The following is a 72,089-nucleotide window of genomic DNA, read 5'->3' as shown; positions in this document are numbered from 1 at the left end:
CATCCATCCTTTTATTCAAAATACTCTCCACTCTGTCAATTCTTTGATTGATTTGAGCGTTGGTGGTTTCTTGGTTTCCAACAAAATCTCCCACTACCTTGCTGAGATTAGTCATTGCTTGTTTAAGACTTGAAGATTGTTGAGATGGTGGATCCGGCTGTTGGTATTGAGTTGCTCTGGCCTTCCATGAGAAATTTGGATGATTCCTCCAACTTGAGTTGTAGGTATTTCCATAAGGCGCATTGTTATTGGGCTTGAATTGTCCAACAACATTTGCTTGATCTCTAAACATTTCCCTTTCAGCTGAAATTGCAGGGCATTCCTCCACCAAATGTTCATATGATTGACAATTAGGACACAACTTCACTTGCACTGGTGCTTCAGCAACAGCTTGCACTTCATGAATTCTTTTCAGCTCCAACTCCTCCAATCTTCTTGTCATAGCTGCCAACTTTGCTTTCATATCATCATCTTCTTTCAAGGTATACATCCCAGCCTTTACATTGAAAGCATTCAGTTGAGATTTCATCTTACCCACTTCTCCTTTGGTTGGTTCATCCCATCCCCTTGAAACTTCAGCCACATAGCTCAAGAAATCCATAGCTTCCTCTGGATTTTTGCTCATGAAATCTCCTCCACACATTGTCTCGAGGAGTTGCTTTATTGAGGAGGACATACCATCATAAAAATAGCTCACCAATAGCCAAGTATCAAAGCCATGGTGAGGGCAAGCATTTATAGCTTCCATATATCTTTCCCAACACTCATAAAATTTTTCATTCTCTTTAGCTGAAAAGTTTGAAATTTGCCTTTTCAAGCCATTTGTTCTATGAGTGGGAAAAATTTCTTGAGGAATTCAGCTTGTAAGTCAGTCCAAGAACGGATACTCCTTGGCCTTAAAGAATTAAGCCAAATTTTGGCCTTATCCTTTAAAGTAAAAGGAAATAACTTAAGCCTCATCAGATCAATTGAAGCTCCTCCATCTTGGAATGTATTACAAACATCTTCAAATTCCTTGATGTGTGCATACGGATTCTCACTTTCCATCCCATGGAAAGTTGGTAGAAGTGGAACAAGATACGGTCTGATCACTAGCTGCTCTGTAGGGGGCACTATACATGATGGTGCACTCATATGAGGTGGATGCATGCGGTCCCTCATTGATCTAAATTCATTAAGGTTGTCTTGACGACCTTGGTGACTATGCTGATCTTCAGGTGTAGCTTCCATGATATTGAAGCTTAATTCGAATTCTTTGTTCTGAGGTGTATCACACTTAACAAGCCTTCATCCACTGTCTCGTATCCACTTTGGCATACACAACTAGTATCTATCTGCAACTTAAATGAAAATAAAGGACAACAACAGAAACAGGGCTACAACAACAAAATTAAACTAGGCTAAATTTTAAAAGATAAACTTGGATTATGAATAAATAAAGAAAGAATGAGAATTAGTAAAGTGAAAGAAACGTTACCAACTTGTGATGAAAATCATAAGTGCTCAAAAATGGTATCACTATAAACTTGACACCTTCCCTGGCAACGGCGCCATTTGATTCATGCCTAATTGGTGTCTCAGTTGATTCGTGTCCAGCTGGTGCTCCTTGATTGAGGGAGTAATCAACAAAATTTATAACCTATAACACCATATACTAGGGTAGCAAAGAAAAAGCTACTATAGTATAGTGGCTCTAGGATCGTTCACTGGGAAGGATTAACAAGCTATCAATGATACCAATTCAAAGTGAATTGGTCTTGTTTCATTTCAAGGTTAGCTTAAGAAGTAAAACACAAACTTTGATTGGTAAAGATTTAGACTTAAACTAACTAACACAACAAGTAATGGGAATAACTTAGGAAGAAAAACATTCCTTGGAGAGTTAGGTTCACTGGGGTGGTTCCTCATGCAAAAGACATAACTCCGATCAGATGGTTCATTTCCTCGCGTTAGAGATTCAACATATAGTCAATTCTCTAACCAGTTTTGTACAGATACATCCTTTAATTAGATTTCAACTTTAATTCTCTCACTGATGCAACTTGCAATGGTTCAAGCCTCTCACTAAGCCTTAACCATTCAAGGTGATCTTTAACCTTGGACTTCCCTTCTCAAGCTCGCAAGAGATAACTAATGGATGTCTCCTTGGAGTCCAAAAGCTTACAAAGTGTTGACAATTCCAGAAAATCCTACCTTAAAGTCACCTCCTAGAGGCTCGCAAGGGGTAAACTAGTGCATTTCCATGGTTGGAAATCACTTGCCTTACCAAGTGTTGGCCCAGGTGACTCTAAGGTGTTTTAAGTTAACTAAAAACATAGAAATCACTAAAGGATTTCACTTCCTCTTCATTACTGGCTGAAACCACAAAGCTTTGCATTCTTGCACTTGGAATCTTCCCCGGCAACCTTAGCTCCAAGGAACTAGAGGTTTAGTTACTCATTCTCTGGGGAAAATTCCTCAGGGAGTGCATAACTTAGTAAGAAATAAATAATACAAAGTGAGAAGGTAAGGCAAAACAAAGAACTGAACTTTACTTGCTTACCCAAAACTTTTACAAAAGGATCTCCTCTCTGAGAACAGGCTCCCGAGAGGTACTTATATGAACATAATATAAAACTAATGATTACATAGATATTTTCTCTTTTTACTAACTTAAAAGCTAAGGAATCTTGTAATTGGTGGCTTACAAGGAGTATTTTGGGATTTAGACAACAAAAATCTAATAGAAAATATCTCCAAATGTCGGTAGCAAATATCGGGATGCTCCAGGAACCATTTCGCAATAGAAAATGGTGTCTGCGAGATTTCGCAGACACTCAAGAAGGACTGCGAAATCACTTCGCAACAAAAAGCTATTCTCGCAGGGCTGCGAAGTTGGCTTCCATCTTGAGGTTCTCAGCTCCCAGCTTGCGGCATATATCGGGCAAATTCAGAAGGAAATACACCCTACTATACAAAAAGGCTGCGAAATCACTTCGCAACAAAAGGGTGATTTCGCAACACTTTGTAAAATGCTTCCTTCAGCTTGGAGTGATTGGCTTGCAATGGTTGCAACTTCTTCGTTTCAACTCCGAATTGCATACTGTTTGATGCATTGGATTGTTGACTTCCTGAGCTTTGAAATGGTATATAGTATGCATCAATTGGACTTCTGAAAGTGCTCCAAAAGTGGCTGCCACGACTGTCATCAAGAATATGCTTCATGGCAGATTCTCTTTACTTTTTCTCCTTGCATTCCGGATTTACTCTTGGCAAATGACTTCCAAGCTTTGTCCTAGATTCCACATAACTCTCCTCAGTCTTGACTTGTTTTGATGATCAAATTACTAACAAAAACACCAAAACTTACACAAAGTGATTAAAATTGCTTTCAAGGGTCCTTAACATGCCAATTGAGTTAAAAGGCCAAAACTACTACTCAAAAGTGTTTAAAAGGATTAATTATAAGCTATCAAATAGCACTTTTTGAGTAGTAATCACTGGATTTGCCCCTATTCCCATTATGGCAACCATAGACCCTAGAAATTTCCTTACACTTACATTGAACACACTTTCTAATGGATTTAGCTTCATACATGCTTTCGAAGAAGAACAAAAGCTTTCTCCAAATCTTGTAAATGGTTTGTTTGGACGAAGCTCTTAATAAGCATATCATCAATATAAACCTCGATTGTCTTTCCTAATATTGGTTAGAAAATCTTAATCACTATTCATTGATATGTTGCTTTAACACTTTTAAGTCCAAACGACATTACATTGTAATAGTACAAGCCTTGAGGAATTATTATCGCGATCTTATCTAAATCTGGCAAATACATAGAGATTTGGTTATAGTAAAAAAATGCCTTCATGAATGACAATATACCATGTCCAAGGGTGGCATATATTATGTAGTAAATCCTTAGTAGCGAAAAGCTATCTTTTGGACAAGCTTTGTTTAGATCAATGAAGATAATGCAAACCTTCCACTTTTCTTCTTTCTTAGGCACCACAATAACATTTGCTAACCAATTAAGGTAGTGCACTTCATGAATGCACTTACTTCCAACAAATTAGCTACCTCATCTTGAATAATCCTTTATCTATCTGGGTGAAAATGTCGAACCTTTTGCTTGAGTGGTCATATTGTTGAGTCAATATTTGGCTTATGAGATGCCACCTTGTAATTGATGCTTGTCATATCCAAATACCTCTAGGTGAACACATCATTATTTATTTTCAAAACTAGTGTTAGCCAATCATGCTCTTCATCAGACAATAACACACTAACATACACTATTTTCTTGCTACTATCTTCAAAAAATCAACTCCCACCAATGTGTCTACAATTGGATATTCACGCTCCTTAGCCTTATTCTTTTCCTCAAATAGTAATTGCTATTTGGAATGATTGCTTAAGGACTAGGCACATTAGGCTACTTCTCTTACTCAGTTTGTGTTTATTTGATAGCATTTTCAAGACACTAGTTAACTCTTGTGCAAATCTACCTATCTCTATTTGGTGAGGAAACTGACCATTTGATGATAGGTAAATAGTATGACTTTCATTTTATGGATCCATGCGTGCCCCCATTATGGCAATATATGGTGATAGATTCCTTATAACTAAGTAATTCGCATTTAGTTGAATAGTCACAAATTCCACTAGAAGTATTACATCATCATTGACATTGTTGTAGCTCCATTAAATTTGATTAGGATATGTCCTAGGCTTTCTAGGGTTATGAGTGAGTGACCTATCTACTTATATGTTGTCATTTGCAAGAAATCAACGGAACTACCTAGATCAACCAGTATCTTATGTAGATTAAACCCATTAATATTCGAAGTTAAAACGAGGGCATCTTTATCCTACTTGGATAGGTGAAAAGGTTATGGGCCTATCAATTGACTGTGTGCTACCCAACATGAAGGAATATTGAACAACATTCACTCATTTCACCATGATAATGACTCTAATCACCGATCTTTTATGCCTTTGGGATTTGTACTAATTATCAACTGACCATTCATGAATGTAATGGATGATTAGACATTGTTCAAAAAGTAGAGTATGTGCCCCTATTCCTCTTAGTCAGTGAAGCTTCATTGTTACTCCTAGGTTTGCTAATATATTGGTGAAGGTATTGACTTTTATTAACTTTCCTATTAAAAAGTAGAAATGATGGCATTCCTCTATGGTATGACCATGTTCTCTATGATAAGATCAGTGTTGTCATTGGTCTCTCTTTGTCGAGTTTGTTCTCATAGGGTTCGATCTCCTAGACCTAGGAAGATCGTGAACCAACACGATAAGTCATTTATAAGAGATAGTTAGATGAGTTCATTGCAATGGCTTATTCTTGCTTTGATGGTGTTGAACAGGCTTTTAGTTGTTTTATCTTAATATGCTCCTTGAAGACTTGAGTTTCCTACTTTATTTTCTTGGGTACACCGCATTGCAACCAAAAATTTTTGTAAAGCTGCTTGGATATCGTCCTCCAACATTGCATACTTATCATCCCACTAAAATAAATTTTCCCTTGACACCAATGGCTTCTTAGTGATGGATTCAAAAAAGATAATACTTGGATATCATACCCTATGTCTAAAGTTATCTCCTATCTATAATGTAGAATATGATTGAATGAATCACTTGTCCCATCGTACATAGTAAACTTCAGGACCATGAATTCTCTCGAAGATTCATAGTTCATTATATGAGCGATGATGTGAATACCATGTTATCTAGGCGTCTACTGACAGAACCTACAAATGTTGTAAGTCCGATTTCTTTAGAGATCTACTTGGATTGGTTGTTTTGCTCGGGGTTTTGAGTTTCTTTATTGTATGGGATGTTCAACCACATTCTGAGTGTAATAGCAGTGTTGGGGCCTTAAGTTAAGCCTCAATGGCACCTTTTCGTAGTCATGCTAATGGCTTCATAAGAGAAATTCTCCCTAGTATGTTTTTTTTTTCTTTTTTTTTTGAAACTTTTGAAGTGTAGGCAAGATAGGTGGGTCACTTGTGGATAGTTCATAATCTGCTTGGAATGAATGTTGTCTACTTAAAGGTGATACTTTCGTCATTTTACTCCGAGATTATTATAGGAGGCTCTAATTGGTTGAGTAATGACTTTTCCTACTAAAGCATTATTTTCCAAACATAAGCACTTATAATTCTTCATTTTCTTGCCTCAATTGATTTATGTGTTGAAGAAGGGACTATATACATTGCTCATATTCTTTCTACCTTTTTTCCATATTTCACCTAAAATGTGTTGAATCTTTTATCAAAACTGAAAGGTTGTGTAGCAGATTAAGTGTTGGCACCAATTCTAGATGGAGTGGTCATCATTTTCAATCTTTTTTATAGTAGGTTTTGTTTCAGATTCCCATAAACGACGCTAATTGTTGGTTTTGGATTGTGATCACCCTCTGGGTAACTTCTTAAGTGTCTCCTGTATTCAATGATCCTACGAAAAGGTAAGCCTAGGTATGCTCTAGGTAGACCTCTCTAATGCTTAAGTCACCTTTGAGAATTAAGAAGTGAATTTCTGGGGGAGAATTCTATGTCTTTTCAACTCTTGTCCCTCTATCATTTATATAAGATGAATTTTATAACTTTTTTTTTTTTACAATTATGACCTTTCTTTATATTTGCATTTAATCTCATAATGTTGCCTCGCTGATGACACGTAATGGCCATCTATTTATAACTACTTACTACCTGGATGGTATTTGGTCAAATGAGACCATTCAGGTTAACATTACTTGAGACAGGTTGCCAACTCAGCTACCTCACTACCTGGGTGCCCACACCAATCTCATTATCCAAGTTTTAGGGTCATTTATGATTAATTATTTCATCGATATACTAAAAAAGAAAAAGAAAAAGAAAAAGATATCTATGTTGGTGCATGTGAAGCTTCTTGTCCACAGTCACTTGTTTAGGTTATTTGAAACTTGTTTGGGGAAAAATTATAGTTTCTTAGTTTGCCAACCATAGGCATCTAATGGTAGGTATGTACCTACACTTGCTTCACCATCTATAGCTACTTTAATCAACAATAAATCTACATTCCAAAATTCTTGTTTAACTAATTATTGCCATGTAAATTGGCTAAACATCATAACAAGCCTTATTCTTTAATTGTTATCAATAATTCCAATGTGGTCTTCAATGCATGATCAAACAACTTTTTCTCATTGAAAGTAAATGGCCAACTAAGATTGATGATCATGATAATATAATTGATAAAGATGTTTAAATGGTTGATAAAGTTCATTAACTAAAATTTTCCCTACATGCATTAGGTGGGTCTTTTAATCCGCAAACCCTTTGTGTGCATCTTTAAAGAAAACTTCATTTCTATTTTGCTTGACTTAAGAAGTACAAACAATTTTATAGATTGGTGAATGGTTAAGCAAATTCATGGATTATCTCCTTCAAAATATTATTATTAATTTCATGGTTGTTGATGATGGTGTTGTTTGGGTTTTGGGGTACATGCATTTAAGATCCTAAGCATAACAAAACCAATAAAAAATATATCTTTGCCCTCACAAGGTGTGTTAGAAATCATACCTAGGGTTTGAATGTTCCCAAACTCAAATTTTTTCATAATAGAGATTTTGAAACCTCATGTTCTTCTACTTGATGGCTCTTTCTTAGACCTTGACAAGTGAGGATTGTGGAATCCTTTCCATAAGGATGGAGGGTAAAGTTCTTTCTTTCTAGAAAATAAAATGGTTGAAGTTTCAAGCCCTAAACCCTAAAGGGGGTTTATATAGGTTTGTCAATGGGCTTAAGTTACTTGAGCTCATCTTAGGCTTAAGTCACTTAGTTTAATCTACCAACTTCTAATTAATTAACTAGCCTTATTAGACTCTAATTAATTAATTAGCTCAATCCAAAAATACAAATCATAAGCTCCTATATAACTTTACATTTTTACCAAAACACCCTTATACACACTTTGAATATAAAAAAAATTCATTTATCCCTCAAATGATGTACCACCAAAGAATGTGAGCTTGAGCCAAAACAATTGAGACTCATAGGAAAATATCAGCTTCCTTATAATCCAATTTTGAAGTTGACTAAAAATTCCACTAAAGATTCAACTGGAGTCCAGTATCTCATGTCATTACATCAAAATAAAAAATTAATTAAATCCAATTTAACCAATTCCTTCAGTCCATGACCTATTTATGTAATTATTAATCTAAACACTCCCCTTTTTCATCGCCTATCCTATTAATGCATAAACTTGATGGATCTTGTTTTGTATGTTAATTACTAAGCTTTGAACATGATTATTGACAATAACCAGAAAATTTACAAAGTGTTCTATAATAAATTCATTTGGTGATACATAAATGTTTATGTACAAATTGTACAAAAAAACTTGAATATTAGGAAATTATATTATAAGAAATATCACATTAACTTATTTAAATTAAATGTAATAAATAATGAATTAAAATCACAGCAAATCCCTTGACTTAAAGAACCAAAATGAGATTAAATTAAATTAAATGAAATCTCTTGACTTGAGGAACCAGAATAAGAGTCTTTAACATGAATTTGTTGGGATTGAGCATTAGAAAGCATGACATGATGTAATAAATATAGATTTATTTATATTTCTTGGTTTCTCATTTATTATCTCTTTTGCATTAATTAGTTATTTGAGCACATACATCCTATATCACTTGCATTGTACATGACTTAAGGTGCATTAAGACTTGCACAAAAGATCCAAGTCATGAGTTGTTGGTAGAGTGATGACTACCACAATCTGTTCATGGATTTAGACAATCCATATGAGAGTGTAGTGCACTGTCTCCCAATTTGAGGAAGAACTTACCTTAGTCGTCTAGATGACTTTCCCATAGTAAGTGCACTAGTGTATGTGATGCACATTGGATAAGACCTACGGTGAATCATGACATAAGGTTATTGGTTGTCATGATTCACCAAGCTATTATACTACATAGACTCTCAATCTTAAGAAAATATTGAGCTTATGCCAAAGTGAACATGAGGCTTTGTTTTATGGGCAAGACCCTAAGATGGTTATATATCCCTATGGATTGGGTCATTGTTGATGGATTGAGATAATGTGTCCCCTTAGGTGATCGAAAAAAATATGTGATCTAAAAAACTATGACCATAACATTTCCTTTATTAAAAATTTAACATATGCTCTTTGGAACTAGAGTATGTTAACTGATCACATAATAAGTGAGATTTGTAACTCAATGATTGAAGATGTAATCTTGATAGGTTAACACTACCTTGCTAGATTACAGACACTAGTTCATGACAAGTTTGCATATAATGGATAGTAGGTCACAAACACGAGGTTCGTCTTATTATTATTTACATGGGGTATTGGAATGCAATTGATTCTCTTTAGTGGAATATTGAAACAACTTTAGAATTGGATTATGAGGTAGTCAATACTCTTATGGATCCTAATGGTCTCCGTCTTTAACTTATATACCATGATGACATAGTTTATGATAATTGAATTAGTTCTAGGTTCACTTTTATGCATAAAGGTATTTTGATAATTACGTAGGATTGCTTAGGGGATAGTGAACAAGGTTTTTGGATTGTACTAATTGATTAAATAGATAGCTTTGTGATTAATTAATCAATTAGTACCCATTTTGGATTAAATTAAGTGATCCAAACCTTAGTGGGCTTGATTTAAGCTTGATAGGGGAACCTTATAAATACCCCTTAGGAGTTAGGGTTTCCAAAGCTTTTAACCGTCGTCTTCCATCTTCAAAGAAATATAGGGAGAGTAAAAGCATTTATCCTTCCAAATCCCATATTTTAGAGTGTCAAAATTATGGTTTGAATCATTGGGCGATATATTTTAGGTGTACGACCCTCCAAACTCTTCAGGCTTCTTCTTCACCATAAGAGGTTGATTTGGGAATGTCAAAATCAAAAGAAAAATTTTCTAATGCTTTTAATCTAGATCCTAGAATAAGAAAAATATTATTTTTCACTTCTATTGCATAGGTTCTAAAAGCTTAGTGTAGATTGCAAATACCTATTTGATATAAGGTTTGGGAGCGGAAAGATCCAAGGTTCCCATCTGCCTTGACAAGATGATATTCTCATTAAAGATATTGATCTTAGTGCATAAAAATTGGAAAGAGAATAGAGAGGCTTTGTAAAAGAATCTATCAGTTGGTGTTAGGAAGAGATACACAACATGCCAATGGAGTTATGAGTAGCATCATCTTAGATAAAATGATAGTCAATTAATATATGCTTCAAGTTTACTAATTGATAAGTAGCATTAATGTTGTCATAATGGATGATAGGTTTTTGAGTAAGAGACACATAAAATTCACTAAGGAGATTGCAATGCTAGTGAACTTCAATGACACATAAGGTGAGTGCTTGATATTCTACTTCTATAGAAGATTGAGCAATTGATTTTTGCTTCATTGAACACCATGAATGGCATTGCCATTAAGGTAACAATTCATGTAATTGTGGAGGTGCAATCATGATTTCTTTTGAGAAACAAGTTGCAGTGGATAATATGTTCCAAATATCATAGAAGATGTTTTATTATAGCCTAGAGAGATTTAGTCGGTGAGTACATGAAATAAGCAAGTTTATTTATTATATTGGAGATGTGAGGGCATGTCATAGTAGGGAATCCAAACATGTGTTGGACAGGTGGAATTCAAAAAATTATGACGTTACTCCATAAAACTTCTTTTGACAAAGTACCATGTAGAAAAGCATTATTGATGTTTAATTGATGAATAGGCTAACCGTTAGATGTGTTGTTGTTGATTTAATAGTTAAACTAAATGTGTCATGATTAAGGGTGACAATTTGGAGTCCATACTTCCCCTAATAGAATGAGTTTAAGGTAAAGATAAATGAATTGGAGATGAATTTGAGATTTTTTTTTCCTCTCAAAACTTGGGTTAGGTTCAATCATTCAAGGTAGGTTTTGCCTTGCCTTGACCCACCTCACCCACCTTATATATAATTAAATACCTTTTTTTTTTTTTCCTTTTAAGCACATATAAAATAAAAGTTATTTCTCATAAAATAAATTGTAAAATTTATTATTTATAAAGTATATTCATTTTAAATGTAATTTATTTATTTTTTATATGAAAACAATAAAAAAAATATAATAAGATGGGGCGAGTATGAAAATTTCTCATACATGCCTTGCCTTACCTTGCTCCACTTTACACTGTTTATTTATTTATTTTTGGGACAAGGATGATAATACGCTTGAAAGGTTAGGATAAGGTTGAGATGAGGGTGATCGTTCCTAAATTCACCTCGTTGTCATCCTTAATCATGATTGTCCAAACTTAAACATTGATAAAATAAACAAATTGTTATTAGGTGAGCCTTATATTAGGAAATAAATCCATATTAGGATTTTATTTGATGTTGGAGACCCACTTACAACTAACAACATTCTAAGTGGGACTTGGAACAACCAACTCTCACATGCCATTGTGAAGGGGGCTATTGAGGTTTTCGATCATTGCTTGATGCTAATAAGGAGACTCAAGGGCTTAAGCTATGCAAGTAGGTTTAATGGATTAGACAACCAGGTTTTCTATGGTGATGAGAGCTTTATGTTTGAAGATATCATTTTTGGACCAAGTTACCATCTGGCTTGATGTGGGGGGTGGCAGATAGGTTCTATGGAAAGGTTTGAAGTGGGATGGAGTAGTGCTAGGTATGATAGGTTTAGAGATAGAAGAATGAGTAGCAAAAGTATCACCTTGTTCAATAATCAAAGAGATAGAGGATGACAACACTAGCGATGTCATTGAACATGGAATGAAGCGGACAAGGGTGCACAAGTAGTTGTGAAATATAACCTATGTCGAAGTTGTCTATTTTTTCTTACTCATTTTTTTTGTACAACCATTTGACATGGAAATTATCTTTTAAAAAGAGGATTTTAGTGCAAATTATTTTCATTTAGAAATTTAACTTATATTCAAGTGGAAGATAATTACATTCACACACCGAAGTTGTCTATTCCGCAGATAAATTCATTGTAATTTTTTATTTAAAAATTCAACTTGAATTGAAGTTTTTTCTTCAATGGACAATTTTCTAATGGGGCATTTTTTTTATTTTTTATCTGACACTTAGATTATTTTATTTTATTTTATTATTATTATTATTAAATGCCTTACATGTTAAAAAAAAACCCCACAAAAGGCAGCGGATAGGCTTATATGGATGAAGAATGAAATAGATGAAAACATCGGAACACCAACACCCTCCAAAACCCTCATAGCCGTTGAACAAAACAGAAAGCAAATGAACTCTTCGTTGATGCTTCGACGCTTTTTTACTCTCAATGCAACTTCTTCTTCTTCATCTTCTTGTTCTGCTTCTCTCAAACCCCCCTCCAAGAGGAAGCAACTCGTCTTCCTGGGCTCCCCTCAGGTTTCTCTACAAACATTTGTTTGTTTGTTTTCTACATTTCTTTATTTAGCTAATGTAGTGTGGCTGTCCTGTAGGTTTCTGCAGCCGTGCTTGATGATCTTTTCAATGCCTCCACTGCTCCAGACTCGATGTTTGAGGTACTCTAGGAAATTCATGGGTTTCAGTTTATATTTCTCTTTTCATTTTTACTAGTGTCTGTAGTCGGATTGTTTTTCATTTTATTTCTTTGGTCAGGGTTTTTCTAGTTCATTCTTTTGGGGTGAGGAATTTTAAGGTCTTTGTTCGGTTCCTACTCGTTTTGATATTTTGTAAATGGGATTTGGTCTAAATGCTGCTCCACTGGTAAGGGGATTTGGGTTTCTGATAAAATCATCCTATGTTAGTGCAAAGAAAGGGAAAAACCCACATGATCGATCATTTATGCTAAAAGTGAGCAAATTTGGAAGAGGGAGTAGGCCTTCAAGAGAACCCAGCCGTGTCTCTCAGGTATGAATGAAATCAAGCGTGAGGACTTTCCTTTAGTTTATTGTCACATCATTATGTGCCGCTCTGCCCCCACCAGAAAAGAAAAAAAAAAAGAAAAGAAAAGAAAAGAAATCAGGTAGAAACCAAAGGGTAGTTTTGCATACGGGCTTTTAGAAATTCCATATTTCTATCTGAATGATTTAGTTGAGCGGTGCATGTTACTCCATCAAATTTGAACAGAATTCATGATCAACCTGTGCAGGCTTGCAGGTCAAAATTTTTACTATGAAACTGACTTTTGCTTTATGACATGATGATGTGGCACATATCCTGAAATTTGTGCGATAACGTTGTTGATTAGTAACTACATATGAGAGTCCCTTCTTGATGTTTTCTTAGTTTAATAAAATTTTATCAAGTTCTGGAGATAGGCAGAAATTCTTAGAATATTTTGGGAAAGAATGGTCCAATTGGAGAGTTAAAACTTATCAAATGAAGTGGATCTCTAATAATTGTAATATACTAAAATATGCAGTTAGGTTCATTGATGCTAAAAATGTCCCATTACCATCCTTACCTATGTCCTAGACATGTGCCAGTTGGCTCAAAGCTTTCACCTGAAAAGGCACTGGTGTGGTGCAACCTTAGAATTTTAACAATCAAGTTAGCTGTATTGTGAAACTTGGATTCTGTACCTAGGAAAAATTGTGTATAGAGCTATTTATTTGAGGCAAGGGGACCCTGTCTCCCTATTTATTTGTTATTGTTATGGAGACCCTTAGTTGTCTCCTTAAGAGAGCTAAGGAGGGTGGTTATCTTACCATAGGTGGTGTAAGGGAGGAGGTGTCACATTTGTTGTTTGCAAATAACACTCTTGTTTTGGTTTTTAGGCTTCCCAAAATCAAGTGGTTCATATATATTCATGCGTGGTTTCCTATCAAAAAAAAAAATCAAATGGTTCATCTAAGTTGGTTGCTCATGTGATTTGAAGCTTTATTAGGGCTGAAAATTAAACTGGATAAAAGTAAGCTGATTCCTATTAGTAGACTGGATCATGTTGAGGAGTTGGTGGGAGAATTAGGGTGCAAAGAAGGCAAACTCGTAACTACCTACTTTGGGTGCTCCCTTTAGATCAATGACAGTTTAGGATAGGATGGAAGAGAGGTTTCGTAAAAGACTTTCAATGTGGAAAGGACAATACATTTCTAAAGGAGGGGGACTTATGTTAATCAAGAGTACTTTATCTTGCCTTCCCATTTATTTTTTGTTTTTGTTCGGTATTCAGAGGAAAGTTTGGTTGAGGTTGGAGAAAATTCAAAGAGATTTCCTCTAGGGAGGGAGAACTTTGGAGAAAAAGATTCATCTTGTGAAATGGTCGATAGTGTGTTTAGAGAAGAGAAAAAAGAGGGGGGGAAAGGGGGGGTAGGTATCAAACCCTCTTTCTTTATTGTAAAATGCACTTTTATGCAATTTAAATTAGTTGTTTCCAATAGAAAGAGACGCCTTTTGGAATCATGTCATTAGTGGTAAATATGGGAAGGAAGAGGGTGGTTGGCAATCCTGCGAAGCAAGAGTTGGGTATGGTGTTGGGCTTTGGAAGTCTATTAGGAAGGAGTGGAATAATTTCCATTGTCATTCTTCTTTTTTGCTGGGCAATAAGAGGAGAGTGAAGTTTTGGAAGGATAAATGGTGTGGGGATGAACCATTGAGACGTTCTTTTCCTTGTTTATATGCCTTAGCTGTTTCAAAAGAGACATGGATTGCTGCTTTATGGGTTCATGAAAGGGAAAAAGGCCAATGGAACCCTTATTTCTCTATACCTTTAAATGATTGGGAGGTGGACACCATAGAGGATCTTTTTTCATGGCTATAAGGGGAGACGGTTGTTAGTGAGGAGGAAGATAAGGTGGCGTGGATGAACTTGAGCAATAACAAGTTCTCCATTGATTTTTTATATAAGATGTTGGAATCAGGGGGAATGTTTAACTTCCCAAAGAGTGTGGTTTGGAACTCTTGGATGCCTTCTAAAGTAAGTTTCTTTGTGTGGGAGGCTAGCTTAGGAAAGGTCTTGACTGTTGGTGAGCTTTAGAGAAAAGGGTGGACTATGATAAATAATTGTTTTCTTTGTAAAGAAGAGGAAGAATTCATAAATCATATTCTCCTCTATTGTTCCAAGGCTAGGGTTCTTTGGGAATTGCTGTTTGCTCTTTTTGGAATCCAATGAGTACAACATGCTACAATTAAGGAGACTCCTCTAGGGTGGAGTGGCCCTTTTGTGGGTAAAAGAAGCAAGAAGGTTTGAAGACTTGGTTCATTTGTGTATCTTTTGGATTGTTTGGAAGGAAAGGAATCAAAGATCATTTGATAATGAAGAGCATTTGGACCATTATTTGAAGTCTTCTTTCCTTGGTATTTTGTTTTCTTGGGTGAAGATGCACATAGAGACAGGTTGCATGTCTTTATTCAATTTTGTCGAGTGGTTGGGTCCTTGTTAAAAGAGAGTGTTGGTTTTTGTGGTCTCTTTGGTTCTTTGCGCTTTATGGCATGACTTGTATACTCATATGTACTTTGTTGTGTTGTTTCCTGGGCGCTTTTTAATATTGTTGTTTATCAAAAAAAAAAAAAAAACTGTGAATACTGTTACTCGAGGAGAATATTTGTTGTATCTATAGCCAGCCAAATGCACAAAAAATCCAGCAGATAGTTAGATTAATTCTGCTTTTATGGGATCCCAATTATGGTTAATACCTTGATTTTTGGATAGGAATATTCAGAAAGGGAAAGTGTATTGTTTGAATACACTTCTTTTTTTCTATTTTCAAAAACAAAAAATGATAGTAAACTCTATACAAAATGCAAAAACTCTTTGAAAATTACCTTAAAAGGATAATAGTTTCTAAAAACTAGTTAAAAAAGTGAGGTATGAAAAAAAATTTATGACCTCAAATTTTAAAAATTTTAAAAGTAATTTTTAAGGACACAAGGTCGATCCATACTTTTTATATAAGAGTTTGTAAGCACAAATTTCGCTAATGTCTTGCAACATAATAAAAACAATAGGAAAAATAATGCGAACAAAATATTTTTATTAAAATTTAAAATTGTGGTCTTTGTGGTAATATTCTTTTACAAAAGAATATATTCCTCTGATTCTTTCACCTTGATTACAATTTGGAAGATGATGATGAAAACGTTTTCTTGATTTCAAAGATCAATCAAGGGTCACAAGTGGCTTGTTCCCTAATGAACTTGTTGAATGGCGAAGATCGTGTGTTTAGATGATGAACATGTTTTCTTTGTTTTCAAAGTCAATCGAGGGCCTAGAATGGTTTATTCCCAAATGATTTTGTTGAAATGTGAACATGTGTAGTTCTACAATTTCTTGAACTTGTAGGAAGATTTTATGAAGCCTTTTCTTCTTTGTGAAGCCTCGTTTCCCATGTGGAGTTGTTTTTGTTTTTTTTGTTTTTTTTTTTTTTTGATTGGAAACGACACAAAGATTTATTGATAGATAAAAAAGTACAAAAGAAGGATGAGGAATCCTCCTGCCAAAGAAAGCTAAACTATAGAAAAATACACTGAAAAACAAGCAAACACTTTAAAAAGACCACTCCTTATGGAGTACACACAGCTATCCAATCAAGATGTATCGCATTAAGAGGAGTCCCCTTAAAAACCTTGGAACAATAAGCCCAAAGAGAAGCAAGGAAAACAATAGAGTCCCATAGAGACTCTGAATTCCTTGCTTTATCCTCAAAAATCCTCGCATTTCTTTCCCTCCACACAATCCGAATAAGAGCGATGTTTGCAGCTTGCCACAAGGCTATCCCCCTCTTAGACGAACCAAATCCATTGAATTTGATGTACATCATGTGAAGGATGCTCCTCGGGGGAACCCAATCCATCTTAGCTAACTGAAATAACCTGTGCCATAACCCAATCGTCAAGGAGCAATGAAGTTGTTTTTGTTGTTTTTGTTGAACCCCTTAAGTCCCCGCATTGAAGGAAATCACCCCTATTTATAGGTGAAATTAGGGAATTCCCCAAGATTTGGTTGTTTGATTTTAGCAACTTGTCTTCTTCATTAAGTGTATCCAAACTAGCATTGGACATTCCATTTTTATACTAGTCCTTTTGTTTTTTCCTTCTCTAATGGGAAAACTTATCAAATATCTGGAACTTTTTATCTCAGCAAAGGGGGTTGAGAAGTCTATGGAAGCATACGGAATAACGGTTATTGAGTTTGGGTGTTGGTAATTTGGCATTTCTTAACTGGTAACTGGATTGTCCCTCTCTCCATCCCCCGGCAAGATCAATGAAGTTGGTACCAATGCTTTTTTGGTGACATGACATGTGAACCGACTAATTGCATAATTGGAATTTATTTGGGTCAACTCTAGATTAAAAATTCTTTTTAATTTTTAGGCATTTTGTATAGAAGTTACAATCATGCTTATGTTCTTTTTCTTGTCCTTACTCCTTAGTGATGCTTTTGTAACCTGTTTTTAAGGAATGGCATTTACAGAATGTTAGGAAACTCAGTTATCAAATGTTGTACTGAGTACAGAGAGAGGGCTCTATGGATTGTTGTGGTACTTAGATTGGCTTATGAATTAGATGGTTTAGAGGAGTAAGGAGGTCATGAAGTGGATTGCTAATTTAGTATGATTTTAGGTTGCAGCAATTGTTACTCAGCCACCTTCTGGAAGAAATAGAGGGAGAAAGGTGATGCCTTCCCCAGTTGCACAGCATGCTCTTGACAGAGGCTTCCCCTCTGACCTCATTTTCACACCTGAAAAGGCTGGAGAGGTAAATACTTGTATATGCTTGATCTTATTCCGAAAATGCTTGGTTGTTTTGCTCCATAAACTCAAGCCCAATATGCACTGTTGCATCAACACCGTGAGGCAGCCTTTTTAAAAAAAGAAATGCTTACTGTATAAAATTGTTTCCCTTTACTCTTTATTGACTTGTGGCTTTAGTTATCAAGTTTGTGGTCACTTCTGTAATGGTACCATCTATTTTTTTAAGAAATTATCATAAGATTTTATGCTTTCAATGGTGCCTACTTGTAAGAAAATGCGATCTTTTTTTTTTTTTTTTTTTCCCTGCAGGCTTAAAATGTCAAAGATCTGCCATCTATGTGAAACTAAAACAAGGTCACATGGTTAAAGTCATCTACCCACTGACTGAGCTAAGGCAGCTTTGTTAATAATGTTTTTAACTCATGCATCAATAGCACACATGTGCTACTAATTTCCATTAATTATAAAATTGTAATATAATTAGCTTGCTTGTCATGATTAATTGTTGTATGAAATTTTTCTTGGCTCTCAGTATAATGTAGTAACACACTGTAGATGAATATATTAAAAAACTAAGGGTTTTGGATTTGTATTATTTAATGCTCGATTCCTTTGAATCTAGAACATTAGATGAGAATTTTTTGTTTGTGCTTTCCTAAGACCACCATCGAAATCTGGTATCTGCAGATTGTGGACTAATCAGGCCCCAGGGGAGACTTTGAATAGCAGCTACAATAGCAGCAGGTAGCTTATGAATTTGCTCTGGCAATAGCAGCTTATAACCATTTCCTTCCTTTTTGGCTAGGAAGATGCGACTTTGGCCTGACTTTAGGTTGCTGAAGTAAATATAAGAGGGAATTCATGCAGTACATAATGACATAATAAAATAACCTGTAATGTTTTTTTAATAAAAAGTTCTATATAAAAGATACCAGAAAGGGGGCAAACCCTAGGACATGGGGACTTACAAGGTTCACCTTAGAGGAGAAACAAAAAGAAGAGAAGCAAAATAACTAAACTTGAGGCTGGACTAAATGGCCTTAGGACTACTACAACATGCCCCAAGTTTTTATTTTTGTTTTATTTTATTTTTTTATCACAAACAAACATTTTCATTCAACAATCAATTGATAAATATAAGAAGAATAAGGAATCCTTCAAAGGTGTACAAAATATGGTAGAAAGTAACCCAGATCTAGAACCACAAGAAGTAGCCCCTCCTCATAAAAACCTGTATATGTACAGGAGAACAATCATTGTAAAACACAAAAACCCCCACTTGTATATATTTCCTCAGTGAAATATTACAAGAACAGCCTAGCCTTAGTAGAATAACACTCCTATAGGAAGTCTTGGGCAGCTTAATGTTCTTTGCACAATGGGCTGATAACTATTTATAAGTAACCTAGGAGGTTACTCCATCTTCGCCCATTATGTGCATAGCCCACTACTTTTGCCCACTTCTTAGGCAATTGTGTGGTTAGGTGGGTTCTCTTATGTTCAAAAGAACTAGGCTAAGTATTTCTACCCATGTTGTAGGTAGTTTATTGTCCATGGGCTTTGACATTGCAACATGTCCCAATAGTTGCTCCCATGGCCTCTACTAATGCCGCTTATTAGCTTTGCTCAATTGTACTTCTTAGATAATGGCACTTGTTAGCCTTGTTGCATTTGTGCACACCACCTGCCATGGCACTTCATAGGCTTGCTTGGTTTGTGCCACATGTCTTTCAAGCATCTTCAATAACCACCGCATGCCCCACATCAGATGCCTTACAACTCCTTCATGTTTAGTGTCATTCCCATGATGCTCTAGCAACCCCTTTTGGTCTCTCCCAACGCCAAGGTGGCACAACAACGTGTCTTCCAAGTGTCATGCCTTGCTTGGTCTCCATCAATGTTAGGTGCTAGATTAAGTTAAACCCATTTATGCCAAGCTCTCTTCTTAGCCCACATGTTGTATTCGAACCATCATGTCTCAAAGCATGCCCAAGCCCATACCTTGTGTCACTCAAAACATTTCGGCTCCACGACTTGCTTGTTCTTAACTTGGCACCATGCTTAAACCTTATAAAGGCCTTCGAGGGAGGGTTTCATTCTACTTCTTCACCATCTGACGTCGAAACGACACTAGAGTTCTCCCAACCCTGAGCTCACTGACAGAAAAGCTGAATGATCAAATATCTTCTCACCTCGAAGATGTGTTGGCTTTTTCTTTTCAACCAATCAAGCTAAGATCACAGGTATAGTTATGTTTTCCAAGCCTTGGCTTGTGTAAGTGGGTCCTTGTGCCATGCACCAATGCATAATTGTCACCTAACACTGAACAACATGATGTTATGTTGCACTATACCATGACATTCCATCCATGGCATTACGCCCTTGTTAGGAAGCCATATAGTAGTTCCTAAATTGCCATCTCAAACACAACAATCCCCTTGCCCCTGCCTCTCCAATGAGCATTTTAAGCAATTTTATGTAGGTGCTTGAGCAGATATAATATTTTCCAAAAATCATAAATAATTTTAGAAGAATCCTTTGAAGATGCCATGCCTCAGAAAATTCCTTTGAGTTTGATTCCTTCAAAGGAAAAATTCCAAATCATTGAACCTATACTTTCAATTTTCATCAAGCCAGGCCACCCACCAAGTAGGCACCATGTGCCATTCCACATGCCAAGTCATGTCATGTCGTTTCTTGTGCAGTCCCATGTTGTTGTGATAGCATCTCCCCATTCCTTAGAAGCCATCCAGCTCTAAACCTCCTCCTCTTCCAAATTGATCTAGTCATGGCATTTCATTTTGCATGGCAATAGGCCTCATGGGTGCAAGATGCCACCATATGTGGCTTTGATATGCTCACCTTGGCATGTTTCATGCCTCAGGCAGCATGAGTGCTGATTGAGTTGTGAAGGTGCTAACAAACCACTCTCAATAAACTTGTATGCAACCAGCTCTTGTTGCCTTATGGCCACATTTGAAACTCATGGGATGAGTTTGTTGTGTAGCAAATGCAAACTCCATGACTTTCTTCCTTCCAGTCAAGTGGAGATGGCAAGAACCCACCCACATCTTCCACATAAGTCCACCTTGTCTTTAATGATGCATTGCTATTACTAGATTGCTAGCCATCGCTTAAACTATTGAGGCTGCTATTGTCTTCTGTAAGTGTATTAGTTTTGGAGGTTTGAGGATAAGAAGACTGCACAGTCTCAATCAAGCCTTGCTAGGCAATTGGCTATGGAGATTCTCCGTTGAGCATGAAAGTTTATGGAGGAAGATCATTTGTGGAAAGTTCGGGAAAGTGGAGGGGGGTTGGACTACTAAAGTGTGGAGGGAGTCCTTTGGGATGGGCCTTTGTAAGGACATTAGAAAAGGGTGGGAAGAGTTTAATGCTAAAACTTCTATCCGTATAAGAAATGGTAGTCGTACAAGATTTTGGTGGGACATTTGGGCGGGGAACTTCAAGCTAAAAGATGTTTACCCTACTATTTTTAGGATAACATCCCATAAAAATGCTATAGTTGCAGAATCTTGGAAAAGAGAAGGGGATGAAGGGGGGTGTTGGGAGGTTCATTTTAGAAGACCCTTCCAAGATTGGGAGGAAGAGGAGGTGACTTGCTTTTTGGGTTTTCTTGATCTGTTAAAAGTGCAAGAAGGTGAGGACACTTTATGTTGGAAAGAAGATAGGAGAGGATTTTTTAGTGTCGAGTCTTATTATTGTTCTCTAAGTGAGGAGAATAGTTTTGTTTTTCTCGGGGAAGGAGGCTTGGGGATCCTGTGCTCTTCTCAAAACTTGCTTTTTTGCTTGGGAAGCTGTTTGGGGGAAGATCCTAACTGTAGACACTTTAATGAAGAGGGGATGACAAATGGTTAATAGATGTGATCTTTGTAAAGAGAGTGAAGAATCAATCGATCACATTTTGATTCATTGCGCCAAAACAAGAGAGCTTTGGATTTTTTTATTAGCCCTCTTTGGAGTGACTTGGGTATTTCTAGATTCAGTAAGAAATCTCCTCCTTCAATGGAAAGTTAAGGGCTTTCAAAGGAAGAATAGAGCAGTTTGGGGCTTGGCTCCCATTTGCATATTTTGGTGTGTTTGGAAAGAACGTAATCGAAGAATCTTCAAAGATGAAGAACTCTTCGACCAAGGTTTAAAGGCTCTCTTCTTTTGGACTCTTTTCGAGTAGACTAGGGATTCTTTGGAGCTGGATTCCCCTCTATGTTGATTTTCCCAGATACTCTTTTTTGTGGTTAACTTTGCTTTGTTTTGTTTGTGTGGTCTTTCTTTGTTTGAGGTGTGTTTGGCATGTTTTTGTGTATACAACCTGTGTACGTAGGGCACACCCCCTCCTTTTTTGGCACTTATTAATGCATGTTCTTGTTGTCTATCAAAAAATTTGATTGTGATTGACAATTTCATTGTAAGTTTTGTATAAACTTTAAGTGATTCAAATTTGACTTGAGTCCATGAGAGCATCCTTAAAGAGTAGAGGCTACTACTGATTTCTTGAATATCTAAGCTTTACATAGCAAGATTAGGACACTAAGTCTTGGGAAACTAAGGGGCCTATTTGGTTGCTATTTTCAAGAACTGTTTTTTGTTCTTGAAAACAAAAAACATTACAAACATGTTTGGAGAAGGGGGTGCGTTTTCGTTTTTTGTGTTTCCCGTGTTCTCAAAAACCACTTTTTTGAGAACAATAAAAAAACGTTTTCATTGTTTTTTCACTATTCAAAGAACAAATTGTTTTTCATGTTTTCTCTTCCTTCTTTTTGTGTTTCCACGAAGGTGAACTCCATCCAACCATCACACCCCACCCCCAAGCATTTTCTTCTTCCTTAAATTATTGAAATTAATATACTTACATATGGTTATAAAGTCATCCTTTGTTCAAGAAAATTAATGTAAAAATTTCAAAAGGGAATAATTTTTTTTTTAATTTAAATGAATTGTGCATATAAAAATTATTTATATATTTATAATATCAAGTTAATTGAAGAAAACACTTTATTAATTAAAAAAAAACAACTTTCAAACATATTTTTTGTTTTATTTGTTCTAAAAAACTTTTTTATTAACCCAACCAAACATGATTTTTTTTTTTTTTGTTTTTGAAAACAAAAATTGTTTTCCAAAATTCATTTCCCAAACACTTTTTTTTTTTTTTTTCCTGAAAACACAAAAAACTATTCTAAAAAACTATTTTCTAGAACAGTTTTCAAAAACAACAACCAAACAAGCCCTAATGTTCTCTAGACAATGGCCTAGCTAAATATTTATAAGCAACCTATGATGTTCCTCCAACATTCCACTCTATGCCCATCATCCCACTACTTCTAGCCACTCCCTAAAGGAGTTGTGTGGCTAAGTGGGTTCTCCCATGTTTGGGAGAACTAGCCCCACTATCTCTACTCGTGCCCTAGGTAGTTTATTAGTGCATGGCCTTTGAAATTGCCATGTGTCCCAGCAGTTTCCCCCATAATCTTTGTTGATCCCACCTGTTAGTCTTGCTCAACTGCACTCCTTTAATTGTGCCACTTGTTAGCCTTGTTGCATCTTTGAATGTTACCTGCCATGGCACTTCAGTGGCCTGCTTGGCTTGTGTCACATGTCTTATAAGCTTGCTTAACAACCACAACATGGCCTGCATTAGATGCCTTGCAACTCCTTTGTGCCAGGGATCATTCCTACAATGCACCAAAACCCCTGTTCTTGGTCTCTCCCAATGCCAACTTGCTTTACCAACATGTCTTCCAAGTGTCATGCTCATGTTGTGCCAGCAAGTCTTGCTTGGCCTCCACCAATGCCAAGTGCTACACCAAGTTGATCCCACATATGTCAAGCTCTCTTCTTAGCCCACATGTTTCAGCTACTGATTCCAATCATCATGTGTCAAAGATATTCCCTTGCCCATGCCTTGTGCCATCCAATTTATGCTTAGCTTCATGACTTTCTTGTCTTCACAATGACATTGTGCTCATGGTTATTTGAGTTGTTATCCATGACATTGCACCCCTTGCCAAGGCTTTCCATGTGTTGCCTATGTCCTTGTCACCACATTGATGTAGTACCATGTCAAGCTGCACCATGCCATGCCATTGCACCCATAACATCTAATTTCGATGTAAAAGGCAGCATTGGGCCTCATGTCTGACTGAGCCTTGCTTATACTTTGGAAGTGACCTAGGTGTATTGCAATGCCTTAGGAAATTCACAAAACCATACCTGAAATTGACATCTTGGATATCATCACTCCCAAAGAGCATTTAAAGTCATTTTAGCTATGGTAGGAGGAGACAATCATAGGTTTTTGAGCAGACATAATGATTTTTCAAAAATTATAACTAATTCTTGAAATCTCCTTTTAAGATGCAATGACTTGGAAAATTCTTCTGATTGTGCCACCTTCATAGGGCAAATACCAAACCACAAAATCCCATATTTCAATTTTCACCTAATTGAGCCACTCACCATGTAGGCATTGTGTGCCAAGTTGCACCATGCTGCTGCCAGGCCACATGCCATGCAACATGCCATGTTGCTGCAGCAGCACCACCAATCTCCATCCTCAAAATCCATCCATGATCTAAACAAGCTCCTCTTCAAAACTGATATGTATCATGGAATTTCACTCTTCATGCCAACAGGCCTCCTCATGGCTGCAAGGTGCCACCACATGTCCCTCTGATCCATCTTGACTTGACTTACCTCATGCCTAGGGCCACTTGGGTGCAAAGTGCCACCACATATGCCTCACTTCACTGGCTAAGTTGTGAAATTGCTAGCCCCTGCTTTGTCGTTTAAATCCAGCACAGATAAACTATTCTTTCCAAGATATTCCTCAGCAAAGTATTTTTGGTACTTGCCAAGTTGAGGTGAGCATTAAAGATTCTGAATTATACCTAACCAAATAGACTGGGAATGCAGCCAAATATTATGTGAGGGAGCAAAACTTGCATGGTAGAGGGATTTGGTCGAAATTCTGTTATGATTTTTATGAATTAATTTTGAGACCTAGACAGCATGTCATTTTTTCTTTCCTATTTTCATGTTTTAACACCTATGGGAAAATCTGAAGATTTTGCAGTTGACCAACTCATTAATTTTCATTTCATTTACTGGAGGTTCATGTGCAATTATTGCTTCTTATTTGTCTACTCCGTATTTTTTTCATGTCAACATTTGTAAATGGTTACATACTATTCATGAATCAGTGACGAGCTACCTAAAATTATTCATTCTTTCAACTGTTATGCAGGAAATATTCTTGTCCAGTTTAAGAGCTTTACAACCTGAACTTTGCATTACAGCAGCATATGGAAATATTCTACCTAGAAAATTTCTCGAGATTCCACCAATGGGTTAGTTCAGAGATCCTTGTTATTTCTCTGTCGGAGTGGTTTTTGACAAAATTGGAAGTAGGTTTCTGTACTACTTCCTGATTGAACATACCATGCCATACCAATAGGATTGCCTGTTCTTGTCTCAAAACCCTGAGCATTAGGTGTAAAGGTCCATGGTTCTCTGTTTTTTGCTTACTTATCCATTCCTCTGTTAAAAATTAATTCAACAGAAGAATTCATAGAAAGAACTAATTAACTTAGTTGAGCTTCAGAATTGGCAGACACCCCAGGCTATGCCATTAAACACTTAGGCCCATGATTCAGTCATCAGCAAGACCTGATGTGTGGCAATCCTTCTATATAAGGCCCAATAGACATCATTTAAGCATATTTATCTCAATTCTTGAGATCCATGTCTCTGCTTGTTGCCATACTCTTCTACATCCTTCCTTTCGCATTCCATTTTGCCAGGTTGCTTCTCTCAAGCCAAGGCTTCTTAACCTTTTCATCACTCCATAAAGCATCCTTCCTCTTACAAAGAACCAAGTCCATACTCTGTTTCTTTTTTTGATAAGCAAATTAGATAAAATATAATGTAAGAGTTCCTATTCAAGGAGAACAGATGATGCGTAGGGAGGGCCAAAAGACAAAAGATCTGAGCACACTTAACTAGCTTATTCTAAGCTATTTACAAACTCAAGTATAGTTAGGTTAGTAACTTTTACCTCCCCTCTAGACCATATAAATAATGACTTAAAAAAATCTTTTACAACCAAGATTGACCGCTTCACTCCTTCAAAAGCTCTTCTATTATGCTCTCTCCAAATGGTCCAAAATAAACAAGAAGGGGTTAAACTCCAAATTAGCTTATGATCATTTCCAACAAATTTTCCATGCCATGCAAGCAACACTTTTATTACTGAACAGGGGAGAACCCATAGCATGCCGAATAGGGAGAATACTGAAGACCAGTGACTAGAAACTGAATTATAGTGGATGAGGATGTTCTCTAATTCTTGGTCTTGTTTAGATAGACAACGCTGATTAACCATACTCCAACCTCTCTGCATGAGTTGGTCCCTTGTAAGAATTTTTTCCCATGTCGCCTTCTACACAAAGTCTAACCTCAGGTGAAGTACTCAGAATCCAAATCTTCTTGGTCGGAAAGGATGACACCATGAGAGGTGACAAAGACTTGTAATAATGCTTGATTGAGATCTTCAAAACCTAGTTATCCACAACTTCAAGGTCTGGGAAAACAGGGTTTAGACATTGAAACAAGGCCACCACCAAAGCCAACTCCAATCCATGAAATGCCTACTAAAACTGGGACTCTAGCTGCTTTGATGCCCCCTTGCCCCTTCCCAACGGTCTACTACCCAAGCATCCTTGTGGACCACTAAGCTAAAAAACTTTGGAAAACAGTCCTTTAGAGGGCCCGTCCCACACCAAGAACCTGTCCAAAATTTGGTCCAACAACCATGCCCCACCCTAATGCTTGTCCTCAAGCAAAAATCATCCCAACCTTTCCTAGTGGCTTTCCAAAAGTTTATGCCAAAACTCTCTTAGAACACCACCCTACTTCCAACATTCTGCTTCCAACCCTCATTCACTTTGAATTTGCAAAGCTATTTTTGTAATAAGGCCTTGTTTAGGACCTTAAAACTTGAGCAAATAATCTCCCACCCGACCAAATGGATCTTCTTACCTGTTTTGCTTCCTCCCCAAAGAAAATCTGTCTGATTCCAGGCTACATTGCACCTCTCTTGGAATAACTGAAGCTGATAAGTAATATATTGGGAGACTAGAGAGAGTGGTTTTCAACAAGGTGATTCTGCCATTGACAAAACTTGTCTTTTCCAAGTCATCAGCCACTTTTTCAACCTTTCCATACTCTATAGTTAACATAATGGGATGCAGATGCTGGATTCAAGAAGTGAAATGCTGAAGCAGGAATGCTATCTGGAGAATATATGGGAATGTAAAGTGGAAAAACAATTTGTCATCTAATCAGAACTGGAAATTTGGTGCTGAAAATTTTTGTGCTTTAGTACTGAACTTCACGTTACTAACTACACAGAATTGAAAGACTAAGGGCAAATATATAATTGAAATATAAAATTCTGAATGCCAACTAATGAGTGTGTTCTGCTTTCTGTTGGATATCTTATTGAAAATTTCAGATCTTTTTCTAATGACATTTATTTTAACTGGAAACTAATTGTGCATTACAAATCACTTAACTGTTCATATTTTGTATTTTCGGCTCTTACTTACAAATAGAATTCTATGGTAAAACTTGGATGAATTTCTATAAATGAATATAAAATACTGGAATAGTCATGTGGGAAACCAAAATATGAACTTTGGGCTATAGCTGTTAAAGAAAAGTTTATTTATAAACCATCTTCTAAGAAAAGGATTACAAGTTATTAAAGAGTTATTAGTAGTTATTTGGTAAAGAGTAGTTTAGTCATTTTGTTTTATTTTGTAAAAGTCTATATATATGCTCTATACTCTTTCCTTGAGGAATAAGACACCGTTTTCTTTCTCTCACTCAACCTGGTATTCGAGCGTTTTGATTTGGAACCCTAACCTGAAAAAAAAAAAAAAAAAAAAAAAAATGAACAAGAAAAAAAATTGCTATAGTGCTGCACTATAGTGATCACCAGTACTAGTGCCTATGTAATTGGTTGTATTTTTGTGATGCAACCGTCATGCAAGTATGTTTTAGTGCTAAAGGTATCCTAACATCTTTTTGTTTCAATTTTAAGTGCAACAGTCCTTATTTTAAGTTCCAAGTATGATGTCTAGTAATGATTATAAAACTAAAGATAGTGTTGGTATTTAGATTACTTTGGTAAAGCTAAAGGGACCTAATTATTTATTATGGGCTAAAGTCGTGAGGGTGTATATTACAACAAAGGAAAAACCAAAACATGTTGTGGAGGATCATTCTCCCTAGGAATCTAATAATTTGATGAGTGGCAACAAGATCACTTTATGATACTAACTTGGTTGTGGAAAAGTATGGAACCCTATGTTAGTTCTTATTTCATGTTTTTAGAAACTACAAAGCAAAGTTGAGATGTAGTTAAAAATGCATACTCTCAAGAAAAAAATATTTTGAGAATCTATCAATCGTATCGTATGAAGATATTTTTGGAGTAAAGTAGAATGGGAAACCTCTGAATGAGCACTTTGTATCCCTCAAAGGGATGTGGGAGGAATTGAATGTGTATCAACCATTGTATGTTGATATGAGGTACCAAGAAGGAAAAGGGAAGAGTTTTAGGTTGCTAAATTTCTTTCTAGTCTTAATTTTGAATATACTAAGGTCAAACATAGTATACTTGCTAGTGAGAAGTTACCATCTCTTAGCAATGTTTATGCTTGTCTTCAACTCATTGATCTACAATTCTTTTCACCTAGAAATGATATTAAGGATACTTCCACTCTTGTATCCATAGGACAAGGTAGAGGTGGTCCTCCCATTTGAGCCCGAGGTTTAGGAGGGTAGAGGTAGAGGTAGAGGTAGAATTGACAGGCAATGCTCACATTGTGGTAGGACTAATCATACCTTTAATAAATGTTGGGATAAGTTGGTCGTTCTATATGGGCTAATCAGGTTGTCTCCTCTTTCAATGATGGAGTTGATGTTCCTACTCTTGTTAAACTTCTAGGTGGTAGCAGGGAGTCTAATACCTTATCTTTAGATGACTATAACTAATTGATGCAACAATCCTTAGATATTTCCTTTTGATCCAACATTAGTGCTCCTATTGCTACCTTGGCACATTTGGATACACATACTCTTCTTACTCTTGGTCAATCTTCTTCCTTTTGTCTCCTTTTAAACTTAAATTGGTTCTATATGTACCTAAATTTCCTATTAGTTTATTATTTGTTAGTCAACTAGCTAAACAATTTAATTGTGATGCTATCTTTTTCCTTCTCATTGTGTTTTTCAAGATCTCCACACGAAGAGGATGATTGGTGGATGGCTTGAGTGAGATGGGATTTATTATCTCGATGGTCAATTTATATTCTAGTCTCCTGGTAGAAAAATATTAGATGCTATTGCTCTCTCTTTGTCTATTACTCCTCTCTAGTGGCATTACAAATTGGATCATGCTTCTTTTGAGAAATTACAGTCCTTGGGATTGTTTCCAATGTTGTCCAATAAGCCTAAGTGTGAGTTGGCAAACATCATTGGTTGTTTTTTCCGTCTAGGGTTAATAATAAGAATCCAAGTCCTTTTGCTTTAATTCATTTAGATGTTGGGTGTCCATGTCATATCCCTAATGTTTAGGGGTTAAGATATGTTGTTATTTTTATTATTCTCAAGTCACTTGGTTATTTTTGCTTAAAGAAAGGTATGAAGTATTTCACATATTTAAACTTTTTTATCAAGAAATGAAAAATCAATTTGGTAATTTAATTGGTATTCTTTGATCTGATGATACCTTTCAATATAATTATAGTTCTCTTTCATATTTTTCTACTAAAAATGGAATTTTTCACCAATTTTTGTGTTTTTATACACCACAACAAAATGTAGTTGTTAAAAGGAAAAATCATCACATACTGGATATTACTTGTTTTATTATGTTTCATATGAAAGTCCTACAATCTTATTGGGGGGATGCTATTCTAATTGCATGTTATTTGATAAATCAGTTACCCTTTGTTTTTCATTAGAAGACTCCATATTTTGTGTTATTTCCTATTGGTCACTTATTTTCTCTCCATCCTAGAGTTTTTGGATGTGTTTCTTTGTTCATAATTTTTCTCTAAATAAAGACAAGTTTGATCATCAATCTATCAAATGTGTATTTTTTGGATATTCTAGAACTAAAAAAGAATACAAATGTTTTGATCCTGTGTCTTGAAAATATTTTATTAGTGTCGATGTAACATTCTTTGAGACTACTTATTTTTTTTAATCATGATTTATAGTTAGAAAATGGCTTGTTTCGGTCTAAATCTATTCCTCTTCCTATTGTTGTTGATAATTTTCTATCTAAGATTGACAACCATTACAATTGTATCAATGGAAAAGACTGGCTAGAAACAGTGAAGAAGATCAAACTCAATCTCTACCTCCTCCAGACTTGTTAGTGGATGATCCTATACCACTATCCATTTTTGTTCCCCTCAATTCCTAATGAGTTAAACCTCCCTATTGCACGTTAGGAAAGGTAAACACAATTGTACTCACTATCCTCTTATTTAGTATGCATCTTTTGATAACCTTTTCCCCACTTTTTAATGTTTTGTTCTCACCTTGTCTTCTATTTCCATCCTTAAGTCTTATCAGGAAGCTTCAAATCATATTGTGTGGAAGGAGGCTATGGAAGAAGAGATGTATGCTTTCCTAAACAAAGCTACATAGAGCTCGTTGATTTGCCTCAAGGAAAGGGGACATAGGCCACCATTGGGTTTTGTCTATTAAGTATTATTCAGATGGGACTATAGAACGATTGAAGGCTTAGTTCCTAAGGGGTGTAATCAAACTTAAGATGTAGACTATTTTGGGACTTTCTCTCTTGTTGCTCGTCTTAATTTACTACACTTTTTTATTTCCTTAGTTGTTAATTTTGATTGGAGTTCACATCAATTAGATGTGAAGAATGCATTCTTGTATGCGGGTTTGAGTGAAGAGCTCTAGATGGAGTAACCACTTGGGTTTGTTAATTGAGGGTGGGGGTCAAGAGTTAAAGTTTACAAATTAAATTAGGTTATTTATGGATTAATGCAATCTCCCCTAGCTTGGTTTGATAATTGAGTTCTTTTCTTCTGTCATTTGGTTTTAGAAGATGTAATTCTGACTACTCACTATTTGTTTTCAAGAGGGAAATTAGCATAATAGTACTTAGTATATATGGATTATATTATTGTTTTGAGCAGTGATGTTAAGATATTAAACAAGTGAAAGATTACTTGAAAAAAATATCTTTCAGACAAAGAATCTTGGGTTACCAGGTTACTTCCTGTGCATTGAGGTTGCACATAGTAGAGGTGGGATTATTTTATCCTAAGGGAAGTATGTTTTGGATTTGCTTAATGAAACTGACATGTTAGCAGTAAAGCTAGCTGAGACTCCTATGGAGCAAAATGTGGATCTTAATGGAGATGATAGCATTATATTTTCAAATAAAAGAAGATATTGGAGTCTAGTGGGCAAGTTCGTTTATTTGACAATCACCAAACTTGACATTAATTTTCTTGTTAGTGCAGTAAGTCAGTTCATGGAAGCACCCGAGCAGATTCATTGGAAAGCAATGTGTAGAATCCTAAAATATCTCAAAGGTACTATAGGTATGGGATTACTCTACAGAAGAAGATCCTACTCCAACTCCAGCCTTGATGTTGTGAGTTTTTTAGATGTGGACTAGGCAAGATCCTCAACTAACAAAAGATCCATTAGTGGGTATTGTCCCTATGTTTGTGGTAATCTAGTTACTTGGAGGAGTAAAAAGTAGAATGTAGTATCTAGGTCTAGTGCTAAAGCAGAATACAGGGCTATGACACATACATTGTGTGAATTAATGTAGATTTAGAACTTGTTACAGGAGCTTGGATTTTGTCTTGAAAAGCCCATGACTATATATTGTGATAATCAGGTTGCTATTCATATTGCTAGTAACCCAATGTTTCATGAAAGAACCAAGCATATCAAAGTGGGCTATCATTTTATTAGGGAACGTGTGGCATCAAGTCTGAAGATGTTGGGTGATGTGTTTACGAAAGCTTTGGGGAGATGTTTTTTCTGTTATGTTTTCTAAGCTGGGTCTTAGTAATCTATATGCCCCAGCTTGAGGAGTATTAAAGAGTTATTTGGTAAGGGGTAGTTTAGTCATTTTGTTTTATTTTGTAAAAGTTCATATATATGCGCTATACTCTTTCCTTGATGAATAAGACATTATTTTCTCTCTCGCTCAACACAAATAACAACCACACAGGCCTGTACGCACTCACAAAGAGATGAAATACCAGAGTAGCCATGTGGGAAATCAAAATTTAAAGGTTGGGTTATTGCTGTTAATGAAAATTTTAATTTTATAATTCTTATGAGAAAAGCTTTGTCAATGTTTGAGAATAGGTTTTTTAGGCTTATGTCTGCCCCATCTAAATGCTTTGCAATTAATTTATTTTCTCAATCAATTTATGCATTGTTCTAAATTTCATCTCTCCCAGACTCGGGAATTGCTTTTTGGGCATATGTATGTCCCATCTAAATGCTTGCAATTAATTTATTTTCTTAAACAATTGTTGCATTGTTCTCATCCTAGTCTAGACATGTTTACAGTTGATTCTAGGATTTTTATGAACAAGCTATTAATTTATGAAATGATCTTTACAATTTTTCCACTCCCTCTTTTCTTTTCACCAAGTTTACAATTTTTGGCCGATTGATTTAAGGATATCTTATAATGAATAGATGTTTTGGTTGTTGGGTATGGATGACAAGAATACTGGCACCTACCAATGCTTGTATTTGGTCTGATATGGTGACTTCTATCATCTGGGGTACTTTTTTTAGTTAAATTATCAACTTTCTAAAGTAAATAAAAAAACAGGGGTGCTCAAGCTAAGAGTTCTTTTCATCGGGGCCCAAAAAATCTGATACTAAATTTTTGCATGTCCAAATGTAATTTCTCAGGAACAGTCAATATACACCCAAGTCTGCTGCCTCTGTACCGTGGTGCTGCTCCTGTTCAAAGAGCATTGCAGGTTTCTTGTCCTTTTGGGCTTTCAACATTTATATTTTTTGAATGCTTGCTTCCTTATATAAGTTGTACCATCACACTCATAAATTTCTGTACTAGGATGGCGTTAAAGAAACAGGAGTATCACTGGCATTCACAGTCCGTGCTCTGGATGCTGGACCTGTCATTGCCTGTGAAAGATTTGAAGTTGATGACCAAATTAAGGTGTGCATAGTGCTTCTCTTGAACTGCTAAATTGATATTATCTGAAATTGATAGAGGCTGAATGATTAAGATTTGGTTAGTCCAATTTATATTTGAGGCCAAGACTTGTGTAGATTGATGGACTCCAGTTTCCTTTCTAAAAGGTACTTGTTTAAGTCTGCTATCTGTATCCTTCCTTCACTGCAATTGCCAGACAGATTATTGATATAGCTAATTTGTCTGAGCTTATGCTTGATTGGACCCCTAAATCTCGAAGAGGCTGACCTTCATGTGAGAACCACTTATAGAAGGCATTTTTATCTGCTTAGGGAAAACGTAGGGGGATTGTGTAAAAGAGAAGATATTCTCTCTCTCTCTTTCGCTCTCAGCAGAATTTCTACTGTCTTTTTTTCTTTTTCTTTCTTTTTTATTTTTTTATTTTTTTCACTTCTTTTTTATTAAAAATATGGCCTGTAATTTTAGGTTATGCATGATTCATTTAGTTAAGAATTAAGTGATCAAATGAAGTAATCACTTTTTCTCCATTTGCACTCTTACTAGGCATTAATTACTTCCTGAGAATATTCTGACTAATGTTTCTACTGATCTGCGTGCAGGCAACTGATTTACTTGCATTGCTATTTTCTCAAGGTGTGTTTGTTCTACCCCTTTTTTTTTTTTTTGGTATATTCTAGCTGTGCTTTATTGCAATGCACGGGCACGAAAATAGAGGAACTTATATATTGTTAAATTATGAGATATGGCACTTAATTTTGGGATAAGTCTCTTTTTTAGTAAAAGTAAGCTAGAAAAATCCATTAAAGACGCTGGAAGGAGCTGTAACCCATTTACTCGGAGTATGGCATATGCAAGAGACAGAATAAAGGAAACAAAAGTTTGGTGAGGTAGAAAGCCATCAGCAGCAAACTTACCTCCTAGATCACATTAGCACTTAATATAGAGATAACGAGAACTTAATGTTTGAATGCCATAAGCAGCCAATTACTAGGGTCTTAGAGTATTTTTTGATTGGCAAACAGAATGTAAATTAATAGGCACCAGCAAAAGATGGAGCCACCTTATGTACATATAAGGTATACAAGTGACACCAAAAGTCACCCAACCAAAGAATAGCAAAGCTAAAGCCAACTTTTCATAATTTAGATTATCACTGAAATCTAATGAGCAATTTTCAATTGCCTAACAAAAGTAAGGTTTGAGATTCCGCCTTGTGTGATTGATGATTTGGTTAGGGTCTGGATGGACTTTGACAATATCCATTGTGAGCAGAATATTGTTTGCTTGGTATATATTATGAGTCCATGTCCTAACAACTTAAGTTTTTAGGAAATTTGATTGCTTATTATGGTATTAGAGCTATGGTTAACTAGATGTCTCAAGTTCAAGTGTCTCCTATTGTTTATTACCCCATCTATTTGTTTGTAATCCATAACTGCTAGTTTATCTCTCCATGTCTGGATATAGTCACACATGAGGAGTTTAAGTTTTTTAGAAAAGTTGGTAGTTTAACATGGTTTGAGATCTATGGTCATCTAGAGATCTCAAATTCGAGTCTCTCCTATTCATTCCCCTATCTATTTATCTGAAATTTATAACTACTAATTGTCTCTTCATGTACGGGTAGGGGCACATGTGAGGAGTTTAAGCTTTTAGAAAACTTGGTAGCTTAACAAATATGATAGCACCTTGTCATATATTAATATGCAAATTGTAGCCTATCAAAAAAAAAATATTAATATGCAAATTGTCTCTAAAGCACAGATATTCTTCAAAGAAAAAGTGTGCTATTCTAGTTGGATATGGATGATTCATTTTATGTGTCATAAATTTAAAATTTCATTTTGGAAAAACCAGACATGGTCTGGATATGCATGGATGAGTCCTGATGATCTGGACTACACCTTGGGACAATTAATGATTGTCCAGATGGATTTAAACAGTATCTGTTGTGAGCTGAATATGATTGGGCCTTGTTGTATATTAAATAAACAAAATTTCTCTGCAGCGAGGACACTTCCTATTCTTGTTGGATATAGATGAGTCACTTTGTATGTGTCCAAAATCTAATAATGCTTTTTGAAAAAATCAGATGTGATCTGGATATGCATGAGATGAGGCCTGATATTTAGGGGTGGGGAGATGGAGGTTTGAAAGATATTATTCAAGATGAAAGGTAGGCATCTTCTAAGATAATGAAGGTGTGGGTCATTTATACATTATAAAATTGAGAATCATATTATGTAAAAGAAATTTGTGATTGAGGGATTCCATAGGTCGAAGTGCCTTCTCCTCACAATTGGAAAGAACAACTGTGGACACAAAACCCTAACGATTTCAATACATAAGATGCGTCCTTAGAATTTACATTGTCAATATATATGTTGAGTTGTTGATGGCAAATCCTTGTTCACATGTGGGCCTATTGTTTTGTGCCAAAAGGACCACATGGCATGTGCTGGTCCCCACATAACATAAACATTTTTGCATTTGCCTCTAATTATAATATTAGCACCTGTCTCAATAAAGGGTTCTTGTATGGGAGAATGTTCTTTGGAGCTATCACAGTGCTGATATGATGGTAGGATTGTTCTCCTTCAACATTAGAGAAATTGCAATGCTCCCAAATCATTTTTTTTCCTTCATTTTTAACCATGACATGGATAAATGTGAGGATTTTGCATTAGAGGAGTTCACTAAATCAGGTAATGCAAATTGTGAGCTTTTGGTGAACTAGAAGAATATTTGGTCATGCTCAAGAGGTATTGATAAGTTGAAATTTTCCTTTTATAGAGTACTCCAAATTAGATTTCCCTTTTAACTTTGTCATAAAAAATAAGAGAGAGAAAGAGAGAGAGAGAGAGTGGTGATGGTGTCCAAGTGACAACACATTGATTCTATAAAAAGTTACTGTGGGTGTATAACAAGAAGTTTTACACCACATGTAATGTAATTTGTCGTGTGTGTGTGTGTATGAGAGAGAGAGAGAGAGACCATTGTGTTACAGTAGTGGTGTCTAATCCAATTGTAAACTTCACAATAGGGTTTTACAGGAAGTTATCGTAGGTCTATACCAAGAAGTTTTGTGTGTGTGTGTATTTGGGAGCATTTAATAATTTAAGGAACATGTTAAGAGGTTTGCATGATTGAACTATAAAGGTTTGTTGATAACATGCAAGCCCAAAGATTTAGAGAGGGGAAGCCATGAAATCTTGTTTATCTGATCAGCTCTTGGTGATTATTTTTTATATCATTTATTTTTCTTCTCATTTATGTTTGTTTTGATAGGCTTTCTTCTTAGGTATGTTTGTCTAGCTTAAATTTATCAATGAGTATAGCATAGTATGTACTTCTCAGTTTGAGTTGAATATCTGTTGTGTAAAAATATTGGCCAGCTGAACATATGCCCTTGTCTTGTTCTTGTTGATGAATGATCTCTATTAACCCATGCAGGATCTAAGCTTCTGATCCATGAACTTCCCTCTATATTTGATGGATCAGCAAACCTGAAAGCACAACCCCAAGATGACTCCAAAGCAACTTTGGCTCCAAAGGTATTCCCTCTTTTCACTTAGCAACAGAAATGGAACTGGTATCTCATTTAGTAGGATATATGACACTCACAAAGAATCACTTATTATTAGGCTGTGGTCTTATGCATCATACTTTTGTGTATTAGGATGTGACTTCATCGCACATAGATTAAGAACACCAAGGGAAATTGAACATTGCAATTAATTTATTTTGGTTTTAGTAGCATTTGAAATGAACTTGTTTTGTTTTGTATGGAATTTGAACTGTGTTCTATTATCTTGGAATAACAACATTTCACAATTTAAAAATATGACACCATATGTTTTTCTTTATTTTTGTCTTGATGTAGCATAGTAGGTTGTAATGTTGTATCACTTTATGTGACAAACATCTATTTATTCAAATCTTATGAAAAACTGAGTTGAATAATTTGGGTCTATTTGGAAACATTTTAGAAAACTATTCTCAAAAAATGGTTTTTGAGAACAGTTCTTTGATGTTTTTTAGAACAAAAGTTTATTTGGGAACTTGGAATGTCTTCTAACTTCTTTTTTCTATGTTTCCAAATATTTTTTAAAAATAAATTTTATATGTAATGTTTTATTTTCAGTTATTCTTCATATTTGTTCCATTATTTTTTAAAGCAACACTCATAAAACAAATGAAAACAATTAAAATATGTTCTCAAAAAACTGTTTTCTGGTTGTCAAATATATTTTCCTATTTTATATTTTAAAATATAGGAATCTATTTTTTAGAATAGTTAACAAACAAACCCTTTATTTCTTTATGGTTTCCAAACATCTTGAAATATCTTCACCGTGTGTGATGAATTTGACCCAAAGCTTAGCTATTATGTAATGAGCCAATAATGTGTTTCAAGTTGACTTGGGCTAAATGCTCTAACACCATGCCTCATGGGAAGCCTTCTATGGGGTTCCATGTGGGCTTTAATGAATGTGAGAAATAAACAAGCAGTGAGATTTGAATTTGTGACCTCCTTTGGACCAAGGGTCTATTATTACTAAATCTTAAACTATTAAGTAATGGTCCAATAATATGAAGCTGACTTGAGCTAAAGACCTAATACACAACTCGTAGGGTGGTTTCTTTTTCAGGCTGTTTGTGAAAAAAAAATGATAGAGGATTTTGAGGAAGTTATTTATTGCTTCTAGCGCTCTGGGAGGATCACACTTGATTTCACCCATTTTCTTCTTCTTGCTTCCGATGCTATTGGTGGGATTCTTCCAGTGCTAACCTTAGGAATAAACTTCTGTTGCATTCTCTTTATTATTTTATCTTGATTTACATTTTTCTTGAAACGGAAGTCCTCATCATCCACAACATAGTAGCTGAAGTTGATATCTAGTAAGATATGATCTTGGAAATCTGGTTCCATGGGGCAAATGGATCATCTTTTTTTCTTTTGTCTTTTCTTTTCCTAACTGGAAGTAGATTTTCTTTATGTTTTAATGGTCTATCATGAAAGTAATTTTAACAATGAAGGTTTTGCCACTGTTTTTTTTTTTTTTTTTCTTTTGTCTTTTTGGCTGGATTTAAGGGAAAGTGAACCTAAGGATCCAAAAGATAAAATGGATAACAAAATGTATCAGTTGAAAAGGAAAAACTGGTTTGGGCGATTTCTTGTATAACAATCAAGTTATGGAGTTGAGCTAGGATAACAGGTGAAAGGATGGATCTTTCGGTAAATTTCATCCCAATTTTTTGGTTTTCAAATTCACATTTATATGATGAGCCTTAATAGCTTGATGGGCATGTGGCTGCAAATATTATCCCAATATTTTGAATAAATCAACTGAACTAGGTTGAAAGAAACTATGCTGAGTGTTTTCCTGAATAACTCATGCTGCTCTATTAGCCTGCATGAATCAAATAAACTGGCCTCACTCCAATTTAAGTTGGCTACTTTATACAGATAACACCTGAAGAATCATGGCTATCCTTTGATCAAGAAGCTTCAGTACTGCATAATAAGGTTAGCTCTTTCTCTCTCAATTTGACCATCTAGTCAAGACACACAACCCTTCCAGGTTCGTGCATTTGCAGGATGGCCAGGAACCCGAGCTAAAGTGGTAGTCATTGACGACAAAAATGGAGAGCACAATGTTCTGGACCTTAAAATTATCACTACGAGAGTTTGTGGGCAGAGCAACATTCAGGTGAACGAAGCAGATGACGTGAGGTTCATTAAGGATGCATTGGTATTTCCATGCAGTGGAAGCAGCGCCCTTGAGGTAAAATCTGTTGTTTTCTGTTAAAAGTGTTAAGTTGGATGCAAATGAGTAGTTTAGTATCGACTTTTGCATGTGAATCAGGTACTGGAAGTTCAGCTGCCGGGTAAAAAAGTAGTAAACGCGGCAGCCTTCTGGAATGGCTTAAGAGGCCAAAGGCTGAAGATATTAGGATGAGGGAGTTTTTCCACCTGGTCTCACCTCTTATTATTGTTTGGAGGCGGAGGCTCATTCATTGAGTCTGCAATTCATTTCAAAGTTTTGGAATTTTTCATTTCATTCCAAATACAAAATCGAATCCCTTGTGCCAGATAACACTCACTTCTCAGGTCTTGTTTGATTAACTTATAAGGGTTAAAAACACCTTTTTAAGCTTAATAAAATATTCTATGTCTATTTAATTTATTTTATTTGAAGAACTTATGATTTAACAAAAAACTTAATATAAAAGTCATGAAAATGTTGGATTTTTGGGTCAAAATGGCCCCTATGATCACAAATATTTCCTTTGGGCCTTTTAAAACTTCAGTTAAAAAAATAAAATCATAATTTGTAATTGAGGCTTTATTTTTTAATTGAAATCCTATTTTTTTAATTTAAATTTATATATATATATATTAATGGTATAACTCTATGGGTTATTTTGAATAAAAGTTTGACAAAATAGTTAAATTTATTTATTTATTTATTTATTTTTTCATAAAATGATCGATTTGGCCTAAAACTCAAAATATTGTTACTAGTTCTGTTTTGGTTTAGGGAAGTTCTTTTATGCTTATGCCTATACTATTCTATTAGATAATGACTTTGATTTCAGCTTTCAACTTTAAAAAAAAAAAACAAACAAACAAACAAACAAACAGAGGAAGCTATTTTAGTGTGGCTCTTTAATATATATGAAATTTATCTAATTATTTTTTATCTATTAAATAATCATGAAGAAACAATAATAATTGCATTGATGAGTGCATGATATTGAATATTAGTTACAACTTGTCTATTATTGATGGGAAACATCCTTCAAATTTATATTTGACACCCTTCATCCCCTTCAAAATATTGATTCTAATTGGTGTAATAATTTATACAATAAAATATCATTTATATACAAAAAGGAGCCCTCATGCTTTATGCTTTTATTTGGATGAAGATCTTTGGGGTGACTCCAAAGCCAAGTTTTAAGCTTTCTTTAAAGTAGAAATTTCTGCTATCTTTCATTTTCGAAAAATATCAAGGAAAGGAAAAATATACTAAAAATAATAATTTTATCATATTTAGTTTATAATGAAAAAAAAAAATCAAATATAATTATAATTAATAAGAAATTCATATATTTTAAATTATTTCATATTTATATAAATAAAAAAAAAAAGGGAAAAATGAGTGAATGATATGACAAAGTATATAAAAATAATTTATTAGCTTTTTTTTCTAATTTTCCTATTTTTTTTTCTTTCTTTTTTTTCTCCCATTTTCTTTTTCTTACATGTTTACTTACAAATTTTTTGAAGACTCAAATATGTGTTAGGATAGAGTCCTTAAAAGTTTCACTTTTATTCATCTTTATTCCATGCATTGTACTTTATGACATTCTCGCTTAACATCTATTGCATTATACATGATTTGAGTACATTAAGAATTGTATAGAAGATCCAAGTCATGGAATCCTTTCAAGTAGATGACTTGTTCATAATCAATTCATAAACTTAAAACAATCTATTAGATGTTGTAGTGCATTACCTCTAAATTGGAGGGATGATTGGTCCTAGCCTCAAAATGTGTTTTCCATAGTTAACAGTTTTATGTCATGACTCACTATAAGTCATGTTCAATGTGTAACCATACACACTAATGTACTTACTATGGAAAACACATATTGAGGCCAAGACCAATCATCCCTCCAATTTAGAGGTAATGCACTACAACATCTAATGGATTATTTTAAGTCTATGAATTAACTATGAACAAATCATCTACTTGAAAAGAACTTATGACTTGGATCTTCTATACAATTCTTAATGTACCCAAGTCATGTATAATGTAATAGATGGTAAGCGATAATGTCATAAAGTACAATGTATGGAATAAAGATGAATAAAAGTGAAATTTGAATATTATTAAATAAACAATGAATTTCAAATCTATTATATCATGTTATACTTTTCTATCCTAACACATATTTGGGTCTTTAAAAAAATTGTAAGTAAAATGTTAGAAAAAGAAAATAGGAGAAAAAATAAAAAGAAAAAAAATGAAGAAAAATTAGAAAAAAAAGCGAATAAATTATTTTTATTTATTTCATCATATCATTCACTCATTTTTTTCCCTTTTTTTTATTTATTTATATAAAGATGAAATAATTTAAAATATACTAAAAGCGTCTCATCCAATTTTGTAGAAGTTTTTTTAAAGTTTTTTTTATTTAAAGAAAGTAAAAATTGTGGAGGCCCTTTAGCCCATCATCACCTGACTTTACGCTAAAAGCTTATTTTCGAGGATTGCTTGCAGCACGAACATCGCTCTCAGCATTCGATCATTTCTTCTCCAAACGCTGCCTTTCGAGCGATCTCTGAGTTCAAGGTACTTCTCCAATCTCTGTTAATCAATCAATTTCTAGGTTAGGTAAATTCGTTTGGATGCTGATAAAATAATGAGAGAATGCAAAGAAATAAAATTTTCACCATCCGGGGCTCGAGATGGCTTCAATTGGCACTTTACCTAAAACTCATACAACTCCTTGGCTTAGTTGATCTTTTTTTTTTTTTGGATTTTTTGGCAGCAATGGAAGTGAGAGAGATAACCTAGGAATCAGAATGTGTTTTTCTTTTATTTTTCTTCGTTTTTCTTGCTAACCGAACAGAGGTTTGGGTTGTCACTCTGAGTGCTTTATAACTTGGGAATGCTATTGCTGGAAGTTTTGAAATCTAGGTTTTCTCTTTGAGCAGCGTGAAACTATTGCAAGTTTGGATTGTCGTTCGTAATAAAATATTTTAGGAGTTTTGGTCTTTGCTTTCGGGAATCTTTTCTTATATAAAACTACATTTAATTTAGATGCAGAGGAAATATGACAAAAGGAAATAAAATTTTGAATTGTAAAATTTTCACTAACTATGGATGCGGGAATACAGAAAAATGCCACTCTAGGACTGTTTGGACTTTGGCTTACTTGACCTGAGGTTTTTTTTGTTTGGAAGAAAGAGATGGGAGATAACATAGGAATGAAAATGTTGTTTTAATTTATTGCTCCATTTTCTTGTTAACCAAAAAGAGGGCTAGAGTTTCTCTTTAATGCTATTGCTGAAAATTTTAACCTACATTAAACTAGGCAAAAGTGTAAGAGTTTACAAAATTCTTTAGACACCAGATCAATTATAGAGGCCCCATATCTAATGTTTAAAACCAAGACCGTCTCATTTACAGCTCAAACAGGGAAAACAAATAAAGAAAAGAAAAGAAAAAAAAAAAAAGGAAAGGAGAAGAAAAGAAAAGAAAAAGCAAAACAAGTGCTTAAGCAACATTCCCGACTGAGCTACGTGAGCTCCCATAGTATTAGCCCTTGTTGTTGTGTCTAGTATGCAAGCAAAAGAGAAGATTTATTAGAATTGTTGGAAACGAAAATCAGCTCAAACATCTTGGATGGTTTATCAGATGTTTAGATCCCACATTATGTGGTGGGGGTATAATAAAGAGCATCATACATTCTGTTTTATTTATTTATTTATTTTTGCACGCTGGGGGTGGGGAAGTGGGGTTGTCCTTTAATTTTTTTTTTTCTTAATTTTGAGAGAGAATTTAATATTTCTTTTATGCATCCTTCATTAGTTTAATACAACTTCTTTTACCTAACAAAAAAAGAAAAAAAAAATCCATTGATCAAAATGCTATGCACGGAAAGATCAGATTGTTTCTATTATTTCTTTGTTAAATTAGATGAGCATTTGGGGTTCTTCTAATCTGCTAGGCATAGAAGGATAAGTCAACATTTTTTTTTTCCTTTTTCTATTTCGTAACTTCTAGGGAAGGAAAATATGACATGGCTATCCTGATGAAAGGCTATTATTTCCAAGTTTTAAGTCCTCACTGCAATAACTTAACAGAATATCATCCAACCCCAACATCCCATCAAGAAGATCCTCATCTTTTGTCTTTTGGAAAATTTTCCAATCCAACAATAGTTGGGCTAGAAAAAGGGCAAAAGCATTCCCCTCTTCCACAACCTATGTTGATTTTTAAAAGAATAAAATTCTTAGCTCTGAACATCTTCTAATTGATCCTAATGAAATTTCCTTGTGATTTGATTATCTTCCAACTTGGTTATTTTGAATCCACTATTGAACTTTTTTCCTATAGGAGAGTCAAATTAACCTACATTGGCTTGAGAAGGATAACATTTTTTTTTTGATAGGTAAAGTAATTTCATTAAAGGCCAAAAGGCAAAGGAAAGAGTATACACGGAGTATACCAAGATACAAAGAAGTAAAACACCAAAGGGCAAACAAGCCTCACCCTTAATTGGTGGCTAGCCAATCTACAAAATCTATTAAAGAGAAAGTGTGTTCCTTTATATACACCCTAGCCCAATTCACAAAAGTGTACAAAAAAATGGACTTAATATCTTGGTCGTTCCTCTCAATATCATCGAAAGCCCTCCTATTCCTTTCTTTCCAAATGGTCCACATCAGGTAGAGGGGGGCCGCTCTCCAAGCTTTCTCTCTTTTTTTGCCCACAAAAGAACCATGCCAACCCAGGATGTTCCTTTTCACAGAGGAGTGCATCACCCATTGCACCCCAAATAGGAAAAAAATCAAAAGCCATAACATTCTGGTCTTTTCACAAAATAAAAGAAGGTGATCTATGGTTTCCTCCTCATTTTTACACAAAAAGCACTTGTTGGGAATGCTCCAACCAAATCTCTTCAGACGGTGAGTGGTGAGCAGCTTACTCCAAGCCGCCTCCCAACCAAAGAAGCTAGCTCTAATTGGGACCCAAGGCGTCCAAATAGTTCTGGCCGGGAAGGGGGTTTTGATGCCCCTTGAGAGAGAGCTATAAAATGATTTAATTGAAAAGGTTCCATTCTTGTTCTCTTTCCACCGGAGCGAATCATCCACACCTCTTCTAATGGTCATAGGGAGGAGCTTGCCTAACAAGCTTTCAACTTCTCCCACCTCCCAATCATTAAGGTGTCTATTAGAGTGAGGCCCCTAGCTTCCCCCAACTCCGTCTTCCTCCCAAGCCTCAGCAACCCAGCTATCTTTGTTGACGGAGAGATTAAACAAGGTGGGGAAAGCTTCTTCCAAGGATTGGTTTTCACACCACAAGTCTTTCCAAAACTTCACTCTAATGCCATCCTCTACAATGAAGCGGGAGTGAGAACGGAAGCTTTCCCAACCATTTCTGATGGCCTTCCAAACCCCCACCCCATAACGATCTCTTACACCTTTGGAGCATCATCCCCCATCTTGAAGGTCATACTTACTAGAGATAATTTGCTTCCATAGGGACTCATTCTCATTAGCAAATCTCCACAACCACTTCCCAAGAAGGGCCTTGTTAAAAATAGATAGATTGCGAATGCCCAAGCCTCCATCCTTTTTAGCAGCACAGATAACCTTCCAACTTACTAAGTGAGGCTTGTTCTCTAAGGCACCACCGCCCCATAAGAAATCCCTTTGGATTCAAGCCTTGCACACACCCTCTTAGGGATCACAAATAGGGAAAGGAAGTAGGTTGGGAGGCTAGAGAGGGTGCTTTTTAACAAGGTAAGACGGCCGCCTTTGGAAAGGTATTGCCTTTTTCTAGAGAGATAGCCTTTTCCTGAATATTTCTTCCACTGTATCCCATACCCTGGTGGATTTGTAGGGGGATCCAAGGGGGAGACCCAAATAGGTGGTAGGAAGACTCCCTATCTTGCATCCCAGTACCGAGGCGAGGGTCTCCATAGGAATGCCTTCCCTCACTAGAAAGGCCTCAGTTTTGCTCAGATTGACTTTTAATCTTGAAATCGCCTCAAACCACATGAAGGTCCAGCTAAGATATTGTAGCTGATCTGCTTTGGTGTCACAGAAGATCAAGGTGTCATCGGCAAACAAGAGATGGGACACGATCAATCCCTCTCTTCCTCTTCCTCCCACTCTGAAGCCAGAAATAAAGCCCCCGTTTCTTGCACAAGGCAACAGTTGGCTAAGGACTTCCATGGCGAAAAGGAACAGATATGGGGAAAGGGGGGTCCCCCTGTCTCAATCCCCTAGAGCTACGAAAGAAGCTCGAAGGTCTCCCATTGATGAGGATCGAGAAGGTTGCCGTAGAGCAGCACCATCTCATCCAATTAATCCATCTATGCCCAAATCCCATCTTGAACATTACCTCCATGAGAAAGTCCCAATTGACATGGTCAAAAGCTTTCTCGATGTCCATCTTAAGAAGGAGACCCGACTTGTTGTCTTTCAATCTAGAATCAAGGGTTTCGTTAGCAATAAGAACGGCGTCCAGAATCTGTCTTCCTTGGACGAAAGCTTGCTGAGAATCAGAAATCACCTCCCCCATCACTGATTTCAGCCTATTTGCTAGGACTTTGGCCAGCAGTTTGTACACACTCCCTACCAGGCTGATTGGTCTGAAATCTCTTAGGTCTCCGGCCCCCTTCTTTTTGGGAATGAGCAAGAGGAACGTGGAGTTTAAGCTTCTCTGGAAGGTTCCATGGAGCTAAAACTCCCTGAAGAGACCCAAAATTTCTGGTTTAACAACGTCCCAACAAAACAACCAGAATGCCATTGTGAAGCCGTCTGGGCCTGGGGCTTTGTCCCCACAGCAGCTGCTAAGGGCTGCAAAGATTTCTTCCTCAGAGAACATAACTTCCAGGCTGTTGGCCACTCCTTCTCCCAGCTCCTTGAAATTAAATGGAAGGACAGGTAGGTTTTACAAACACTATCTTTTATATCTTCAATGGAAGAGAGAGTCACCCCATTCACTCTAATTTTAGACAAGAAGTTCTTCCTTGCCCTAGCATTGGCCATTTTGTGGAAATATTTGATATTTTTGTCGCCTTCTCTTAACCAAATTTCTCTTGACTTCTGCTTCCAAGAAGTTTCTTCCATAAGGGCCCATATCTTATAGTCCTTAAGAGCCAAATTTTTAGCCTCCATATCTCTAGGATTAAGAGGGTTCTCCTTCTCCTTGGCTTCCCAACACTGCAGGTGAGCGAAGGCCTCTGCTCTATTGGAAGAGACGTTGCCTACCACCTCCTTGTTCCATATTTTCAGGTCCTTCTTAAGCGCTTTGAGTTTCTTAGCAATGCAGTGACTGCTATAGCCTTCTATAGAATACCCATTCCACCAGCTTCTTACTAGGTCTTTGAATCCATCTATTTTCAGCCACATATTTTCAAAACGGAAGGGGCTTTTTCCTGAAGAGAAACCTTCAGCTTCTAGGACTATGGGGCTGTGATTGGAGACCATACGAGGTAGAGCTGATTGTGTGATGGCTGAAAAATGGTCCTCCCATTGATTCGAAATCAAGAAACGGTCTAATCTAGAGGCAGCTTGAGAGTTCAAACCCCCTATCCAAGTGAAGGGACCTCTAATTAGTGGAGAATCCCTTAGCCCCAGCTCCCCTATCACCTTTGAAAATCTCCTCATTTTAGCTGTGAGGCTAGGGGCATTCCTTCTTTCCTCTGGGAATCTTACAGAGTTAAAGTCCCCTCCTACGCACCAAGGGTTATCCTAGAGGCCACAGATGGCTCCAAGCTCCTCCCAAAAATCTTGCTTTTCGCTGCCAATCACTGGCCCGTACACTCCAGAGAAAATCCAAGAGAAGCCATCAACACAATTTCTAAATCGAACAGAGATGGAGTACCCTCTGCTTTCAACCTCCAAATTCTCCAGAACTTTGTTATCCTAAAAGAGAAGGAGGCCTCCTGCTGCACCCCTAGCGTCCACTGACGCCCAATTAAGAAATCTTCCTACACCCATGCTTTTTACCATTTGTAGAGACATTTCTTTTACCTTCGTCTCTAAGAGGCAAACCAAATATGGTTTTTGATTCCTCACCACTCCCTTGATTAGCTTTCTTTTCTCAAAATCATTAAGCCCACGGACATTCCAGCAGAGAATTTTGATTCTCATTAATCAACTGGAATCAAAACCCTGGAGCTCTGGCCTGATTTTTTGGTTATCCCTAATGTCCCTCCTTAGCTAACAGAGCATTCCAATCTTTTTAACTCTCTTTCGAAGTGGGTGATGCAAGATTTTTTCTTTTTCCTTCTCTTGCTAAGGGTGCTACTTCCAGTTCTCAGCTTCAATTTCTTGAGCAGGGCCAGGATTTCAACTTCATGCCCTTCAACAGGCATTCCCAAGACTTTACTGAAGTGGAAAAGTTTGGAAAGCTCCTCTTCTGACCATCCTTTTGCACACGGAGGAGTAGCCAATAGGTCTCTCTATTTCGCCACGTCTTTTTCCAGATCAGGGTTCAAGATCTCTGTCGACCCATCCTTCATCGGTGTCGCTTCCGCCTCTCTAAGCATCGACTCCAGTAGACTAGGGCAAGAACCCTTTTCCCTCTCAAGCCCCGAAACCCAGAAAGGAGTAGAAGAAGAGGACTCCCCTCTCGGGGAGATCAGAGGCAGAGAGAGCGTACCTTGAAGGTTGTGAGCTTCGACGGGGGGGGGGGGGGGGGGGGGGGGGGGGGGGGGGAGGACCCATTTGCAGGCGGCGACACTTCCATTTGGGGCGAAGCTTCCCTTAGGGGGTTCCTGTCGGGGACAAAAGATGTAGCAGGGGCTGGAGAAGGAGCGGGGGCTCCTCTCCTTCGATGTGGCGAGCAGATGGGGCTTCCATGCCCTAAGTCAATTGAAGGAGCTTTTAGGCTGAGACTTGGGCCTTCCCAAGCCCAGGCCCAAAAGGGAAGGCACAGGCTAAGCCCGAATGGGCCATGGTGTCCTTACGCCGGCCTGTGACCACGTCGTAGGCATGGGAGGGGGGGGGGGGGGGGGGGCGGGGGGCGGGTGGGGGGGGGCTGCTGCACCAGTCATGTCCGAGAGAGGGGCATGACTTCCCAAGACTAGTGGGAGCTGCTTTTCAGGCTGCGGAAAGACTGAAGGGGAGGGCTAGGCGCCTAAGCTCCCCTTGGCGCGTGACGGGGCCGCCTCGTCTTCCTCGAGCTTCCAAGCACCGGCTCCAAGGGAGGGGAGCACAGTGGAGATGCATGCCTCGTTTTCCCACTAGAGCTGCAAAACGAAGCAAAAGGGACTAGCTACAACTTGCAGCGAACTTGGGTGCTCCCACCCTTTGATTTCAACGAGGATTCTGGCCCACTTAAGGTTCCAACGTTCGACTGTGTTTTCGTCCACAACCATGAACCTCCTGCAAGAGTCTCCAAACTTTCTAATGAGACTTCTTCCCCAAAGATGTAGAGGGAGGCCAAGAATTCTGACCCAAACAAGGCGCGGGTCCCCTCTGTCTCCCTCAAAACAACCCACAGAAGGCTTCCATTTTTCTAGGCAGAAGCTTCTTCCTTTGAAGCGTCTCGCTCCTGATTGTAACACCCTCTCTGCTTCATCCGCAAATTTGAATTCCAAAAGCAGGAGATTTTCTCTCACATTTGATAGCCAGAGGTTCCCTTCCAAAAACTAGGAGCTCTTTGCCCACAACCCGAAGGAAGCAAGGTCAGGGAGGCTGTTAGAGTCTCCCTCTCAAAAGCCCACAAGGCACCTACCCAACAACTCCTCGTTTCTATTGAGTGCTTCTTTCTCAGCTTCTATCCAGACGGTGTCACGAGGCGCGGGACAATCCCGCAGAGAAGAAGAGTCTCTGATTATACTACTGCTAGGGGCTTGAGTAGGAGTGCGGCTTTCCATCAGAGCTCCTTTCCAATGCAGGGGAGAGACTCCCCAGCTTCTCAACTTACTAGCAAGAACTTTCCATCCTCCTACAAGCCCTCTTCCTTTAGGGAAAGCTAAGGAGAATCTCTTGTTCTCTGCATCTCTTACAACGCAAAACAAGAATCTCCCTGCATTATTCCTACGGAGCTCCAAACTGTAGCCTCTATTTCCTTCCGACCAAAACTTCCTGAAATAAACTCTTTCCTTTAACCCACAGCATGACTCAACCCCTTCTAACAGTAGGGACAAACCTTTCCCTCCAAATTTGATCCATGAAGAAAACTTAGGGCCTCTTTCACAGATCTTCCCATGCACTTTTCCTTTGTGCTCCTCTATGCTAATCTCAAACGTCTTCAACTCGACACCGAACCAGCACCTACCTCCAGGAGAGGATACCGACAATCCTGATGAGAACCATGAGGTTGTTTCCTTTTCTTCTTTCTTTTTCTTCATTCAAGCATACTTGAGAAGGATAACTTTTGCTTATGTAAGAGTTGTTTTGGGTGTATGGATGAGTTGTTTTTGAAGATTGACTTAAAATTATGGTTTGGATGCTCAATGTATACTGAACAACTTGAATTTGGCTAAGTATGAAATATTTTCTTGATTATTTAGACCTATTCCTATCCCCATCCCAAAAAAATTTTAAACGAGGTGGGGTGGGCAGGGGAAACAACAACATTTCATACATAGGCTGATTTCAAGCTGTATGGCATACTTTAAGCATCCAAACCATACACATTTTAACTCATCTTTAAAAAACAACCCATATATACTCCCAAAATGATTGTTACCTAAGCAAAAATGATGTTCCTCAGGCCAATGAAGTTGACTTTGACTCTTTTGTAGACAAGAAATTCGGGAGTGGGTTCTAGACAATTGATTTGGGAGAAAATAAAGTTTGGACTGAAATTGCCAACCAACCTAAACTTACTGACAAACATGAAAGGTGCATGGGGAAGTAAGTGGGTGGGTTTGGGGTATTTACATTTAAGGGAGGTGGGTTTGTTAATAGTTTTTGAAGGTTAAGGTGGGTGGAGATATAATTTCCTTAGAATTTTGCTTTTTGTTTTTTGAATTACTTGATAGAGAGTAAAAATATAACTTAAAAAGATAAAGGTTAAAACATATTTGGTTTAGATAATTTAATCACGACTTCATTAATTGTATCTTGTGAATGGTTTTTAAGTGAACTTATTTTTGAAATGATTCTTGAGTCACGGTGCCACTTATTTAAAAACATTTTGATGTTTAACTTAAAAACAACAAGTAAATTTCTCAAAACATTGACATATTGAATGGATGGAGTAAAGGTGGACCGCTTCCTAGTCATTAAAAATTAAAACTGGTGGTGTTTAGCTCCAACTTACAAATAAACTAAAAGGGGCAGATGTTTTTGGCACCAGAATCACCATTTGATATTTGATTCACAGGCACACAGAGGCATACGCCCAGTTTGGGGCTTTGATGGAGTGTTGAGGAGCGATATTTTTTCTAGTCCAACAAGAAAATAGGTCGGAGTGCATCCTAAGGTATGCTCTTTCTCATCAATTTGTTTAAACTTTTGAAGCTTGTATTATTCATTTTGTTATGTAATTGGTCCTATGTTTGGTTGTGCAAACCTAATATGTTAAATCTGTTGATGTTGGTGGGTTTTGTTGAAAATGTTTTTGACTTTACCATGTATGTTATTTACTTTTAATGCAATATCAATGTTTTGAAGCTTTAAATTTGAAAGATTTATTCTCATAACAGTTCCTCCAGAAGTGGTTTTTGTTGGATTGTGGTGGGTTTTGTTCGCAAAAAATTTGATTAAGGTTCATCAGAAAGATATTTAGAGCTGAGTATTTTTTTTTTCTTATAAAAATAAATAAATTTTGGGGGAAGAGGGGAGTGCTTTTGCCCTTTGTCTAGCCTGACTATTGTTGGATTGGAAAATTTTCTGCTAAATGAGAGATGAGGTGGGATATTGGGTTGTGGGGGGTGGGGTGTAGGGGGCAGTGGTCGATAGTACTCCATTAAGTTATTTTTGTGAGGCCTTAAAACTTGGAAATAATTTGATACTGAGGATTTATAAATCTCACCTTTAAGAATACAGTGGCACATGGTTGTGATTGCAGCTCCCATAAACTTCTTATAAACATTCATATGAACCTTTGTGTATCAGGGTTGCATCCAAGTAGATGTCATTTTTTATGCTCTACTAACTGATTTTTTTTATTTTTTTATTTTATTTGTTTTGTTAAAAAAAATGGGCTAAGAGTATTTTGGCATAGAACAAAGCATTATCAGCTCTCATAACATGGAGAAACTATAGAAACAATATGATTTTTCCCTGCATGACATTTTGATCAATGGATGTCTAAATCAGAAATATTGAATTTCCTCCCAAAAAATAAACAAAAAGTAGAGCAAATACAACCCTTAACCCTCCCCTCATCCTTCCCTCACCCCACCCACTACCCACATAACAGAGAAAAATTGAAAAGAAGTGTATCATGCTCTTTATGATACCGTCACCACATAATGTGGGATCTGAATTATCTGATTAGCCACCCAAGAGGGTGTTTGAAATGGTTTTGATTCTAGCGGTTCCAATGAATCTTCTTTGATTGCATATTAGACACAACAACATGAGCTTGTCTCATGGGAGCTTCATCCTTATCCTGACATAGCTCAGCTTGAGAGTACTATATTGTTGTATCTAAAGGACTGGAGTCTACCTATTTGTGTTCTTTCTACTCTCTCTTTTCTATTCTTTTAATTATAATATTTACAACATAGTTCAAACTCAGGAATGTTTCTTAAGTCCTTATTCTGTTTATTTGTTTTGTTTGAGCTGTAAATATCTGGCCTTTGTTTTAAATGTTTAGATATGAGACTTCTATAATTGATTGTTTCTATGGCATTTGGTGAATTCTTGGCTTTTTCCTCAGTTTAATAGAGAACAATTCAGCATCAGACCCAAGTTTCCACATGTAATCTCTTTTTTATTTGCTTGGTTTTGCTTTAAGGTGAAAAGCATTATTGGCCAATGGATACGGGAGGCAATTCCCTTCCATCTGGAGCTGATGGGGTGAAGAGAAAAGTGTCATATTTCTATGATCCAGAGGTTGGAAATTACTACTATGGGCAGGGCCACCCCATGAAGCCACATAGGATTAGAATGACACATGCTCTTCTAGCCCACTATGGATTGCTTCAGCATATGCAGGTTCTGAAGCCCTGTCCTGCCAGAGATAGAGATCTTTGCCGGTTTCATGCGGATGATTATGTCTCTTTTCTGAGGGGTATCACCCCTGAAACACAACAGGATCAGCTGAGGCAACTAAAGCGTTTCAATGTTGGTGAAGACTGCCCTGTATTTGATGGTCTCTACTCTTTCTGTCAAACTTATGCTGGTGGGTCAGTTGGTGGTGCGGTCAAGCTAAATCATGGTTTCTGTGATATTGCTATCAACTGGGCTGGTGGGCTGCATCATGCTAAGAAGTGTGAGGCTTCTGGATTTTGCTATGTGAATGACATTGTCCTGGCAATCTTGGAGCTTCTTAAACAGCATGAGGTTTGTCAAATGTTATTGTGCATTATTCCCACTTCTCCTTTTGTCATCTTTTTTTGGCTTTGCCTTAGAAATATCAACTTATTATTGATGACCACATGCTTCATATAATGTGCTGAATCAAATATCTTCTTGCCTGGGATGTTTAATTCTTTTTGGTTGTTCATGTTTTGTGTCAAGAGTCATGTCAGGCAGCCTGTTGTTTTTATTTTCTATTGTCTTTTTTCTTTTGCTTGTTGGTGTTCTTTGAATTCTTCCTATTTATTAGGGTGTGCCTACTTTATTTTTTTATTTTTTTATGTTCCCTGTAGTATTACCCTATTTCATTTTCTAAAAAAAGAAAAGAAAAGAGAAAAACAGAAGAGTTGATGTAAACAACCAAGGAAGCACAATGTGTCCTTCAGAACAGGCCCTAGGGGTCCTTATTTATTGCATGACAATCCCATTGCTAAAAGGCTTTAACATTATAATTTTCTAAAATATTCCCAATGATCCTGGTTAGAGCTGCAACCCTATAGGTTTTATTGCCAACAATTTCCAACACCTCTTGCCTCTTGCTCTGTCCTCAGATCTTGACATCTTAGCATCCACATTTCTAATCTCCTTTCCCATTGGGAGCCTTAGATAAACAGAGGCACAACTAAAAGCCTGATTGGATTGGCAGACAAATTTTCTTCGAACTCTTTGGTCTCTAGAGTCCTAAGAGAGGCTTAGAAATTACTTAAATTACATAGAACATGAGGAATGGAACTTTGCCTAAAAGGTTTTTGGATTTATGTCCAACAAAATCACCTAAATCAATGCTAAAAGAGTATGAGGCCCCAAGCGTGTTCCTTTTTCCAAGATTATAAAGCTAAAATGAGAAATCTTGGTCATGGAGGAGATGAGACAGCAATCCAAGTGACGTGGGTCAGACAAAAAATCCTTTTCACAACAAATGGAAAGGTGTTTTGCAGTCTTGCTACCATTCTTACTGAAGATGCACATACTAAAGTGTGTAATCTTTTAACCTCATTTTGGATTAGTATTTTCATTCAGCTTCTGTAATTTTCTTTTAAGATTTAAAGAAAGTCTCTTATGTTTGGAAACTAAGGATACCATCCTCAAATCTTTATGTTGGTAATGTAATTGTGAAAATCTCATTGCTTGCGAGTTAGCCTATGGTTTCTGTTGAATCTTTAGCCAATTTTACTTCATTGTTCATTTTAAGAATGTTGTTTTCTTGGAAATCTAGAAAGTTGCAGTTGAACTTTCTGTCACCACAAGTATTTTTTTCAATATTAGAGTTCACAATTTGAATCCCACAATTCATGTGAATCTTCAGCCAATTGATTTTTGTCTTTGGTTTGATTCGTTTGAATTCCTTTGACCATACATTGTATGTTGTGACATTTTGTTGGTGTCTTTTGAAACTAGTAATGCTTTAGTCTATGGATTTTAAGAGAATAGATGTGTCCTTCATGATGGCTAGATGAAAATTTTGTTTATCAGAAACTAATGGTGAATGCACTTCATAGCAGCAGATGTGGTACTAGGTGTAGAAGAATGGCACAAAAAGATATTTCTTGCTTACCCCAGTAACTTGGATGAGACATTTTTGAGTTGAATTCTGAGAAATAATGCATTTCAAATTTCCTTGCTTGTTGGTTGTTTGAATTTTCATTTCTAGAACTTCTTAGAGAGCAAAAAGAAATTTTATGATTTATAATGTAGCCTATTTTTTATTCAACCTGATTCTCACTGCAATTTATGTTATCAATGTCAGCTATACAACCATCAGTAATTATGTCACAACAAACAAGTTTCAGTTGTTGGGTTGGTTTGACCACCATTTTATTGTCATCTTAATCCCAGATGATACACGTAGTCAAGGCAAACCATGTGGTCCATGTCCACATTAGTACTTTAGAAATAATGATAATGCTTTCAAACTTAGCACCATAAATTGGTAGAAGATCTGACTTGATTAGCAATGAAGCTTGTCTTTGAATTTGAATTAGGTCTTGCATCCAAATGAGTAGGCTACTAGTTTTAAGAGTATATTTGTTTCCTGTTACTGTATTCAGATCCTATCCTTTCTTTTGTTAATTTTATTATTGACTGTTTGCAGCGTGTTTTATACGTGGATATCGATATCCACCATGGAGATGGTGTGGAGGAGGCTTTCTACACAACTGACAGGGTCATGACTGTTTCATTTCACAAATTTGGTGATTATTTTCCTGGTACAGGGGATATACGTGATATTGGATTTGGGAAAGGGAAATATTACTCCCTTAATGTTCCATTAGATGATGGGATTGACGACGAGAGCTACCATTGCTTGTTCAAACCGATAATTGGAAAAGTGATGGAAATTTTTAGACCTGGTGCTGTGGTTCTCCAGTGTGGTGCTGACTCCTTATCTGGGGACAGGTTAGGATGCTTCAATCTTTCAATCAAAGGTCATGCAGAGTGTGTTCGGTTTATGAGATCATTCAATGTGCCACTATTGCTGCTGGGTGGTGGTGGTTACACCATCAGGAATGTTGCTCGTTGCTGGTGCTATGAGGTATAGTGTTTCAACCATCTGTAAGTTATGCTACATTTTTTAATTGGTTTTTTTCCCTTTGATTATGCATGCTTCTGGTGGGGTTTCAGCTGTTACTTGTTGAGAAAGGGAAATTGAGCATTGAATAAAAAATAACTGTTTTGTGGGATACACATGTGTTTTGGCTCTAAGTTGGGACTGCTAATCTATCTCCAGTCAGTGTGTTCACATGATGATATAGAAAGGCTTGTTATTACTTGAAAGGCAAAAGAATGGACTACTTAATGCCGTTAACTTTTTGGTTAAATTTTGGGTACACATGTTGTAGGGAGATTTAGTAATATGGTGCATTTTATTGCTGATGAGTTCATGTCTGACAAATACAAAAAATAGTTAAGATAAAATAAAATATGGAAGAGCCTGACTTTATGAGATTACTAGTTGCTGTAACAGATTGAAAAAGGCATTATTTGGTTAGGAAAGCAAAAAATTCTCATATAGAATATTGATGGGGTGATGAAAGTTATAGATTGAAAAATCATAAAGAAAAGGGATTCTTTTGTAATATTTTTCAAGGAAGTTTGGATGAGATTATCAAGATTGTCAGTTTGACCTTTTAATTGTTAGATAACAGGTCAACAATCTATCTCAAGTTGACTTGGGCTTAAATCTTAAAACCCAACCTAATGGGCAGCCTTCAATGTATGGGCAAAATAAATAGCTCTGAGGTTTAAACTCATGATCGTACATAAATCAAGACTTTGGCACCGTATTATGACCATCGGTTTGATCCACAAGTATCAAATTGGTGATCTTAACTAGGGCATACTTAAAAGAAATATGGGAATGTGGGAGAAGAATCAGAAATGGTAGTTAGTGAGGTTAAGCATAAGCCAGATGCTGATGCCATGGAGGAAGACTAAGGTCTACTTTCTAAAGTTGATAATTTGTGGTAGGAGAAGTGGTTTCTATTAAGATTGAGGGATAATTTTAACTTGAGGGATGACCATTCTAGTATTAGATGAAAGACTTTATGGCATGTTTACTTTGATTCCTAGGATATCAAAAGAAGGCATGTTTATTAGAGCTACCATTTCTTGATATTCTTGTAAATGTTTCAATATTCCTGACTTATAATTCCTTTCATTCCCCTTCCTTCCCATTCTAATTTCGTTTCTTTCCATTCCCTTTGATCTCATAGGCCTAGTGTTTAAGGGCATTCCTCTCAATGTTGTCCAACTTGACTGACATTTGGTGTATAAGTCATAAGGGTTAGTTTAGAGAGGAGTTTTGTTTCGATTTCTATTTGAAGGAGCTGTGTTAATCCTCATGGATGGATGAGAGGTTTTATGTTGTATATCATCATATGGTTCTATATGAATGTATAGGTCTTTTTAGTTTTTTTGGACAATGTTTTATCTTCCATTTTTTGATCAGTTTTTTGTAAATCTAGGGAGGATTCCCTATCCTTCTTATATACTTGCTTTACCCTATTCTAATACATTTTGTTTCTTATTAAAAAAAGGTAGAGAAGTTTTGAATTACTTGTACAAAAATGTTAGATATGTATAATTGCAATGAAATTTAGGTTAAAAATATTTATATTTTGTTAAATATTTATATTTTATTGATTAAGAAGAAAATGTTCTTAATCTTCTTTATAACAATTTAATAAATATTAATATTTAGATAAACGAAATAAAATGAACATAAAATAGTTTTTATTAATTTACCTTTCATGTGCTAAAGTCTCATTTTTATATTGTTTATTATATGAATACCCTCAATTTATATAAAAGAAAAATATTTAATGTTATACTAAATAAATTAAAATGTTTAGGTGTATGAATATGAACCTACGCTATCATATATAAAATCGCTTAATTTTAAAATTTAATAATTAAATGTCTTTATGCCAATTTAAAATAATTACAATAACACATTATCTTTAATGTCATTATGTTATTATTTTTAATTTTTAAAAGATATCATTGTTTATAATGTGTCATTGTGTCAAATTAATGTTCAAGTTTAATATAATTAAATATATATTTACCTTAATTTAAAATAATTACATTAATCCTTAGTGTCATTTTTGCTTTAACTTTCTTTCGTCTAAGAAACATAATGGGTTTCCTAGGGGGCTTAAGGAAATCGATTCTTCATTTTGAAGAATGAGATTCCTTAAAATTAGGTGGATCTTATATCTTTGATTAATTCCTAGTTGGAGTTAACACCAAAAATGAAAGGAAAGGGAATGACTCCCTTTATTGAATTCCTCGAGAATCACGTAAACATCCAATGAAAGGAGTCATTCACTTTCCTTCCATTCCTAGTGTTTGCTTCAACTTGGAAAACTTATTATCTTTAATGTCATTGTGCTATTATTATTAATTTTTGAAAAATGTCATTGTATATAATGTGTTGTAATGTCAAATTAATATTTAAGTTTAATATAACTAAATATATCATTCGAGTAGCAGTCGAACCACCAAAGAGCATAGGAATGAGTACAAAAGGAAAAACCATACGTGTACCATACGAGGACACAAGGTGTAGAGTATCTAACAATAAAATCAAGACACATGCTACGAGCTCATAGAGCTATATCTTGCATAAAAGATGAGAAGAAACTTTAGAATATCATAATGAAGTGAGAAAGACATGCAATGAAGAGAGAAGTAAAATGAAATGTGAAACTGTGAGAACAAAGCATGTAATGCTAATGATCATATCAGGAGCAGTGGCTCTGAATGAAAAAACTAACCTTAAACACTAAACTAAGAAAAGAATGACTTTAGAAGCCAAACCAAAAAGCTAACTCTAAAAGCTAAATCAGAAAGCTTACATATGAAGTCTTACGGTGGTGATACAACTGAAATCATAGTTCAAAGTCGCGGTATCGGTCATTGACTTGGGAGGTCTTGAGGTACATCTGTCTCGGTATCTCGGATCGGTATCGGGTGATACGCAAAAAATTATAATTTAAAAGCTTAAAATAATTTTAAAAAATTGTTAAAATTATTTAAAAAATTAAATACAAATAAGTAGAGTGAAAAATTAATAAAATAAACTTCTATTATATTAAAATTATTCAAATTATAATAAAAGCATACTTTTGGGATGATTTAAAATAATATTAAAAATCTCTAAAAATATTTTAATTTAATCACTTGATAATAAATGTTTCTTGTTGAAGATGAAAATAATAAAAAGTAATTTTTTTTTATAAAAAATTGTTTAAATTAAATATTTTGAATTTAAAAAAAAATATTTTTAACTATTAAAAAAATAAAACCATGATTCATCTTTAAAAAAATAAATATAATTTTTCTTATAAAATATATTCATTAATTTTAATTTTTATATAAATATTCATTTCCTATTTATTTGATATAAGTCTAATATTCATTATTAATTTTTTATCATTATAATTTTCATCAAATTATTTAAAACTCAAATTCCCACTAAATACTCATTATCTACTTAAAAAATAAATACATATTATTTAAAACCTAAATCCTCACTTATTTATTAAAAAAAAAAAAAAAAAAAACCTAAATCCATATCTGTTAAATACTCATAACCACCATTGACTGGTCAAAGACCCATTTCTCCCCACAACCAGCTCCTCCGCAGGCCACTTTCTCTCTTCTCCCACTTCCATCAGCCACCTCACCGTTGTTCTCCGTCGATAATAGCGGTGCTGGAGTCTGACGACTCAGCCTCCTCATCATGTCGCTCAGTTCCATCTCCGGCAAGAACTTGGGGGATCCGACCGGCGACTACAAGATGCAGTCCATCTCTGTAATCTGTATTTTTCATTTTCGTGGGTTTTGATCCTCTCATCTTCTCCACCATATCTACTCCAATATTACCTTTTTTTCCATTACCAATAACCCAAATAGCTTAGTCTCAACATGATCTTGGAGTTGTCTCAACGTTTCCATGGGATTCACTCTTTCAATTCAACTGAGTTTGTTCGACAAAATATCCAACTCGGGTATCGGTCTGGTATCGGCCATGGTCGAGGCGGATACGACTCGGCCGAGTCGTACCGGTATTGACCGAGATTTTGAACCCTGACTGAAATGCCCATAGATGTTTGATTTATGGTGGTGAAATTGAAATGCCCATAGATGTTTGATCTATGTTGGTGAATCTGAAATGCCCATAGATGTTTGATCTATGGTGGTGAAAACTGATCAAAGCCCATAGATGAAAATCTATGGTGGTGAATCTGAAATGCCCATAAATGTCTGATCTTGGTGGTGAAATAATTGAAACAAATGCTCATAGATGAAAATATATGATGGTGAGATAACTAAAATAAATGCTCATAGATGAAAATCTATGATGGTGAGATAACTGTAACAAATGCCCATAGATATACAATCTATGGTGGTGAATTTGAAATGCTCATAGATGTTTGATCCATAGTGGTGATAAACTAATCAAGGTCCATAGATGAAAATCTATGGTGGTGAATGTAAAAGACCCATAGATATCCAATCTATGGTGGTAAAACTGAAATGCCCATAGATGTTTGATCTATGGTGGTGAAAAATGATCAAGGCCCATAGATGAAAATCTATGGTGGTAAAAACTGATCGAGGCTCATAGATGATAATTTATGGTGGTGAAACTAAAATGCCCATAGATGTCTGATCTATGGTGGTGAATTTGAAATACCCATAGATGTCTGATCTATGGTGGTGAAAATTGATCGAGGCCCATAGATGATAATCTATGGTGGTGAAACTGAAATGTCCATAGATGTCTGATTTATGGTGGTGAATCTTAAATGTCCATAGATGTATGATCTATGGTGGTGAATCAATTGAAACAAATGCTCATAGATGAAAATCTATGATGGTGAATCTAACATGCTCATAGATGTCTGATCTATGGTAGTGAAAACTGAAAGAAGGGGGATGCCCTAAACAAAGTGAAAAAAATGGGTGTCCTAAACAAACTGGGGAAAGAGGAATGCTTGAAACAAATTAGAAGAAAATGGGATGCCTTGAACAAACTGACGGTAGGGGGATGCCCTAAACAAACTGACGGTTTTAAATGCTTACATTAATCCTCAATGACATTTTTGCATAACTTTCCTTTTTATAAGAAGCAAAATGTATTTCCTCGGGGCCCTAAAGAAACACATTCTCCATTTTGAAGAATGTGGTTCCTCAATTAGGTGGGCTTTATAGCTTTGGTTGATTTCAAGTTGAAGTAAACACTAAAAATGAAAGGAAATGGAATGACTTCCTTCATTTTATTCTTCAAGAATCAAGTAAACATGCCATGAATCATTCACTTTCCTTCCATTCCTTATGTTTGCTTTAGCTTGGTAACAATAGGTATGGGGCCCATGTAATTTTGAGGAATATCATTTCCCAAAATAAAGAATAGGCCTCCTTGAGGTCCCCATGGAAAGTCATTTCATTTCCTTCTTGAATGAAAGTTAGCCAAATGCTCTTAGAGACTAATGTAATTATTTTAAATTAATGTAATGTTTAGTTGTGTTATTAAAGCTAATAACATTAAAAATGTTGTTAGAGATATTAATTTGATATAATGACTTATTAAAAATTTTGATATAATGAAATTAAAAATAGTAATATATTTTTTAAATATTAAAAATAACAACATTATGATATTAAAAATAATGAGTTATTGTAATTATTTTTAATGACATAGTAAGATATTTTAATTATCAAAATTGTAAATTGTAATACAGGCTTTATGTAGCCAATACATATTTTAGTTTATTTGGTTCAATATCACATATTTTTTTATAAATTGAGGGCATCCATGCATTGAAGAATATCAAATTAGTGAGGCTTTAGCACATGGAAGGTGTTGGTTCAAAATACTAGAGGGTTGAAACTAAGTGGAATTAAACTAAGCTCTAAACACCAACAAACAAGGAAAAGGAAAAACGTGTTTAGAGACTAATCAAATTAGGGTGGTTGAGGCATGATATAACAATGTCCTAAAAGTAGATCTGACCTCCTCAGCGATCAATCTCAGTGTTGTAGGGAACTGACATCCTATCTTCAGGATTCAATAGCTAAAATTGTCGTATAAGTTGCACTCTTTGGGCAAGGTAAGGATAGAAGGTTGGTTGTAGGAAGGTTGTAATAGTGGGTATGGTTGTAGGAAGATTGTAGTAGTAGGTATGGTTGCAGGGCAAAGGACTGGAGACATTCAATGGTAGATTACCATGGTCGTCTATGGTCGGTTAGATTACAACAATGAGTTGTACTCATTAGAAACAGAGAAACATAAAGGCCAATATGATGGATTGCAGTAGTCAGTGGAAATAGAGAAGTAAAGAGATCAGTATGATGGACTACATTGATCTTTGAAAACAGAAAAACAGAGAGATATGGAGATAATGGAAACAGTAGATTAGAATTCAACGAAACTTCATTTTTAAATTTTTTAACTCAAAGGAAGGGCTTTTATAGGCAGAGTTCTAGTGGGACTCTCCTATAAAAGTTGAACAACTCAACAAATTTAAATTAAATTAATTAAAATGTGGGTTAACATACCTAAATCGTTAAAAGCTTTAATAGGGAATGACTTAGTCTAACTTTAATCTGAAATGATTCCTTCAAACTCAGAGGTTTAAAAATTAAAAATTAAATTAATAATATCGAATTAATTTCAACTATGAAAAATTTGGTTGGAATCGTTTGCTTACGCAAGGGGATCCTCCTGCGTGTGATGTACAGGAACGACATGCATTAAGGTTTCTTGGATTGAGTTGCTTGGAATCCCATTGGATGGGCTTGGACCTTATGAGTGTGCAAGGCTTTCACTTCCCTCTACACAAGCCCAAGAGGCTAAGGAAGTGAAACACGATACAAGTTATAAAAAGTTTTAATCCCTTTTCAAGGTGGAATTAACAACTTTATGCACATGCATTTCAACATGCACATATATGCACTCTTCCAACAGTTGGAAATTTATTTTTACCTAGTTTTTGTAACTCAAAACTTATTTATTATCCTATGGCTAGTTCATAGCCTATGGACACTAATACTCAAGCCAATCTGAATTGATCTTATAAGAGATCTGCTACATGACGAATACTTTTCTTTTTCAAATGATTCATAGCGTTAAGTAGCTTTGGATTCTATTGTTCCTTTAGTTGTGTTTTTTCATTCTCTTCCTCACTTATGCACTCTATGGGGAATTTTTGGAAGAGTGCATGTGTGTGTGTGTGTTTGAGTGCATATGCATAAAGTTTTCAATCCCATATTGGAAAGGGATTGCATTTTTACATCTTATATCATGTGCCACTTCCATAGACTCTTGGGCTTTTGGAGGGAGAAGTGGAAGCCTCATGCGCCCATGGGACCTAAGCCTATTGAATGGGATTTCAGGTGGTTTGATTTGGAAACCTTAATGCGTATTGTCTGTGTGCATCAAGCATAAGGGAACCCCCTTTTTCACATATGCACGATTCCAACCAAAATTTTCATAGTTCAACATTAATTAATATTATTAATTTAATTTTTAATTTTTTGAACTCTTAGTTTGATGGAGTCATTCTCGGTTAGAGTTAGACTGAGTTATTCCTAGTTAGAGCTTTTAGTGATGTCGATCTATGAAACCCATGCTTTAATTAATTTCATTTAAATATGTTATGTTGTTCTGCTTTTATAGGAGAGTCTTGTTAGAATCCTGTCTATGAAAGCCCTCCCTCAAAGTCTCAAAAAAAAAAAAAAAAAACCCGATTTTTCATTGAATCCTGATCTGTTGCTTCCATCGTCTCCACATCTCTTTGTTGCTCTATTTTCAACGACTATTGCATTCCATCATATTGCTTTGCCTACTTCTTTGTTTTTGACAAGTACAACTCATTGCTGAAGTGTAACTGACCATAGACAACTATAGTGATCTACCATTGCCTACCTGCACTCCTTTATTATTTACTTTGTTACCATCTTCTTGTAGTCATACTTATTGTAGTTGTCTTCCAACAACCATACCCATCGGTAGAGCCTTCCTACAATCGAGCTTCTATCCTTACATCTTCTGAAGGAATTTCTAATTGTTCAAGTTGTATTGTACCTCACCTAAGGAGTACATGTTAGACGAGACTTTTGGCTATTGAATGTTGGAGGTAGGACATCGATTCTTCGCTGCATTGAGATGGATTTCTGAGGAGGGTAGATTTACTTTAAGGACAGTGTTTTGTCATGCCTTGACCACCCTAACCCGATAAGTGTCTAAACTTCTTTTTCCTTTACCTGGTTTGTTGGTGTTTTAGACTTAGTTAATTTTGACATAGTTTCAACTCTAGTTTTTTAAACTAACAATCTTAAAGTAAATCTAAATTAATGGAGACTTCTTCCTTAGTTCACACTTGTCTTGACCCTTGAAGATTGATCCTTTCAATAGGACCTTCTTCAAGAGATGGCAGGAAAGAGTCTTTTTTGTAATTGACATTATGAACTTGGAACATATTTTGATGAACCCAAAACCCAAGGACAACTCTAAAAATTTACCTACATGAGAAATTGTAAATAAACAAGCTAGGCATGCCATCCTTGGCATACTTTCTAATATATTGCTTTAATGTATACTACCAACACAAGATAACTAAGAATATTTGGGATATCATGAATAAGAAATATGTTAGGAAAGATACATGAACCCATAAATATTCTCTAAGGAATTTTAGGAAATTCAAAATGACCAAGGATAGAGATGTATCATCTTGAAATCCACGATTCACTTGCTTTACTAACTTTGCTCATGAGGATGTAAAATTGGCTGAACCTTTTGTAGTTGGGTATTTGATAGAAATTCTCTAGATTCTTGGAAGATTTCAAAACCAACATAAAGCACAAAAGAAAACAAATGTCTCTAGAAGATGTTATAATCTATATACAGATTGAAGAATAAAAAAGGAATAGAGACAAGATTGAGAAAGCTAAAGAATTGTCCTCTAAGGCTAATGTGGTAGATAAAAAACTTAGGCACAAAAATAATAGGTCTAGGAAACAAAACTCAAAGACCAAACCCAATTTAGTAAACAAGGTCTAGAACTTAACAATTAAAAAGAGAGGTAACTGCTTTGTGTGTGACAAGCTTAGACATCATGCAACTTAGGGCTATCATAAGAAGAGATTTGAGAAGTCCAACCTCAAGAGCAAACCTGATAGAGACGGAGGTGATAGTTGTTGTAGTGTCATCTAAGGTGAGCATGGTCACTGGTGTGAAGGATTGAGTGGTAGACTTTGGGGCTATTGGGCACATCTATGGTGATAGAAGTGTGTTTACTTTGTATACCTCTATAAAGGAAGGAGAGGAACAAGCATTCACGGGGCAATTCTAGATCGCCCACGGTGATTAGCAAAGGGAAAGTTCTCCTTAAGTTTGACCTCAGGCAAAGTGCTTGCCCTAAGCAATGTCCTTCATGTGCCAAATATTCATTGGAACTTGGTGTCAGTATCTCTACCCGGAAAGGCAAGAGTGGGGATCTTGTTCGACTTAGATAAAATTGTGTTCACTAAGATGTATTTGTTGGGAAGAGATATTGTAATCAAAATCTCTTCATGTTGGATGTTTATGAGATTATTACTAAGAACAATGCATCTTCTTCTACTAATTTAGTTTACTCTTGTGATTTGTGGCATGGTAGACTAGGAAGGATATGTGAACTTTTCTTATATAAAGAAAATGGTTGATCTATGTCTAATCCTAAATTGTCCTAATAAACCACGAAAAAGTGTAGAATCTAAAACCACAAAGAAATCATGCAAAATTGTAGAAAGAGAATTTGAACTACTAAGTTTAAATCAAAGTGACTTAGGAGATCTTAAAAATATAATGACAAGAGGTGGTAAAAAATTCTACATCACTTTCATAGATGACCACTCGGGGTATACATGGGTATATCTTTTGAGAAACAAAGATGAAGTAAGAGATGCTTTCATCAAATACAAGAATGAAGTAGAAAATCAACTAAGCAAGAAAATAAAGAAACTTAGAAATAGTAGGGGAGGAGAGTATGAGTCCAACTCCTTTAACTCCTTTTCTTAAGATCATGAAATCATACACAAGACTACTCCTTATTCCCTATAATATGGAGTAGTAGAGAGGAAAAATAGGACCCTAAAAGACATGATGAATGCAATGTTGGCAAGTTTAGGAGCACCCTTGTATCTATGGGGGGAAGTTATCCTCTCAAAAAGCTTAGGAGGGTATGAAAATGGAACACGATATAAGTTGCAAAAAGTTTCAATCCCTTTCTAATGTGATATTGACAACTTTATGCACATGCATTCCAACACACATACATACCTACAGGCATGAACTCTTCCAACAAAAGGTAAGTTAATAAACAATATTTTTATATTTATTTTATTTTATTTATGTAAATTTTAACAATCATTTATCAAATTGTTGTAAAAAAGGATTAAGAATATCATTTAAATAAGAATTAATTTTAATCAATAAAATGTAAATATTCTTTATTTAAATTTCATTTTAATTATATATAGCTAACATTTTTTTTTTTTTTTTGTGACTAATTCTAAATCTCACGCAACCTTTTTTGTTTTTTTTTTAAATGAAGATATAATCATTTTCAAAATATAATATTGAAATGAGGATAATGACTAAGAAGAATAATTCATCTTAATTTTTAATAAATCAGTACATGATATATATATATATATATATATATATATATAGGACTCCTCTACACTAAAAAGGAAGGAATTGCCATCCCTAGCTGTACAATTCCTAAAATTTAGGGTTAGATTTCTTAGATTTATAGTAAAGGAAAAAATATCACAATATTAGAAACCGGCCTAAATTAAATACAAAATATACAATTCATTCCTAACTTTGTGTTATGTTGACTTTCCAACATAGGATTATTTAAAAAATGATTAATATTAATTTTTTATCTTTTTGTATGAGGGCATTATAGTAATTAGCTTCATTATCTTTTTATTTCTTGATATTCTTGTGAATAATCTAGTGAATTCTTATTCTCATTAGTCTTCTATTGACTTCCTCTCTATTTTGATTCCCTTTATTTCCATTCCTTTTCTTCTGAAGTTTAGTAAATATGTCATTTGGTCATTATGATATTCTTGCTGTGAAATGCAAAAGAATGAGACTAGATGGTTTGGCTTGATTGGCTAAGTGATTGAATTGGATGAAAGAGTATCAAAATGCAAAAACTTGTAAAAATTTATGGTGCTTTACCTTTATGTGTTCTCATACTTGTAACTCACCTTGATTCCAACTATTAGTGCGGCTGACTTGTATGAACTCTCATGTCTTAAGAAAGTATGAATTTTGGAGGTTATTTCTGCAACAGGGTTTGTTTTTGTTGACACTTGACAATTGACAACAAGGATAAGACCAAGTTTTTGGAGAGACTTGACCATTTAATCTCTCCAGAAGTTTTCTATCTTTTTTTTTTCTTTTTCTTTTTCTTTTTCCTCCACATTTTAGTTTATTTAACAGTTGGTTAAATATTGGCACATGTTTTCCTTGGAAATTGTTGTATTTTTTTATTTTATTACTTTTACAGCTTATACTTTTATGTTCTGCTAAGATGCTAAGATGCTAATGGTGCAATGGTGGCTTCTTCATACTTCAAGTATGAAAGCATGGGTTATGGGGTTTCATTCAGCCACCTTGTGCCAGAATGCTGAAAGATAGATCCATAAATTGAAATTATATTGATGGCAATTTTTGAGCACATGGTTTTATTCCCAGTATCTAAATAGCTTTGCAGCATGGACTGAAAATTCAGAGAATCATCTTCATAATCTTCTTTTGGCACAAGGTATAATTTTTCTGTAAGATTCTCTCATGACTGACCACTTGTTTGTGGTAACATGTACTGTAGACGGGAGTTGCGCTTGGAATAGAAGTTGATGACAAGATGCCACAGCATGAGTACTACGAGTATTTTGGTCCGGACTATACTCTTCATGTTGCCCCGAGTAACATGGAAAATAAAAATTCACACCAGTTACTGGATGAAATAAGGGCTAAGCTTCTCGACAATCTATCAACACTTAGACATGCACCTAGTGTCCAATTTCAGGAAAGACCCCCTGATACAGAGCTCCCTGAGGTGCGTTTGTACCGCCATCATTTTATGAATGTGTATATCTTCCATTCCTCATTTGTGTTTCAACAAATGGAAAAAAAGGGGCTCTTTTTTCCTTGTAGAATTTGGGATAATGACTTTGTTCTGATTCGCTATAGCATTATAATATTTATCCTCTCAAATTTTTCCCCATGAGTGGATGAGTCTCTCCAGATTCTTATCAATAAAAATTTCATGCATGCTAATTACAGCTTTATGGCAAAAGGAAGAGTATTTAGTTTTAAGCTCCGTTTGATTGCTAATAAAAATAGAAAGAAAACTGGAAATTTGGGTATATTGTGGATTGAATTTAGGGTGCCCGTGGTAAGATTTCAAATTTCATTCTCTTTCCTTTTTCTTTTTTCTTCTATTTCTTGGTGATCGTATGGGAAAATTATAGAAATTTATTAATGCCTTCAATTTTTCCAATTAGATTAAAATTTCTTGGATATTGTATTTTCTGGTTGAATTTTCCATGAAAGCCCTTTTAACAAAGCTCTTCAGCTGGTACCTTCTCAACCAGTGATTGGTAGGGAAAATAAAATTTGCATCTTCATTTATCATTGTTAAAAAATGATCTTGATCAATGTTTATTTGTTCACCATTTATTTGCTAAGTTATTGCAAATATGGCTTGTGCATGGTTAGTACAATTTTGCTGCAAGCACTAATTTCTGTTGAGATACAGTTGAAAACACCCCCAATTAATTGGTTTATCACTCATGCATAATCCTCATCCAAACTTCATGAAATCCTCCATCAAATTTGTGTAGAAAACGAAAATTATTTTTTTCTTTCCACTCCTCGGTTCCAATTCAATCTTAAACATATGTGCATATGTAGCAATGTGCAACAATTTTTATGCTCTGGAACTAAAGGATCATGCGTAGTACTCAGTGCGGAAACATTACTTCCCACAGCTTCAGTTAGCTATAGATTTATTTTTCAGAGTTGGGATAATTTATACCACTTTCCTTTTCATTGTTGGTAGAGCGACAATGGATCTGTTCAATATTCGGGGGACTAATGGGTATCTTGGGAAACCAGATCCCTTGGTCCACTTGATTCTGATAATGTATCATTTTTAAATTGAAGCTTTAATTATTATTTCTGTGTCCATTTTTATAACTTATGTTAACATTACTTTTAGTTATTCCACATGATTCATTCATGCTGTTTGCTAGTTGATGTTCATACAATTTTAAGTTGTGATGCCTTTTGTATTTTGGAATGTAATGACATATCTGTGACTTTATTGTTTGTTTTGTAATGACATACTTGTTGATATATACAGGCTGATGAAGACCACGACGATGGAGATGAGAGATGGGATCCAGATTCTGACATGGAAATTGATGATGAGCGGTATTTTGTTTCTCCTGTCAGTTCTTTTTCTCATTGTTCTATACCTTCAAACTTGCATTTCACTTGCTTATTGGTTTTGCAGTAAGTCTCTACCAGGCAGAGTAAAGAGAGAAATTGTCGAACCAGAGAGTAAAGATTTGGTATGTCCTGTTCCACATGTTCAGTAGGGTCTGGAACATGTCTCAAAATCTTATTATCTTCTCTATGTTTTTTCCTTTAGAAAAAAATTATATGAACACATTTTTGTTAAATCACCTCTACCTCCAATTCAACAGTCAATCCATCACCATAATTAAGGCCTCAACTACTTCTGGTTCGACTACCAATTTTATCAGTGATCATATTGACAACATTTAATTCGTGAAGCTGCCTTCAAATGGGTGGCGTAGATAGGACTACAATGATTAATATTAATTAATAGAGTTCTTGCCCTTTCAAACACCTTGCACCCTCTATGAAAAAGATTATCTTGAATGGTAGCTGTAATTCACTTCCTTTTCTCCTATTTGAAGATTTTTTAACTTTGAGATTATGTGATTTATGGCATTGGACTGAAATATTTTGTTATCATGTTTTCCCCTTATTAATTTTATTTTCATTGATTCTGGCTCCTCAGGAGGACAAGAAAGGAGTTGCTGAGCACTCAAGAGGCTTTGATACAACTGCGGAGGAGACTGCATGCTCAAAGGTAAAGCAGCCAAACAAATAAGCATGCACATAATATAAGTAAAAAATAAACAGGAAACAGACAGATTCTTGATAACTAATTGTGTTTCTTTTTTGAAAATTGTATTTTCAGGCTTCAGATGTGTGCCCTATGCCAATAGATGAACCAAGTGTGAAAGTTGAACAAGAGAGCTTGAACAAGCCATTTGATCAGCCTGCCCCGACGTTCCCGAAGTCATGAGCAACTTTATTGCATGGATGGCAAGCATATGTTGGCAAGTATTTTGCATAGTAGAATTATTTAGTACATTGAGTAAACTGCAGACCTGTAAATGGATGAGGAAGAAACCCAAAAATTTGGTGTCTTAAAAGAGCTGCGTAGAGTTGAAATTATGAGTGAAGGTTTAAATTAAAGCGGGAAATGTGTTGTGATGGTTGGACCTTTGAACAAGGACTCTTAACCATAGAATGGGTCATTCAATGTTGATATTGTAAAAGCAACTTCATATCTATGTACTTGTAACTAAGCCTTATGTTCCATACCTTTTCTCATGTTATTTGGTGAAGTTATCACCTGTCCAGGATATCAATCATTACACTGTGGTACGCACTTGTTGGTGGTGCCTTGTTTAAATAATTTTCATTGATTGTTTGGAATTTAGGGAAAAGTAAACCTAATATTGAGGAGTGAGCAAAAGGCTTCATATAGAGAGAGATTAACGAAATCTTCTCACCAGTAGTAAAACATATATCATTTAGGTTGATTCTAGCATTAGTAGCTGAACTTGACGTGGAGTTAGAACAGATGGATGTCAAGACAACTTTACGGGTTTGCTTGCTTGCTTACAGGGAAAATCAGGTTTGAGCAATCAGGAAATTCCTTTACGGTTGAAGCAGTCTTCTCGGCAGTGAGAAGATTCGATGTTTTCATGCTAAAAGATGGATTCTCCAGGAGCAGGTATGACAACTATATATACTTCAGGAGACAAACTGGACAAAAATGACATCTATTTGTTGTTGTAGTACATGGATGACATGGTAATTACCAGCAAAGACACTGGAAATTTATGGGTTGAAGGAGAAGATAAGTGGGAATTTAAAATAAAAGACAGCTCAGCATTGAGAAAGTTGGAAGGAGGTTTTGGGGATGGAAATAATGAGAGATAGGCAGGCTAAAACACTATTTTTATATTGGAAGGATTACACTGAGAAAGTTGTAAGGAAAATTTGCCTGGAAAACTGTAAGTCTGAATCAACTCCTTTTAGCTCAGCATATCATAGATTAGCAATTATGCAGGCACCGACTAGTGAAAAAGAGAGTTGATGAGTAAACTTAATATGTCAGCGCTGTTGGAAGTCTAATGTAGGGAATGGTATGTTAGCTCAAGCAGTCGACGTGGTTAAATGGTATATGGGAAATTCAGAGGGAACATTAGAGTGTCCTCGCTTGGATCCTCAGGTACTTCAAGAGTTGGTTTACTGTATGGAAAGGATGATTATTTCCTGGATGTATCTAAAGTGGGTATGGAGATTGTTGGTTTATTGTGTGATTGATGAAATGGCAAACAGCTCCTTACAGGACAATAAGTTTCATTGCACTTGGTTAGTTTGCACAGCCAGACCTGCAGAGAGCAAAGGATATAAGCTTGTTAAATATTTGTAAGGTGGTATTTGTTTTTTTAGCTTTTTGCTGAAAGCAATTTAGTTTTAGAATTTAGGTTGTTTGTTTTTTTACTTTTTCATGACTTATTATAAACTTTTTACTAAATAAAAAAAACCAAAATATGTAGCTTTTTCTAAATAGAAAAAATAACATATTGGTTTTTTTTACTTTTTAATACTTAATGGAAATAAAATACTACAAAAACAAATAACATAATATTTAACACTATTAAGCATTAAGGTTCTATTTATAATTAAGTAAAAAAACAAACACCACCTAAGTCTTAAACAAGCTCCTAATTAACAATGTCATGAGAAATTTGACAAGGTAATTTTGTTGAATGGTTTTTGTATAAATAATGCAGATAATTGTATATGTGCCAAATTTGATGAAATGGGAGGTGTTATCATATGTTTATTCTAGGATGACATGCTTATACTTGGAATTAACCTAGAACATGTGATGAAGACTAAAAAGTTTCTTTCGCTTAGCTTTGAAATGAAATGAAAAACAACATGCTAGCACCACCATAATTACATTGTATAGAAAAAGTGCTAGAGAAATCTAGTCATTTTGATCTAAAACCACTCTCAACATCTTTTGATTCAAACAAAAAGTTAGCAAGGAATATCTTGGTAAATGTAAATCACAATTAGAGTATGCCAAGATTATCGGAAGTCTTATTTATGTCATGCAATATACAAGACTAGATATTTGCATATGCTATTAGCATGTTAAGTAGATTTACTAGTAGTCCTAGCCTAAAACATTGGGATGCTATATTTCAAGTTCTAAAATATAAAAGATAAAAGTAAAATCTTAAAAACCTTAATATTAGCATGCAATGTTGCAAAGGAAGAAAATAAAAATACATGTTTTTTGGATATGAATTGTAGCAACAATATGTGTGGTAAGAAATATATGTTTTCTAAATTAGATGAGACTTTTGATTCAAAGGTAAAGTTTTAGAATAACACAACAGTACCAATTAAGGGTAGAGGTAAGATTTCTCTCAAATTGAAAGATAGATCCCAAAATTGTCTCCAATGTATCATATACTCTAAGTCTTCATCACAATTTATTAACTATAAAGCAAATTTTAGAAAAAAAAGATATGCAAATCTATTATCAATAATGTTCAAAAAGTGCTAACAAATGACACAAAGATCATTTATTTTCGTTAAATATTAACTATAGAAATTTAATTTGCTTTAGTTATATCATTGATGATAAGAATTAGTTGTGATATACACATTTTTAGAAACCTAAAATTACTAATTGCTAAGAAGATAGTTTTTGGATTACCTTTTATTAATTATTCAAATAAAGTTTGGTAACCATGTGTTTTGGGCAAGAAGTATAAAGGACATTATCCTAAAAGAAAATCATGAAAAGCTAAGGAGTAGATGATTTTAGTTGGAAGCTTTGGTTTGTTTTCTAAAGCAAAAAAGCATATGCATATGACAATTTCAAAATTTTGAAAGCTTATACAGAAAAAAAATAAAAAA

General features: G+C 35.5%; 4 protein-coding genes across 4 annotated transcripts; 2 read left to right on the top strand and 2 right to left on the bottom strand.

Moving 5' to 3' along the window:
* Positions 1–12,221: 12,221 nt before the first annotated feature.
* LOC100265562 (uncharacterized) lies at positions 12,222–39,192 on the top strand. Its single transcript, XM_002270590.5, has 11 exons — positions 12,222–12,453; positions 12,528–12,590; positions 17,593–17,727; positions 24,985–25,087; positions 32,736–32,806; positions 32,902–33,006; positions 33,603–33,636; positions 36,457–36,557; positions 38,474–38,533; positions 38,589–38,792; positions 38,874–39,192. The coding sequence occupies exons 1-11, from the start codon at positions 12,244–12,246 to the stop codon at positions 38,964–38,966; spliced, it is 1,179 nt and encodes a 392-aa protein (XP_002270626.2). The 5' UTR covers positions 12,222–12,243; the 3' UTR covers positions 38,967–39,192.
* A 1,997-nt stretch (positions 39,193–41,189) lies between these two features.
* LOC100244967 (histone deacetylase 19) lies at positions 41,190–69,552 on the top strand. The gene is made up of 9 exons (XM_019225044.2): positions 41,190–41,369; positions 50,097–50,195; positions 51,678–52,225; positions 54,333–54,773; positions 66,643–66,873; positions 68,182–68,252; positions 68,335–68,392; positions 68,869–68,940; positions 69,052–69,552. Exons 3-9 carry the CDS (start codon positions 51,698–51,700, stop codon positions 69,157–69,159), a joined length of 1,509 nt encoding a protein of 502 aa, XP_019080589.1. The 5' UTR covers positions 41,190–41,369; positions 50,097–50,195; positions 51,678–51,697; the 3' UTR covers positions 69,160–69,552.
* Positions 44,970–45,332, bottom strand: LOC104881594 (uncharacterized). The gene has a single exon (XM_010662171.1). The coding sequence runs from the start codon at positions 45,330–45,332 to the stop codon at positions 44,970–44,972; it is 363 nt and encodes a 120-aa protein (XP_010660473.1).
* Positions 45,464–46,423, bottom strand: LOC104881593 (uncharacterized). The gene has a single exon (XM_010662170.1). The coding sequence runs from the start codon at positions 46,421–46,423 to the stop codon at positions 45,464–45,466; it is 960 nt and encodes a 319-aa protein (XP_010660472.1).
* Positions 69,553–72,089: the final 2,537 nt, after the last annotated feature.

The sequence above is a fragment of the Vitis vinifera genome, chromosome 14 (genome assembly GCF_030704535.1).
Source record: "Vitis vinifera cultivar Pinot Noir 40024 chromosome 14, ASM3070453v1".
In the NCBI taxonomy this organism is placed as follows: Eukaryota; Viridiplantae; Streptophyta; class Magnoliopsida; order Vitales; family Vitaceae; genus Vitis; species Vitis vinifera.
Note: the sequence above shows the minus strand (reverse complement) of the source record. Positions and strands in the feature narration are given on the sequence as shown.

Bases quoted from the DNA above. Each gene is read 5' to 3' on its own strand.
- LOC100265562 (XM_002270590.5), top strand. From the start codon at position 12,244: ATGAAGAATGAAATAGATGAAAACATCGGAACACCAACACCCTCCAAA. The intron at 12,591-17,592 runs GTACTCTAGGAA...GTATGATTTTAG, and splicing joins CTCCAGACTCGATGTTTGAG to GTTGCAGCAATTGTTACTCA. The intron at 33,637-36,456 runs GTGTGTTTGTTC...TAACCCATGCAG, and splicing joins TGCATTGCTATTTTCTCAAG to GATCTAAGCTTCTGATCCAT.
- LOC104881594 (XM_010662171.1), bottom strand. From the start codon at position 45,332: ATGGGGGAGGTGATTTCTGATTCTCAGCAAGCTTTCGTCCAAGGAAGA.
- LOC104881593 (XM_010662170.1), bottom strand. From the start codon at position 46,423: ATGAGGAGATTTTCAAAGGTGATAGGGGAGCTGGGGCTAAGGGATTCT.
- LOC100244967 (XM_019225044.2), top strand. From the start codon at position 51,698: ATGGATACGGGAGGCAATTCCCTTCCATCTGGAGCTGATGGGGTGAAG. The intron at 66,874-68,181 runs GTGCGTTTGTAC...TGATATATACAG, and splicing joins CTGATACAGAGCTCCCTGAG to GCTGATGAAGACCACGACGA. The intron at 68,941-69,051 runs GTAAAGCAGCCA...TTGTATTTTCAG, and splicing joins AGGAGACTGCATGCTCAAAG to GCTTCAGATGTGTGCCCTAT.